Genomic DNA, 68734 nt, shown 5'->3' on the forward strand with positions numbered 1-68734 from the left:
CTGCTTAGTTTGTTTTTTAGATTCAGTTGTTGACATGTATTTATTGCCATTTTATTGTTCATAATTTTGATCTTTTTCTTAAATAAGAAAATATTTCATATATTTCTTATTTAATATTTCATATATTATGAATATTTCATATATTTCTCCCCTCTATTTCATATAATAATTTCATATATTTCATATATCATGAATATTTCATATAGTATTTCTCCCCCTCTAATATTTCATATAATAATGGTTTGATGATGATGAACTCCTTTAGTTTCTTCCCTTGTCTGGGAAGCTCTTTACCTGTCCTTCAATTCTAAATGCTATCTTTGCTGGGTAGAGCAATCTTGGCTGTAGGTCCCTGCTTTTCATGGCTTCGAATATTTCTTGTCAACCCCTTCTAGCCTGCAAAGTTTCTTTTGGGAAATCCACTGACAATCTAATGGGGATGCCCCTGTATATAACTAACTGCTTTTCTCTTGCTGTTTTTAAGATTCTCCCTTTATCTTTAACCTTTGGCACTTTAATTATGATGTGTCTTGGAGTGGTCATTTTTGCATCTACCTTGTTTGGAACTCTCTGTGCTTTCTGGACTTGCATATCTATTTCCTTCACCAAATTAGGGAAGTTTTCTTTTATTATTTTTTAAAATAATTTCCAATTTCCTTTTCTTTTTCTTCTCCTCCAGGCACCCTTAAGATGCAAATATTGGCATGCTTGAAGTTGTCCCAGAGGCTGCTTATACTATCCTCCTCCTTTGGGGTTCTTTTCTTCTTCTTGTTCTGATTGGTGTTTTTTGCCTCATGTTCCAAATCATTGATTTGATTCTTGGCTTCATCCACTCCACTGTTGTTTCCCTGTAAATTGTTCTGTATTTCAATTAGTGTATCCTTTGTTCCCGGCTGGATCTTTTTTATGCTGTTGAGGTCCTAAGTTCCTTGAGCAGCTTTATAACCAGTGTTTTGAACTCTGAAGCTGATAGGTTATTGCTTGTCTCCATTTCATATTGTTCTTCTTCTGGAGTTTTAATCTGTTCTATCATTTGGGCCATGTTTCATTTCCTCATTTTGGCTGCCTCTCTATATGTTTCTATGTATTAGGTAGACCTGCTATGATTCCTGTCTTGGTGGCATGGCCTAATGTAGTAGGTATCCTGTAGGGTCCAGTGGTACAGTCTCCCCTATCACCCAAATGGGTACTTGAGGTACACCCTTTGTGTGTGCTGAATACACCCTCCTCTTGTAGTTGAGCCTTGATTGCTATTGTCAGGTGAATGGGAGGGATTTACCCAGCCCAGTCAGTTGCAAGGACTGGCTATAACCCCTGACCAGAAACCTCCATCCCTCGTGGATGATCAGTCGTGCCAGGGCAGGGTGGTGGTGATCCGATGTGATCTGTAGCTGTCCACTGGCTGTGCAGGCCCTGGGGTTTCCAGGGTGGTACAGAGCAAGGTCATTCCCTGACCTGTGATCTGCCCCAGCAGCACTCCACATGAGCTATAACGCAATCTGAGATGGCTGCTACTTGTGCTGGGCTTGGCAATTCCCAGGTAATGCCAAGCTATGAATCTAGGCTGACTGCTGCTAGTGATAGGCCTGGGACCACTTAGCAAGAACTATGGGGCTTGGGGCTTGGGGGCTTACAGAGGCCAGCTGTTGCTTATCTGATAGGATTTAGGAAGTTGTGATGCATACGCCAAGACCAGCCATCGATATCTTGTATGGGCCTGTAAGTTGGGTGGGATGGAGTCTCAGGGGATCCCCAGGGTGGGGCAGTGTTACCAAGGTTGATGGAGTCTCAGATATGACACCTGCCTGCTGACTCTGTGGCTCTGAGTGGGGAGGGTTCAGAAAAGGTACAATGGCCTCTGCCCCCCTTTCTGTCTGGGGAATGCTATCCCCCAGCTCCTGCCTTGATGCACCATACTTCATTTCCTCTCTATATGCCACTGGTGCCTTTCAGGCTACTACCCTGGTGCTGGAGCTCACAGTGAGAGGGTCTGAGTAATCACTTGGAGTGAGTGAATCCACTTCGTGTGTGGATTCTTTAAGGAGAACTGCTTGGGACTCCAGAAGTTTCTTCTGTCCACTCAATCCCCACTGGTTTTTGCCACCAAAAATCATGGGGATTTAATCTTCCTGGCACTGGAACCCTAGGCTGGGGTCCTGGTGTAGGGCTGGGACTCCACACTCCCAAGGTATCCCTCCTGAATTTTAATCCACCACATGAGGATATAGGACCAGCACACTCCGTATCTCTCCACTCTCTGAGTCTGGATGGATGTGGTTTCTTTAATTTCATAGTTGTCATACCTTTATTCAATTTAATTTCCAATAGTTTTGAATGATGGTTGTTTTATATGTTAGCTGTAATTCTGATGTGGTTGTTCAATGAGGTCAGCTGTTTATCTATGCTGCCATCTTACCAAAAGTCTCTAAAAGTACAAGGTCTTTACACACCCACCTGTCCATTTACAAGTGAAGCTTCTTCATCCACTGCTCCCTGCATTTTGGAGAATGCTAACTGATGTTAAGGAAGGTGGTGTTTTTGTTATTGTCATCAACCTCGTTTTTGTAAAACACAAAAACATTTTTGCAAATAAGGGTTTAAAATATTGCCTGATAATCTTATATTCATAACCTGACATCTTAACTCTAAAATGTTGAAAATTTTCTTTGGAGAGGGGAACAACATGGTCAGACTATAGCACTTTCTGATGAACTGACAATACAGTGGAGTGGATTTATGGCTCCTGTAGATTTTGTTTTCCATTTCAGCCATCAGTGAGAGACTTCTGAAGACTAGTGGATTCTGACAATCTGTTCTTTCCTTGAGACATAAATGTGGTTTGCATCATTGGCTAACATCAGGGGTTTTTTTGTGGTTTTGTTTTTTATTCACTATCAAGCAGGCAGTCACTCTCAACAAGATTCTGAGAGGTCACATCAATTTTTAAATTTAAAATTTATTCCCTACAGTGGAAATATTATATGCTGTAGCAGTACTCACAGATTTGGGTATTCACAAGACTCTGATATGTGTCTTTTGTCTTTATATCTGTGTCTATAGATAAATCAAGAAACTGTTAAGAATAACGAATATGCCCATTTGACTTTCTCTTAAATATCAGAGATGTCAGACAAGTCTTTACTATGGAGCAATTGTGGGAGTGGGCAAAAATACAGGTATTCCTCATTTTCTGATTTCTCACCATCTGAAGACTGCATACCATTTTACTCCAAATTCACTTTCAATCAAAACCTCCTATAATGAATTTGCTAGCTATAATATGTAGATTAGCTTACCTATCTGGAGGAGAGTATGCAAAGTGAATTGCAAACCTAGTTCAGATCTTTTTCAAGTAAGATAGGTCTTTGCTGTCCTTGTTTGTATCGATTGTACATTACAGATGTCATCTTCACATTATTAAGTGCTATGACATATTTGTATCATCCCTCCCATCCAAATTCATATGTTGAAATCCTAACCTCCAAAAGTGATTGTATTGGGAGGCGGGGCCTCTGCTAAGTGATTAGGTCATGAGGGTGGAGCCCTCATGAATAGGATTGATGCTCTCCTGAAAGAGAACTCACAGAACTCCCTAACCCCTTCCATCATGCAAAGGCGTAGCAGGAAGACACTGGCTATGAATCAGAAAAAGGGCCTTCACCAGGAGACAATAGCGCTGGTGCCTTGATCTTGGACTTCCCAGCCCCCAAAGCTGCAAGAAATAAATTTCTGTTGTTTATAAGCTACCCAGTCTGTGGTATTTTGTTATAGCAGCCTAAATGACGCAAGACATTAAGTCAAAATATCTTCTAAAAAATTGATCCTGCCAAGTTTTCAACAACTGATGTTTTGGGGAAGTGATCATCTCAAAGAAAACAATTACAGATGTTGCGATGGTTGGAGTTATATATACATATGGCTATAGCTACACAGGGAAAATGTTGAAAAACAAAGAGAAACTTGTTCAACTTCGTGCTCACTGTTGCTCAAAAAAAGAGAAAAAGGAAGAACAATTCTGAATACTCAGTGCCAAATGTTTAAAAGATATTTTAGATCATTCATAGGAAATTACTGGTGTAAATGATTGTGATTATGACATGAGTATAACGTTCAAAAGTCAAAAATGTATTTCCATGTACAATTTTATTATTGGGAACCATATAACTGCATGATAGAGAAATACTATCCATTTTGAGGAGCTGTTTTATTGGCTGCTTTGGTTTTTGTCCTGTTGCTTCAGGTGAGGCTTCTTAGTTACTGATTGTGTCTTAACTGCCAAGTTGAGAAGACTGTCCTACCTATTCCTTGAATTTAGACTGGACTTGCCTCTGCCATGTAGTAAGTCACTTAACTCTTTTACTAGCTCATGCTCTCTCAAATTTTACCCATCACCAAACCTCAACCAAGACCACAGTCTGCCTTCCCTCCCCCAACCAAACCTTACTTGGGCAATTGAAAAGTACTGTTGATACTGTACAGTATCCTTGAGAGTTGCATACAAACATACAATTGATGAGCCCAATAATTGTTAAGTAACTGGATGATTAGTATTTTAAATGCTTATATCACACAGATACATTTAAGGATTGTTATAGAAGTTGAAGATGGTTGTTAGTGATATTTAGGGAAACTGGTTGAATTTTTTTTGTTTGGATATGGAATGCATAATTATTTTTCCCATTTAAAATACTAAAATATTAGACTACCTCTAAAAATACTAGGAACAGAAGCAAATTATATTGCCTAAATTGCTATTCAACATGTTTTTGGGAGTATCTCAGATACAGATAATGAGGAATGCAGGCTGTAGGTAAAGCTGTGACGATGTTGTCATTTCTGGTCCCCACCCCTTTGTGTCAGGTGTGTAATGTACTGCACTGTGGTTTTATTTATTATTTTTAAAAATCCCCACCCGAGGATATGTTTATTGACTTTAGAGAGAGAGGAAGGAAGAGAGAAACATCCATGCGGGAGGGAAACATTGCTTGGTTGCCTCAGGTAGGTGTCTAGACCAGGAACTGACCCTGAAGCCTAGTTATGTGCCCTGATCCGAATTGAACCGTCAGCCTTTGGTGCAACAGAAGGATGCTCCAACCAAATGATCCACCCAGCCTGGGGACACTGTGGTTTTAACCTAATTCATTCATTCATTCTTTGTATTGTCATTTTACGTATGAAGAAACAGGTTTAGAAGAGCAATGTTACCTTCCCAAAGTCAAGAGTTAGAAAGAAGAACCCGCCTTTTCTACTTTGAAATTAGTCTTCTTTTCCCTCACATAAGAAATAATGCTTCTCTTTTAGCCCAGCTCTCAGGAAAGTGCAATCTCCCCCAAATTTCACCTCCTTGGAGCTCCTTCCCCTGCGGAGGCCTTGGGCACCCCAGGCCTTTAGAAGTTCTGCGTCTAGCTGCTCAAGAACACCCCCTCCACCCCATCTCTCTACCCCACCTCCTCCTCATTGCCCCCCTCACTTCCGGGCCTGGCTTCTACCCACCTGCCTCTATTTCCTTCTCATAAAACTCTACCTACCCTCTTTGATCATCTTAAAGTGCCTGCGCCTCCTCGTGGTCATTTATTTAAAAAAAAGATATAATACCTAAATCAACACCTCTTAGCTACTATTAACATTACCCACCGTTATTTTTTTAATACTCCAACATAAAGTTTCTCCTCAGTAAAACAGGCATAATACCTACCTTATAGGATTGTTTGCAGGATCCAAAAACACAATCTAATGTGCTTAGCACAGTGCCTGATGATAATGAACACTCAATATGTGGTCCCAGAATTCGTGCTCCTTGCTAAGCTGCTTCCCCCCAAATTTGTTTTTATGAGAAAACTCTCTGCAAACAGCTAAGCACTCAACAACCGACGGTTACTAGGGCAAAATGAGCTCTTCTTCACTTCCTCGGAGATCTCCCAGCGATCAGCTCCCATATAAATAAAACCCTGTGCAGCTAACTCTCACTGGTGGTAGGTCGCTCCTCCGCCTGGGCGGAGGCACCCGTCAGCCACACCCCTTTTTCAGGCCCCACCCCACGCAGCTTCCTACGTTAGTCCTGCCCCTCGTCCCAAGTTGCTGCAGAGGCCCACCCCGATGTCTCTGGAGCTTCCACGTATACACTCCAACGTCTCTCTCCACAGAGAGTACTTCCGGGTCGCTGAAGCAGGTGCCTCAGGCCCCGCCCCTCCCCAAGCACTGGACCGCGACTTCCGGCCACCTCAGGCCTTTCCCCTTTTCTGTGCAGGTTTTAATATCTGTTTCCCAGGTTGTTCTCGTCCTAGGTCCTGATTTCTGAGCACCCTTCACTCGCCCCCAGCGGCTCGCTCCTCATCCACAATCTCCTGGAGGCCCGGAGCGACACGGCCTGAGGCCTGCGGTGCGCGGCGTCCGCGTAGACCTGACCCCGTGTGTGTCTGCAACTCCGTTGAGGCCGCCTCCGCCACCGCCTCGGGATGCCGCGGCTGGGGTCCGCGCCGCGCTGGGCGGCCGCCGCGGGCCGTTGGGGCTGCAGGCTGCTCGCACTCCTGGTACTGCTGCTAGTACCAGAACCCGGCAGCGCCTCTGAGATCACCTTCGAGCTGCCCGACAATGCCAAGCAGTGTTTCTACGAGGACATCGCGCAAGGCACCAAGTGCACTCTCGAGTTTCAGGTACTACAGGCTTTGGCGGTTGGGTCCATGGCCCCAGCTCGTGGTTCCAGGTTCGGAGACTAATCGGCTGGCGCTCCCCTCCTGACCGTGTTCCTTAATTCTTTAGTCGTTTGAAGAATCAGCTCTAGGTACCTGATACAGAGCATTTGGCTTTCCTCTTCTATACCTTGCGCAAGAGCCATTTAAGACCAGATATTAAGATGTATGAATTCCAGAAGTGCTTTTCTTAGCCGTGACTTTTCTTTGCATTCTCTAATGCCCTTTATTTGAAGCCCATTGAGCTCTAATCCACACCTACACTTCAAGTAGATTTGAGGTGCTGCCAATATCTAACTCCATTGCTTTCCAGTTTTTTCATTGATATTAGACTACTGGTTAATGTCCCTGTTTTGGAAGAGCATCATTCGAGGTCAGATGACCATCTGCCAAAGGTGTTGTAGAAAGACTTGCTGCGATGAAAGAGAGGCCCCTTCTCGCCTTTAGTAGTATATTTAAAAAATAAACTTTATTTGGCAGATTGCAGTTTAAGTTGGTGAGAACAATCTTTACTCTGTATTATTTTTGGTAGACTTATTTCACGTATTTGAGCAGCTGTTCAGTGGTGGGTGCTGGTTATACAGAAGTGATCAAAACACTGGAGGATGTTTTGTACATTCTTGATTCCCCGCCAGTCGTACCCTGCATTTCCTAATTAGTACCTGCTCATTCATCAAAACTGCTTTAAGAACAGAAAATAGGGGATATATGATCTGATCTTGGGGATCTGTGAAGGCTTCCTTTCGCAAGTGATTTTAAAATAAATTGTAAAGAATGAGTTGTACATACTTTGGTAAGGGAGAAGGAGGACTAGGTTTTGCAAGGATCCTGTGGTAAGGGTGACGGCGAATTTGAAGACCATGGAGAGGTCCTATGTATTTGGGAATAAGAAGTCAGAAAGGAGAGGAAGGGGTGACAAGGGCGGGGGGGGGGTGCAAAGCATTAGTGCCTTGCTGACTGTGATAAGAATTTTAGTTTTTCCTATGAGTGTGGGAAACCGTCACAGGGTTGTAAGGAGTGTAGTGACATGGTCCAAATATTTTTTGGTAGTTACATGGCTATTAACTTGTGCATGTAGAGAAGGTATTTTAGAATGGGTATTCAAAATGCTTAGGAGGCTATTGTAGTGGTTCAGGCTTAGACTAGATCTAGGATGTTAGTAGTGGGGAAGGAGAAAAGTGAAAGGATTGGAGATAATTTAGTAGATAAAAATCAAATGGGACTTGGTGATTTGACTATAGGGAGTGAGGGAAAGAGGGGTAAGGATGACCCTGATGTAGGCTTGTTTAACTTCCTGGATTAGGACCACAGGACAGAAAAGAAGATAGTAGGAATAGTAATATATAATGTCAGCAAAAATCTTATTTGTTTGAATTTAACAAACATTTTGCATTCTTACATGTATAGACACTGCTTGGTACTGGGAATACTATCACTACTACTATTATGGGCTAAAACAACACCTTTTATGTGGCTGACAGTAAGCCAAGCATTTTAGGTGTATTACTTAATTCTAAGGACAACTCAATATGAAATAGTTATAGTTCTTAGTACTTTTTTACTGATGAAGAAACTGAGGCTTCCATAGGTTAAAACGCAAGGTCATAAAAGAGCAAGTAGCAGAATTAGTATGCAGTTCCAGTTTTGGGGTTTTTTTTTTAAGATTTCATTTATTTATTTTTAGGAGAGGGGAAGGAAGAGAGAAAGAGGGAGAGAAATATTGTTTGAGAGAGAAACATCAATCAGTTGCCTCTCATACATGCCCCCACTGGAGACAGAACCCACAACCTTTCACTTTGTCCTTTGTGGAGCAATGCCCAACCAACTGAGCCATACCAGTCAAGGCTACAGGTTAAAATCTTTACTTTGTTATACCTCCTGGAGATAAATAGGACTTTGACCTCAGGGAGCTTCCACAAACACATAGTCATATAATGTTAAATGCAACAATGAAAATACACATTAAATATTGTGGGAGTGTAAAAAAAAAAAAAAACCTTCCACCTTCTAAGTTCTTCTAGCTGGGCTAATAATCAAATTAACTGAGACAGATAAACAGGAGAAAAGGTACAAAGTTTATTATGAATGTATATGCAGGGGTGTCATAGATAGGAGACTCAAAACCCATTGGGCATTTGAGGCTTATATGCCATGCTGGACGAAGCAGAAGATATGGGCAGGAGTCGGGGATTTCAGAGGGAAATTAGGCAATTCATAGGTAGCAAGAAAGAGCAGAACGTGGCAAATTCTTGCTAAGTGACCCAGAAACAATAAGGCAAAGGTGAGGAAACAGGATTTGTTACATTTTTTCCCCTCAGTCTGATACCATAAAGTGAATACCAAAGTGAATTCTAAGGTTCCTTTCCTGAAGCAGGTTTTTCTATCTGAATCTTTTTAGGTGGGAAACGGGGAGGTAATAAAGTCTTGAGTCTTTTGTTTCCAAATAACTAGCTTAAAATCAGTATTCCAAAAGGCGTATTTTTGGGGTGGTAAAAATTTGCCCTACTCCTCGCTGCCTCCCCCCAGTCCCCCAATATACTGCTGGCTGAAGGAGGATCATTGGGAAGTTTAGCTGAAGGGCAGGTTTTTGGTCTGAGTCTAGAAGGATAAATAGGAGTTGCAAGACCGCAGAAAGGAAAGGGACAGCCTAGGCAGATGTGTTATGTTTATAAGAGTTAACTCCAGCAGGCCTGAAATTAACCTGACCTGGAACTGAAATACACTGAACAATAGTATTGCTTTGTAACTATGGATCTAAGGCCTTCAGTGGTGTTTTGTAACAGTTTGTCAGCATTGTTTATTGGTAATAGTCTGCTTGCACCTGGTCTCTATGATCCTCCTTCAACCAGCAGTATATTGGGGGACTAGGGGGAGGCAGCAAGGAGTAGGGCAAATTTTTACCACCCCAAAAATACGCCTTTTGGAATACTGATTTTAAGCTAGTTATTTGGAAACAAAAGACTCAAGACTTTATTACCTCCCCTTTTCCCACCTAAAAAGATTTCCCCCCTCAAAGGCCTGGTATTAAGTCTGGTTACCTATTAGGAATATGCCTGTGTGACCAGCAAAATATAAAAAGCCCAGCCAACACTCTTTTGGGCTCTCTGGTTCCAAGGTGTTCCGTGCACACTTGGTGGCTCCTGATCTGAGAGAGAGTATATGCCAAGCCACAGCCCTCACAGAGGGAGGCCAAAGCAGCCAATACCTAACCTCCCCCTGACCTATTTCTGTGAGACAGCTTTGGCTGTGAGGTTTTCTTTTTCTGTAATAAACTGGATTTTTAAGCATTGCCATTTTGGGTCCTGTGATTCTTCTTGAGCAAACAACCCTGTGTGTTAGTGAAGATGTAAAGCAAAGACTTCTTCAGAGAACTTCTGGCAGTCTGATATTTTTGGAATGCAGAATGAGAAAGGGTATAAAAAAGGTGCCACGGCTACTGGAGGAGGTACAGGGGAATGGTTTGCCATTGTTAACAGGTTTGGGTATTTCTGTAGGGGAAAGGAAAAGGGGATTTCCAAAAGGAAATGAGATTATCAAAAGGTTTTAATCAAATAGGGGATGGAGAAAGATAGGGAGGTTGCCCTCACCTCCAGGAGACACGTGGGGACAAGGATGCAAATAGTGACTAGAGACCAGAGATGCTGCTAAACATGCTAGAATGCACAGGGCAACACAGTCCCTCCCCTACAACGAAGATATCCAGACGGAAATTAATCTAAACCAAGTTGAGAAACACTGATTAAAGGGATGAGAGATTGAGCTGTGGGAAGAATTTTTAGGAAGGTGTGGCAATAGTCCTGTCTGGATTGTGGATTAGGAATGGAAAAGGTGGGATGAATTTGAGAAAGGCAATAACATTAAGAGATTTCTGTGATTTAACTGGACAGATAGGGACATTAATTTGGGATGGTTCCAAGTTTCTATCTTACGTGACCAGACACTTTGTAAAGGGGTACTTTTATCTGAAATGAGATTACTTGTTTTAAAGTTTGTTGGAAGAAAAGTGACCTGAAGATCTGTTCTGGTCCTATTCAAGTTTGTATGTATGTATTTGATTACTCAAAGTACAACTGTCAATATGAGTAATTGGGTATATAAAAATGATGTCATTATTTTCACCTAGAAGAAAAGTTGACTTTTGCGGGGAGGGGTAAATGCCCAGTTGATAAGATACTTTTTATGTCAGAACATTATATCTGAATATTAATTTTACATATTTTTACAGTTTCCTAAGTATATAATTTCATTTAAATATCAAAATGATCTTGTAATGTAGTTTAGTTATTCATAGCTTAAGTGAAAAAAAGTCACACAAGTAATCAATTCTTCTTTGAAGTCCAAAGTTTGATCTCTGAGTTCTACACATGTAGAATGTCCATAGTATGCTAACCGAAAGTGTTCAGACTTGAAAATACAGGCATGTGCCACCCAGTCTCATGTTGGTTGGGAACCCTCAAACGCATTATCTCTTCCACCTCACTGCTTTCTTGAGTGGATACATGCACCCAGTGTTTCTTCTCCTGTCTCCTCTCTTTTTCTTCCCACTCAGTTCTTTCCCACATAAGGAAGCCTTTCTTCTCTTTAATCCTGTTTCCCTTTTCTCTCTTACTATGATTGCCCAATAACTTCAGGAAAAGTCTCCTCCTCCTCTCTTCATTTGGAAAACCCAAGCTGGCCAAATTGTAACTGATTAAGGGTAAGCCTTTGAAAATACCTCCAAAATCCTCTTCAGAAACATTTTATCTATTCTCCAGCTTTTGTTTCAGTGTGCTTGCCCTTAAATCAAGCTTTTCAGATAAAAGATCTTTTTGTGTCGTGTTGTTTTGTTTTTGCTCTATGTTTCTCTTGGAAACAAGTTCATAAATGATGATAATACTCTTAAAACAGCCCACAGTCTATTCAATTTATAATGTAACTCAAAACAAAATATGTATCAAATTCTATATAACTGAACTATAAAAGAATTTAAACAATCTATATGTAATTTGGCACTAAAATTAGTTTGAGTTCTATGATGAATGTATGCTTAGGGCGTTGTGCTAAGGACTGACTTGCTTTATTACTTCACTATCCAACTGTGTGCCTCGATGGTACTAACGGGAAACTAGATGAGAAAATTTGGGGAAGGAAATAATGGGACACTAGGTGAGAAAAAATGGCACTAAGCTTAGGGGTTAAAAGTGTGAATTTAGAGCTCAAGTTTTATCTTCACTCAGTTTGTCAGATGGAGGAGTGAAAAAAAGCCTCTGGTAGGATTGTTTGGGAGAATTAAGTGATGTAAGAGACCTACATTAACTAGAATAGTTACCTGGCTAAGTAGCTAGTTCCCTCTCTTCTATTATGTGGAAATATGTTCAGTTTTTATAAACCTTTTAGTTGAGCTGAAATCTGCCTTCAAATTCCATCCACTGGTAGAAATCAAAAAATATGAAATTGTGATAGGAAAGATCCTTAGCCTATATAACCTTATTGCCATTTTAGCAGGAAATGGGGTTATTTCTAAAATTTGTTAATTCTTCTTTCTCTGTCTTTTTATAGGTGATTACTGGTGGTCACTATGACGTAGATTGTCGATTAGAAGATCCCGATGGTAATGTATTATACAAAGAGATGAAGAAACAGTATGACAGTTTTACCTTCACAGCTTCCAAAAATGGGACATACAAATTTTGCTTCAGCAATGAGTTTTCTACTTTCACACATAAAACCGTATATTTTGATTTTCAAGTTGGAGAAGACCCACCTTTGTTTCCTAGTGAGAACCGAGTCAGTGCCCTTACCCAGGTAAATAAAAAGTCGGCAGTATAATGTTGGTGTGTGTAAAGGGAGAAAATGCATAGTTTATGTGTATTAACTTATTGGTAAACACAGAATTTTGACTTTCACCACAATCATTAAGACTTATCTTAATTCTTACAGTAGGTTAGGCATTTCACAGAGAAATTCAGACTTTTCAGTGAAGACCAATGGTAAAGGTTTATATGAACTTTTAAGTATTTAAAAAAAGGCATTAAAATAGGAAGATCACTTAGGTAGAAACATCAGTGGCAAAGGAAATTTGGAAGTCTAAACAGTACTCCGGCATTCTGAAGTATTTTCTGCAGTTCATGGAGGAATTTTGCTTACATAACCTAGCAGATTGGTATAACCAGAAGCAAAATGATACCTTAATATATAAAGATTGCACAGATGGTTTTATGCGAATATTTATGTTATTCAAGCTGCTATTAAAATAACTTTTGTTGTAATTTAAGATAAAATATTAAAAGATGATTAAGTCATTTGACAAAAATAGTTAAGGAAGCAAAATTGGGTTTTATTTTGAAGAATAGGTTAATGAGAAAGATAGTAAAAGAAATTTAAATTCAGTGAACAGATACTGATCAGGTGATGAACGGGCTATTTTAGTTCTAGTTCAGATACAGTATGAGTTTAGATTATAGCTAAAAGATACTCAATTAGGTGTTCAAAGGTATTATTTAACACCTGCTTGTTAAAACCTTTAACTAGTACAGTATTTCAATTAGTCTCTTGGCCAAAGTATGTGATGACAGAGGCAGTTTTTAAGAGTGTGTAAGAGTCCTAATTCATAAACTTACTGTAGGCTTTAATAAGATGTATTCAAGCGCTCTTATTTCTAGGAATGTTCTTTTTATTTTAGCATCCTGTGTGAATGGCACTTTGCTTTATAAAAAGATTTTCTTTTAGGTCATAGTTTTTAACTTAACATTCATGAATTTTAATTTGTATAAGAAAGTAAGTTGCTCTTCAAAACCTAAGTAGATAAATGTAAGGAATGACTGGTCATAAAGCAATTAGTATCACTTAACCTCCTTTATTTGTATCACATTTTAGAAAATCTTTTCTTAGTTTTATTTTTCTACCTTTAAAGAGCTAGTAAGTCCTTTCTACAATAGGGATACTTAAAAAGCAGCTGTTCATACTTGGGAATTAAAAAACATTACAAGCTAATAAATGCAGAATAATTGATAGAGTTTTATTAAATCACCATTTTTAACCACTAATAAAACAGTGGGTTTAGAGTAGGCTGTAATCACCAGTCACTGCTAAAACCCATTAGGTGAAGGGCCAATGGCAAACCTTATAATGGTAGGTAAGACTGATAATCACCTATATCTAATGATACTTCACAAATGGAGGGAGAACTAGACATTATATGTCTTCTGATAATAGGCAATAATGAAATACACAACATTGCTTATGAAGTGTTCCCACTAAGAACATTACATCTGAATCCCGTCAAGACTCTAGCTCCAACTACCAGTTTATGAGAAATACCGAGGATAGAGGAACACTATAAGAATACAATTAGGAAAATTCAGGAAGTGGGAAATGCTTACAGGATTGAGGCCCCAGTTTCTTCAGTAAATGGATAGGAAGGAAAAAAAAGAAAGAAGAGAACCTAAAAGACATATCAACCAAATCATTGTGTTGATCTTGTTTGGATTCTAATTTGTGAACAACTTTTGAGGCATTTGGAGAAATTTGAGTAGTAACTGTATATTCAGTATAAAGGAATTATTTTTAATTTATGTGTTATAATGCTGTTGGGGTTCCATTTTTTAAAGTATTATCTTTCAAAAAATATAGTATAAAAATATAGCTGAAATAATAAAATATCTGGGATTTGCTGTAAAATAATTGCAATGGGGAGGAAAATTAGTGGGGAGTATAGCTGGACCAAGATTGGCCATATGTTAATAATTATGGAGGTTCTTTTTTCTATTATCTATACTTCTGAATATGTATGAACATTTCCACATTAAAGATACAAAGAAAAAAAGGGAAACGACACCGTCTGAAACCGTCTGAAAAATTGTATTGAATCTATGTAATTAATCCTTTGATTTATGTATTTTTTCTAACCAGCTGTTCTTAATCCATACCCCATGGTCAGGATTTATGGAATCCTTAAATATTCTGTATTTGTGTCAAGTCCTTGTTTTTATGCATATTTTCCAGGGGAAGAATCCTTAGGCCACGTATTTTGAGAATCCATAGAAAACAAAGAAGTGCTAGAAGCATCTCTAGCCTCTTATCACAATTTAGAAATTATTCATTTTAGCACAGTTTTGCTAATCTTTCATTCCTAGAGGCCTGACTAAGGGCAGCAAAATTAGTATTCTAATAGGTAAATTCAATCTTTGGATCTCATAATTTCTTACTTTTTAAAGGCACCTTTAATGGAATTTTTTATAGTTATTTCTTTTATGCATAAGTTGGTAGAACTTTATTGACTATTTGAATTCTTTTTTTTAAAGGTTTTTTTTCTATGTATTGGATTTTTTAAAAAATTAGAATAATCATGTACATGCTGTCACAAGTCAAATTATACAGGGTTGTGTAAGAAAAAGTAAATAATTGCCTTTCCCTTCATCTTACACCACTGAGATAATGTTAAAAGTCTGAATTTTCTTTCTATACATTTATCTTTGCTCATACAAAGGTATGCAGACATATGTTTCCTCTTTATTTTATTTTAAAGTGCATTTTATTGATTATGCTATTACAGTTGTCCCATTTTTTTCTTCCCTTTATTCCCCTCCACCCTGTACCCACCCTCCCACCAGCATCCCCCCCACCTTGGTTCATGTCCATGGGCCATACATATAAGTTCTTTGGCTTCTCTGTCTCCTATATTATTCTTAACCTTCTGTCTGTTTTGAACCTACCATTTATACTTCTTATTCCCTGTACCTTCCCCCCATTCCCCGCCCCACCCCGTCCCGCTCCCTTATGATAACCCTCCATGTGATCTCCATTTCTGTGATTCTGTTCCTGTTCTAGTTGTTTGTTAGTTTTTGTTTTTGTTTTTAGGTTCAGTTGTTGATAGTTGTGAGTTTGTTGTCATTTTGCTGTTCATAGTTTTGATCATCTTCTTTTTCTTAGATAAGTCCCTTTAACATTTCATATCATAAGGGCTTGGTGATGATGAACTCCTTTAACTTGACCTTATCTGGAAAACACTTTCTCTGGCTTTCCATTCTAAATGATAGCTTTGCTGGATAGAGTAATCTTGGAGTAGGGCCTTCCCTTTCATGAGTTTGAATACTTCTTGCCAGCCCCTTGCCTTCAAGGTTTCTTTTGAGAAATCAGCTGATAGTCTTATGGGAACTCCTTTATAGGTAACTGTCTCCTTTTCTCTTGCTGGTTTTAAGAGTCTCTTCTTATCTTTAATCTTGGGTAACTTAATTATGATGTGCCTTGGTGTGTGCTTTGCTGGGTCCAACTTCTTTGGGACTCTCTAAGCTTCCTGTATCTCCTAGAAATCTTACTTCCTTTACCAGATTGAAGATGTTCTCCTTCAGTATTTTTTCAAATAAGTTTTCAATTTCTTGCTCTTCCACTTCTCCTTCTGGCATCTGTATGATTCAGATATTGGAACATTTAAAGGAGTCCTGGAGGTTCTTAAGCTGCCTTTTTTTTTTTTTTTTTTTTTTTTTTTTAAATTCTTGTGTCTTCATTCTATTCTGGTTGAATATTTATCTCTTCCTTCTCCAAATCATTGATTTGAGTCCTGGTTTCCTTCCCTTCACTGCTGGTTCCCTGTACATTTTTCTTTATTTCACTTTGCACAGCCTTCACTTGTTCCTCTGTTTCGTAACCATACTCAACCATTTCTGTGAGCATCCTGATTATCGGTGTTTTGAACTCTGTATCTGATAGGTTGGCCATCTCTTCATCGCTTAGTTTTATTTTTTCTGGAGTTTTAATCTGTTCTTTCATTTGGGCCACATTTCTTTTCTTGGCGTTCCTGTTACGTTGTAAGGGGCGGAGCCTTAGGTGTTCTCCAGGACGGGGCAACCCAGGTTGCTGTGCTATGATGGTCTATGGGAGCAAGGGCTCAGAGAGGGAACAATGATGCTTGCTCAGCTCTCGCCCTGTTTCCAGTCACTTCCCCTGCTGTGCACAAGCAAATTGGGCCCGGGTGGGTGGGTTTGTGTATATTCTAGGACCCTGTGGGTCTCTCCAGTGAACACTCCTGTGAGGTTTGGAGTCCCCCGCTGCCGCAACCCCCACAGGTTTTTACAGCCAGAGGTTTTGAGGCTTTCTTTTCCCACACTGGAACCCTGAGTTTCACAGTCTGTCTCACTCCTGAGTTGTTCCTCATGGTTTATCTACACGCAAATGTGGGACCTTCTGGTCTGCCAGCCACTGCCTCACCCACCCGATCCTCTAGCCACTGCGTTGCTGCAAGTCTTCTCCACCCTGGCTGCCTATCTCAGCCTCTCTTCCCAGTCTGGATGAATGTGTCTTCTTTAATTCCTTGGTTGTTGGACTTCCATACAGTTCAAGTTTTTGGTAGTTCTGGCTGTGTTTTGTTTTTAAATTTGTTGTTGTCCTTCTTTTGGTTATGCAAGGAGGCAAAGTGTATCTACCTATGCCTGCATCTTGGCTGGAAGTTTCTCTGCATTATTTTCTAATGTCTATATTTCTTAATTAAGAAATTGTTTTTTAAACTCTTACTATGTGGTTTGTGAGGTAAAAATAAGTAATAAAGCATGTATTTCATCAGCAGGATTAAGTTTTGAGCAATACTTAAATTGTTAAGCTCTGGTTTATTAAAAAATGTTAAGCTCTGGTTTATTAAAAAAAATTAGTCATTTAACCCTTCTCAAGTCAGATGGTATAATTAATGTATTAAAAGCTGTCATCAGATGAAGGCTCACAAATTGATTACACAGTGAAACTGAAACTTGTATCCCATTGAGAACATATAAGTTTAATTGACTAATATGAGGGAAAAGACTTATTTAGCAAATTGGTAAATGTAAAAAAAAAAGATTCCTACTCTGACCTATTATTTTCAGATTTGACTATTTTTAAAAGAGCTAAAATAACCTTGACTAACAGTCTATTTTTATGCCATACTTTACTTGAAACTTTGTTTGGAATTGGATGTTCTTATTGGTCAAATTTACTGATCTGCCCCATCTCTTCTTCCTAATCCTTCCTTTTTGGGGAGTCTGGGTTTGAAATTTTACAGCTACAAACCTAACTGATGAGTATTTCCGCTATTGTGAGCTTGGTGTTCCATCCTTACAGATGCCACATCTGTGACATTTTAGAGTGGGGCAAGCAGCTGCTTTATGGGATCTCTAACCTTACTGGTTATACTAGTGGGAATGAGTAAACGGAGGGAAGGGTTGCATTGCCAGGGCCAGTGGCATAAATGTGTGAATGAATGAGTTCCAATTTAGTAGAACACTACTGAAATGGGGAATTAAGATCAAATTAAAAGAAAAGATGACTATGCTAGATGAATTGTACAGAAAGTATTAAACGTACTAACTGGAAATATTTCTCTTTAGATGGAATCTGCCTGTGTTTCAATTCATGAAGCTCTGAAGTCCGTCATTGACTATCAGACTCATTTCCGCTTGAGAGAAGCTCAAGGCCGAAGCCGAGCAGAAGATCTGAATACAAGAGTGGCCTATTGGTCAGTAGGAGAAGCCCTCATTCTTCTGGTGGTTAGCATAGGGCAGGTATTTCTCCTGAAAAGCTTTTTCTCAGATAAAAGAACCACCACAACTCGTGTTGGATCATAACTACGTTTTGAGAATTGATGCACAATTGCCACTGTAATATTGCTGTCCTCTAATTAATTTTAGATACTGAAGAACTTAATATTGGCAACATTTTAAAAACCTTACTCATACACTTTTTTGGGGGGGATGTACAATGACTATCCCCAAACTGTGGAAAGGACACCTTTTTTTATTTGTAAAGGTATAAAAACTTTGGAACTTATTTTGGGCTATTCATGTTCAATATTCAACACCAATGATCTACTCTTTTCTTGGTTGTTTATATCTACTCTTCGCACACTAAACTTTGGTATTTTGATTCCTTTTTGCCATTTAAAAATACTTTTCTTATAGGTAGTGGATATTTTTAAAACCTTCGATTTAATATCTACATATGTTGGGGAGGAAGAAAATTGCCTTTTAATTGTTTATAGTAAATAAGGTTTTGATTTTCAGAAAACCAAATGTGATTAACTGTAGCCCAAGCCTATTCTGCACTGTTTAGTTTTTATGGGGGGAAAAGTCTACCATAGCAATGTGTGTTAATACTGATAAAATTTTAAATTGATACATCATGGTATAACTTATTTTTTGCTAGCTTGGAAAAAGTCAGGTTTTTGTTTGGGGGGTTTATTCTATGATTTATAACCAGATATGTTATTTTTTTCATAAAGACATTCTTACCACACAGAAAATTGTATGTTTCAGTAACATCATGGAGTTTTTACAGGCCTTAAAAATCAGACTGTCATACCAGATAGAATAAATACAGCATAATTTAAGATACTACAATGTCTTATAGTGTAGGGGCAAATGGAATTAAGAAAAATTTTAGTGAGTTACCTGCACACATTACATTTTCAGTGCTTTTACAAAGAAAAAAGGTGATCTGTTTCATTTAAACGTTAAATTGGCTGGTTCTTGCCCTTATGTGGCTTTATGTTTTTGAGTCATTCCCAGCTTAAATCGACACTTGTAATATTAGTATCGTAAAAGTGCCATACGTTTAACCCCAATAGGTGTGATGCACTGAGAAGTTAGTTTCTTTGGATTTTTTTTTCTTTTCTATTCTTTTATTTCTCTTTCGTCCTGCACATGTAATTTGTATAATCTCTGGTTAGAATCCCTAAAATGATTTAAAAATTTAGAACTCTGTGTGTGTTTTTTATTTGGTAATCTTCATTGATTGTACTGCATTTAATGAATATTAAATAGTTCATATTCTGTACACTATATGGTTTAGAATGTGTTTGTATTTTACAACTTGTATAGATTGAGCTGACTGAAATAAGATTTTGTTTTAAGTATTCTAAGATAGAACCCAAGATATCACAAAATTGTATAGGTGTTTAAAGCTTTTCTGCTGTTAAAAAAAAAAAATGCAGCTGCTTTTTGTCATGCCTCCTCCCCTCACCCAAAGGTGTAAGTGCTGAACAAGACTCACATTGTAGAGACTTTGATATATGGTACCATAGAATACTGATTAGATAGCAATTCTAGTCACCACTACTGACTAAAAGTTAACTCAATTTTAAGCTGTCTTAAAATGCATATGTACACTACTGCATGTAAGAGCAAAAGGAATTAAAGTTGTCATGCTGGCTAATTTCAAATGCTGCAGTATAGCAAGGGATAAACATATTTCCAACTTCAGCTCTTTAATTCTAAAATTTTTGAAGACCAAATAGTTAATCCTTAATATCAAGTTAAAATTTTGCAGCTTTATCCAAATGGATTCTTATATTGGAGTTGCCCTGCAGCTTTATGTGCCCCTCTGTATTTAGATTTGAAAATTTGCAGCACTAACGTTAATGTGGTTCATAAGCACGGTATATGCTAACTGTCCTTACGGGTTACCTGTCCGCTGTGTTATGTTCAGGTCCTTAGACCATAATTAAGCAGAGTCAGGTACCATCAGTGTGCTGAGTTTGGCACAGATAATGCAGTTACTCATCTGTGCCTATCAGAACTTCATAGTATTAGACTTTCTAAAAATAACTTGATGAAACTATTGAAATATATTAAAATGTTTGAAATCACCACTGTTACCTGTTGTATACAATAGTACAGGCTTAGTCTAGTCTGTATGTAACTGGTTAACGTTTGATGGCTGTCTATACTCAACTGGGTATGTATATATAAATGAAAAAATACATATCTATACAGACATAAATGTTAAGTAAACTTTTTTCTTCCTCCTAATATATAAGTTGTAGCTCATCTTTTTTCTTTAATTCTCTCATAACTTGATGCGACAGTTTGAATTTCCCAGATACTTATATTTGGACATATGGCTCAGAATACATATTTAAACATCATTAGCTGTATATATTTTTTAAATAAATAATGGAAAGGGACTTGATATACAAGTTTATACTAAAATTTCAACTGTGAAGATATTACTTTGCTAATAATCTAAACCTTTTTTCTAAAACGAAACAAATGGTGTGTGGTTCGAAACTTTCTGGCTTGATGCTAATCAACTTTGAAAATACAATGGACTGAAAAGTAATTTTATTCTTTGAAAGATTTCATTTAAATCTCTGTACTATCCATATTTACTTCAGTTTGTAAGTGTGTAACGTTGATAAATAGGACAAAGTAGACCCTATGATTATTGTTTTCAAAAATTAAACAAATTAATATATAAATCAGGGGTTTTTCATTTATTTTTGAAAAACAAATTAAACATGATGGTTCTGTAGGATTGTATCAGTCATTTCTTGTAGAATAAAAAAATCAACAAACTGACTTGTTTCTGTCAGGAATTAAATTTTTTTAAAGCTCCTTATGAACTTGCAGCTTGGAGTATATTTTTGTAGCAAGAGAGTGATTATTTATGTGGTATTTCATTGAAACATCTTAGGGACTGGCCAAAAAGAAAAATTAAAGAGAAATACAGGTGTTCCCCACCTTTCAAAAGTTCATCATATGCCACTTCGCTTTTACAAAAGATCTACATTGTACATACCGGTTTTCATTACCTGGGAGAAACCCAGAGGATTTTCCTTTTACAAGAAATAGTGAAAATAGCATTCAGCATTTGTTTTGCAGAGAGCCATTATGGAGGCAGCCTGCGCCCTGAGCAGCGTGAGTTGGCTCTGCTTTTATTCTGTGTTAGTATTATTGTAGGTTTTATGTGTTACTTGGTAGGTTATTTTATGGGCCTGGGAACACTTAAAATTTTTTCCATGTAAATGGTAATTGCTTCTTTGCTTTACCTCATTTCTGCTTAGGAAAGTTTTCATAGGAACACTCTACTTTTCAGATAGCTGGGGAAACTTGTACCACCACTAAACTGCCTCATTTTTAACACTTTTTTGCATTTCTTACTGAAAGTTTGGGTGAAAAGCAGTTTAGACTTCAGTTCTCTGAAAAGCTGTTAGTTTTTAAGTAAATTAACATTAGGTTGTATATTGCCAAGTTGCCTCAGTTTTTTTCTTCCCCTTTATTAATGTAGTCATAGGGGATGTTCTCGTTTCTGGGCACAATTCTCCAAAAACAAATAACAGCTATTTTAGGTTAACATTGAATGCCTACCCTCTGCCAGGTGCAGTGCTAAATATTTTACTTGTATTGATACATAACATCTTTGCAATAATCCTGTGAACTGAGAAATTCCCGTTTTGCAGGTGAGAAAATATGGAGGCAGAGAGACGTTAGGAAACCTAGCTATATAACAGTAATTAGCAGAATCTGAATACAAACCATTGCTTCTGGTTCCAGAGCCCTCTTTGTCAAACACCAGGCAGCATCGCCCTACAAACACCAGTTAAAGGATAGATATCTGAAGGCTTAACTGTCTTGATTTCAGTGTAGCTCAATAGTGGTTCAGAGCTTTAGTCTCAAATTCGAATCATGGTTGTATAATAGTCTGCTAGAAGTTTCAAAAATAAATGTGGTAGCCTGACTTCCAGGAACATGACTTAGTTGGGGGAGGCCAGAGAGCTATATAAGCAAGTAATGTTACATAAGTAACAAAGCAGAATGGCCTTGAAGGGGCCACCTTAGCTGCTAAGGCATTTATAGGGTGCTACAGGAGGAAGAAAATTCAGGGTCCAGTAGAAGTGGAGCTTGCTTGAGTGTGCTTGGTCGGGTACATGAATGTCTCACACAAGATGGACAGTAATTTGAACATTTCACCTAAAATGTCATCCTGTGCTTGGGTATCATATTGTTATGTTACAGAATTACATGCTTATGATTTTGTAATAAAAGATTTTATAATAAAAAAGGGGCATTATTTGTGCTGGACCCTGTGTATAGGTTGGAAGACATATCCCTCAAAGTTTAACTTTGTCTACCATGGGGGAGGTCCATGGTTGTCTAGCGAGGCTAGCAATTGAATGGAGTAAACTCTTAATTTAGTGATACGGACTGTTAGCCAGTTCTCATTGCTACAGGTTGGAAAAACATGTTCTTTAACTTTGTTAATAATAAAGGCAGAATTCTCTTAATTTGTCCATCTCAGTTTCCAAATTCTGGAAGAAAATAAAGGATGTTATCCCTAAACCACCAAATGTTCTATTTTTCAGTGTATTTTTTTCCATTTTATAAGATATCTATAGAAATGACCGCATTCCTTGCTGAAATTGAGAGGTAACATTGGTCTGGCATAATCTGTTTTTAGTGCTGGTATTTGCTAGTGATTACTACTACCTTAAAAAAAATTTGAGAAACAATGGTTCAAGAGTAAATCCACTCATAATCCCACCATCCATCCAGTTATTTTTATAGATATATGTGTATGTTTTTTAAAAGTTGGCATTGTCCGTAATAAATTTTCAAACTTGAAAATTGTGAAATCTGCCGGAATACAGAAGAGGTCATTAAATGTGTACAGTTTAAAGAGAAGTAAAATGATAAAGCACATGCTAATATAACCAATGCTCAGTTTGAGAAAATACAACACTGGCCCCGTCTGGTGTGGTTCAGTGGGTTGAGTGCCAGCCTGTGAACTGAAAGGTCACTGGCTCAATTTCCTGTCAGGACACATTCCTGAGTTGTGGACCAGGTCTCCATTTGGGGGTGAACGACAGGCAACCAATCGATGTTTCTGACTCTCTTTTTCTCCCTCCCTTCTCCTCTCTGGAAATAAATAAAAGCCTTAAAGAAAAAATACAACATTGTTAGCACCACAAAGAGTTCCTATTTATCTTTTCCTGATCACATCCCTGAAATTCTCCACAGGGATAACCAATGTTCGGCTTGTAATGAAAATAATTTTCTTACTTTTTTAAAAATATTTTTACCAGTTGCATATAATAAATCTTTTCAAACTACTTTTAAAAATAATTTCCATACATCACAGCTACTTTTATAAATACAAAATCACATGCTAGAAGGTTTTGACAATATCAAACTCTCACTTGCGCTTATCTCTGTATCAGCCTGTGCCAGTTCGGTATGGTCTGCACACCACACTTTGAATAGTAGTGATGTGTACATTCCTGAAAAATATTTTAGGTCAGGTGAAAACTAAACTTTAATAAATAAACTTTAATGGAGCATTACATTCTATTTAATAAATGGGATATTAACGTACTATTTTGTGACTTTTTTGCTAAGTCATGCACGTAGATGCATATGGCTGTAGTTTGTTTTGTCACTGTGTCCATTCTGAGTATACCAGAGTTGTTATGTGTCTTCTATTGTAATGGTGTTTGGATTGTTTCACATTTTTTTGCCATCATGAACAAATCCACTATGAACATTTTTGTATATGTGTCCTATTGCACATGTGTATGATCTCTTAAGAATATATGTAGGAGTCGAATTATTTGCTCATTGAATGTATCTATCTTCATCTTTACTAGGTAATGTCTGACTTTGCTAAAGTAATTATATCAATGAGTGCTTTCATCAGCAGTGTTGGAAGGTTCCACATTTGGTATTGTCAGACTTGAAAACTTGAAAATCTCTTGGGTATTTCAGTTATTTATATAGATGTATATACATTTGTTAGAGAATATACCTCATCATTGTTTGATCTGCATTTCCATGAGATTGTTTATTTCTCATGGGTTTATTTACCATTTTGACTTTCTTGTAAAGCCCCTGTTCAAATTATTTGCCCATTTTAAAAAATAGATTACTTGACATTTTTCTATTAACAGGATTCCTTCCTGTATTCAGGAGACTAATCCTTTAGTTATAACTATTTCAAATATCTTACAGTTTGTTTTTATTTTTCTGTTCATAGTGAAATGTATCACTCTTTTTCTGTATTGGCGTTTTTATAAGAAATATTTCTCTATCCTGAGGTCATGAATATCTTCTGCTATTGCTCATGAATATCATGAAAACATATGCTATGTTTTAAAATATGTATAATTTTGTCTTCTGCTTTGAGTTTTGCACAAGATAAGGTAGGTAACCAGGTTTCTTTCTTAATTTCTTGAAAACTCATCTTTTTCTATAGATTTGTGATGCCAATTCAGTCATCTGTTCAGTGCCCCTATTTCCATGAGTCTCTATTTCTGGGCTCTCTGATCTATCCCATTTATCAGTTAGTCCTTACACCAGTAACGTACTGTATTAATTACGAAAACTTTTTAAAGTCTTTTTAAAAAAACATTTCAGAGGCAGAGAAACATTGATTTGTTCCACTTACTTATACTTTCATTTTTTTGTTCTTGCATGTATCCTGATAAGGGATGGAACCCACAGCCTTGTAGCATCAGAACAGTGCTCCAGCCAACTGAGTTACCAAGCCAGGGCTTAAATTTTTGTTATTTGGGAAAACAGGTCTTTATACCTTGTTTTTCAAGATCTTGGCTATATGTTTTTTGCATTTTTGTTCAAAGTTTACAATTAACACAAATATCAGTAAAACAAAATAAATCAGGTTTTTGACTGGAATTGTATTTAATTTGTGAACAGTTTCCTCTATATAATAATACATCTTCCAGTGAATGAACGTATTCTTCCATTGTTAAGGTCTTAGATCTTTTGATGAAGTCGTGTAATTTTCTTGATAGAAGTATATATTTATGTATTTTGTTAAATTAATCTCATTTTTTCTTTTATATTTTTAATGCTATTGTAAAAAGTTACCTTTAAGTTTTTTATTTTTTAAAGATCTTACTTATTTTTAAACAGGGGAAGGGAGGGAAAAACAGAGGGAGAGAAACATCAATGTGTGGTTGCCTCTCATGTGCCCTCTATTGGGGACCTGGCACACAACCCAGGCATGTGCCCTGACTGGGAATAGAACCGGCAACTCTTCAGTTTGCAGGCTGGCACTCAATCCACTGAGTCACACCAGCCAGAACTTGGATATACAATTTTTAATTGAATTTTTCTATTCAACCAATTCTAATAATTCATCTGTAGATTCTTCTGGACTTTATGTATACAACTGTCACCTACAAGTCAGGACAGATTTATTTGTCTTGCTGTTCCTCATACCTTTTTGTTTCTTTTTTTTCTTTTTCTTGTCTGATTATATTTGCAGGGATCTTCATCCAGTAGGATGTTGAATAGAAGTCATAATAGACATTTTCGTTTTGTTGATGGTCTCTGGGAGTGCTTTCAAGGTATCCTGTAAGCAATTTATGGTGTTTTTTATTAAATTTAGAAATTTCCCTGCTATCTTTAGCTTGCTAAGACTTCTTTTATAATCATTAAATTGAATTTTATCAAGTTGTTCTGTACTTAGAAAAATCATTGTTTTTTCACCTTTATTCTCAATGTGGTCAGTTACATGGATTTGTTTCCTATCATTAAACCCACTTTTTTTGAGGTAAAACCAATCTGGCCATGATGTGATTTGTTTGTTTTTAATAGCAGGATTTGATTTGTTTTAAGATTTTTGCTCAATATCAGTATTACAAGCCTTATAAAATGAGTTGGGGAGTGGCTTGCTTTCCCTATTATCTGAGAGAGCTATAGAATTTGTATTGTATCTTGAACTAGAAGAAATTAGAAATCTTAGGTCAAGTGTCTTGAGGTCTGGCATCTTTGTGGGATACTGATTCAATTTTATTATTAATAGTATCGTGTAATATTGGTAAATTGAATATTCCTGAGAATGTGTTTATTTCACCTACACTTTCAAAATTATGAGCACAATGTTATTCCTGTTATCTTTTTAACATGTCAGATCTGTGATTATATCCCCCTTTTATTCCTGATACTGTTATTTGTATCTTCTTTTTTACTTGACCAGTCTTACCAGAGGTTTATCACTTTTACTGTTTTTTTTCAAAGAGCAAATTTTTTTGTCATTTTCTTATTATATATTTGTTGTCTGTCTCATTGATTTCAGCTTTTTTGTAATTTCTATTTTTCTAGGTTGAGTTTAATGTCATATTTCTATATTCTTGGATATTTAGCTCAAATTTTCAACTTCTAATATATATTTAAAGTTAATATATATATTTAAAATCTGTACATTTATTTTTAAATCCTACTTGAGCTCCATGTCAGTTTTCTATGCTATGGAACAAATTACCACAAATCTATCAGTTTCAAACAGCATATTTTTATTATCTCCCAATATCTATGGGTCAAGAGTCTGGGAACACTTGGACTGTGTTCCCACCTGGAGCTTGGTGTCCTCTTCTTAACTCATCAGGTTGCTGATGGAATTCAATTCCTTGCAGTCCTACAACTGAGGCCCTCAGCCACTCGAGGCTTCTCCTCCACTTAGGCAGTTCACACCACTACTATTTGCTTCTTCCAGGCCAGCAGGAGAGACAATCTGCCGGGTAGAGTCTCTTTTTTCAGGGAAGTCTGTGGAGGAGAAGCAAGCTACAAGTTCTGCCCAAAGGTAGAGATACAGGGATGGGGAGGGATTGCAGGGGCCATCTTAGAATTCTGCTTCCTTACCACGCGCTCCATTCTACAAGACTTGATACCTATTTTACTTTATCAATTTCAAAGAATTTTCTGATTTTTTTTATTCTAATTTGACCCACAGAAGTTATTTGGAATTATAATTCTTAATTTCCAAATATAAGTATTTAAGTTCTTTTTTATTACTGATTTCTAACATAATTGCCTCATTGTGATCAGAGAACATATTCTCTTATTTAAATTATTTGAAATTTATGGGCAATTGCTTTGTGACTCTATTTACCTTCCTCTCAATTTATATGTTGTCATGTATTTTGTATACCTTTAAATACAATGTTATTACTATTTTATATATTCAATATTCATTTACATTGACCCATATATTTGCTACCTTCTTTGCTTTCTGTTCCTTGCTGCTCTTTAAGCTTCCATCTGGAATAATTTTTCTTCTGCTTGAAAAATACATTTAGAATTTCCCTTAGTGCAGGTCAGATGGTGGCAAATTAATTTCGTTCTTTTTTTTGAAAATGTCTTTATTTTGCCTTCACTTTTGAGGAAATTTGTTCTGGGTGTAGAATTCTCTTTGGATGATTATCTTGAAGTATCTTCCCATTTGCTGCTGGCTTCCATTTTATTATGAAGAAATCCTCTGCCTGTTGCCTTATTGAAACTAATCTTTTTTCCTTTGGCTGCATTCAAGACTTTTTCTTTGTGTTTGATTTTCTGCAGTTTCCTTGCTGTAAGTGATTTCATTGTATTTTACCACTTGGGTTTTATTGGGCATCTTGGATCTGTGGTTTGATATGTCATTTCTAGGAAGTTTCCAGCTATCATCTCTTTAAATATTGCCTCTGCCCGATGTGCTCTCTCCTTGCCTTCTGAGACTTCTAAACATATGTTAGACCTTCTTGGAGTATTTCCTATATCTATCTATCTACTATATGTTCTCTTTATTTTCTGTGCATCATTTTAGATAGTTTCTGATACAGCTTATAAATCATGATTTTACTTTTTAACTTTTTAATCTGCCATAAGACATTGATTGAGTCCATAATTTGTTTTTATATTTTTAAATTCTCCTCTTATGTTCTTTTTGTTTTCTGTGCTATGTTATTTTTTATGACATCCAATTTCTTGCTGCATTTTTTAAAATCCTCATCCGAGGATATATTTATTGATTTCAGGGGAGTAGGCGAGAGAGAAAACATTGATGTGAGACAGAAACATCAATTGATTGTCTCCCATGTGCCCCAACTGAGAACCAAACCCACTTAGGTACGTGCCGTGACTGGGGATCGAACCCACAACCTTTTGGTGTACAGGGTGGCGCTCCAACCAACTGAGCCATTCAGCCAGGCCTTGCTGCATTTTTAAAGTAAGGATTTTATGTTATCTTTTGTGTCTGGTAATTCCAGTATGTACAGCCTGCTGTGATTCTTTTTGTGCTATTTGAAGTTCATATTGCTTCTAGTTAATGTTGTCTTGGTTATCCTTATCATTATCTTTGATTGTTTACTTAAAAAGCCTGAAAAAAAAAAACCAAGAATAATTTAAGATTTGGGATGGTTTTATCTTCCTTAAGAGGTTTTGGGTTTTTGTTGTTGTTTATTTGTATGTTATATAAAGTAACCCATTTATTAAAAGCTAGCAATATTTCAAATGACTAAGCTTCTACTGGTCTTTAGTTCCTTCAGTCTTTTGATGGCAGACTTTACTGTGGCTGCAGAAGTGATGATGGAGGTCCATGTACCACCAGCTATTATTTTCATGCAAGAACCATAGTGCCACATCACCACGGCTCATCTCTCCCTTGCTTTTGCTACAGAAAGAGCAAGTGTACTTGATGTGCTGGCTGATTTCAATTTTCTTCACCGTCTTCTTGAGGGAGGCACCATAATGTATCTCATATTTACCAACAATTCTGACTTCCTTAGTGTGTTTAGCTTTGTCACTGCCAACTAGGTTTGAGCCCAGAGAAGATTTTTGAAGTCTTCCTGCCAGATCCTCTTATGTCCTTGATACTTACTCTTTTTCATCTTTAGCAGAAACATTGATCCAAGTGACTTTTCTGCTTTTTCATTACCCACCTTCAGAAATTCGGGGTTACATCTTGGTAATGAATAAAATGTGCAACTTCCATATTTTTTTCTGCGTCACAGTTGGGTGACTCAGAGTTCATTTTCCCCCAGGAGATATCTTATCAGTGACTCATTGATTTAGTGCCAAGTATATCCTATCCTTTTTTCTAGAACTAGAGCAAGAGTGTCCAAACTTTTGGTGACTCTGGGACACACTGGAAAAAGAAGAGTTGTCTTGGGCCACATATTAAATATACAAACACTAATGAAAACTAATGAGCAAAAAAAAAAAAGGCCAGTGCATACTTTTCATGATATCTGCCAGCAAAGAAACCCAAAAAGTCCTCATATAATAACCCTAATTATGCAGTGGCCCTTTCAATAGGTAATCTTTTAAAATTGTTGAGGTCCAAAGTTTGTGATCACTAATAAAGAAAATGTACATATTTAAGTAATAAAAAATCATTGATTTTTTTTTAATTAAAAGAGGGCAACATAAAACTAGTGGGATGTTTTGTTTGACATTGCATTTGAGAAAATAGTGCATCAGTATCTGGTTTGATAGAAGTTGCAATTCTCAGTGAGTTCTCACGGTGCTCATCAGATATTTTAGTTCTAATTTTACTCAATGTGTTTTATTCTTGAAAATAATTACTTGCAAATATAGGTGCTAACAAATAGCAATGACATGAATAAGGTGTGATTGTGAAGCAAGGGATATTTGAGAAGATAAGATCTATAAAAGTCCAGTAAAGAGACATGATCAGATTTTTCTTTAAGATGAATGTCAAATTGCAGCTCTATGCATTCCATTGGAAAATTGGCAGGTAGCATATTTATGTCGACTGAAAATGGAATTGCAAATATAGGAAAATATTGATTATTTTCCTGGAAATCTTAAAATCTGTTTTCAAATTCTTGTATCCAATTGAAAAGCAAGGCTGCATATTTTTCACTGTTCACAGGACTGTTTTGCCAACATGTCGGAATGCATAAAATTGTTTGCCTTAATTTGGGCTTGCCCAAATTTCAAATTCACTTGGAATGCTGTTATGGTTTGAAACATGGTATCGATAAGTTGGTTTTCACCTTGATGATGCATGTTTAACTGATTTAAATGGGCAGTTAAATCCACTAAAAATCTTTAAACCAGTTTTCATCGTCAAGTTCCAGCACAAATTTGTTTTTTGATACTATAAACGACTTGATAGCATGTCACAAATCATAAAATTTTGTCAACATTTGGCCTTGACTTAGCCATCTAACATCTGAAAAGGAAATGATGTCTCCATAGTCAGCATCAGTACTTTTAAGGAAATTCTGGAATTGGCGATGATTCAATCCCTTGGCGCTCATGAAATTCAGTCTTGATAATGATTTACATGACATCAGTTTTTAAAGCTTTTGTGCATAAATTTTCTTGATGTGCTATGCAATGATACTTCATCAAACATGAGTTTTGGGTGGCAATTGCATCGTCTTCTCTTAAACTTACAAGAACCTCTCTTTTACCTACTGTCGCTGGCACCATTAGTGACTGTACAAGATATGTTGACAATGGACAAAGAAAATTGCTTTAACATATTTTTTTACTGCTTTGTAAAAATCTCTTGATTTAGTTGTGTCTTTTCATGGCACTAAAGTCATTTCTTCAGCAACATATTCGTCATCAATACCTCTAATAAAAATGGCAAGTTGAGCTGTATCTGTAGCGTCAGTGCTATCATCCATCACCAAAGCATAAAATTTAACATTAACAGCTTTACTCTTTCACTTCAAGTAAAACTTCTTCCAATAGATTTTCCAATTTCTTCAATTCACCTGGCTATAATCTGATGAGACAAACTGATTTTAGAAAAATCCCCCTTTTTAGAAATATCCCCCTTTTTTTCAGAGCAAATTATATCTGCCACACTTTCTATACATTGCTTAATGAACTCACCATCAGTAAATTGTTTTGATATTTTTGCTATTAAATATGCTACCACATAACTAGCTTTTACAATGGAATCTGCCCAGGTTGTAACTTTTTGAAAAAAATTTTGTTGCGAAGACAGATGTTTCTTCTTTTCTGCTATTTTGTCCTGATGACACAATCTTTCATACACGTTGAATTTGGCGGCATGTTTTTGCATGTAATGCCTTTTCAAATTATAGTCTTTGAAAAACTTGAACAAATTCCCTACAAATTAAGCAGAGTGCCTTTCTATTTGTCTCGACAAAAAAGTAGTCATCTGTCCACTTTTCATTGAACAATCTCTCTTCATCTGTAATATTTCTTTTGGGGGGGGTTCTTTTTTCTTTTGAGATGTTATAGAAGTCATGCTGGGATTAAAAAAATAATAGATGAGGGAATTTATTTACTTTTATTATGAAAATTAATTGACAGTAAAATAGAATGCAAGGTTTGGGCCCTTCCACAGCCCTCTTGGCTGCCGAAGCAGGGTGAGGCGGACAGCCAATTGTAAAGCGGGGCGAGCGATGTGTGAGGCACAGCCAAGATATGGAAGCACCTTTAAAAATCAAGTAAGAATGATTACTTCTCAATAATAATAAATGCCTAACATTGCAATGGTAGGTTGAAATATTATTGATAATTCCTGCCTTGCTAAGTCACCATGAGCACATGTAACGTCTGATGGTGTCAATTCTGTCTGTGCTTGGAAGATAACACGTTGGAAGCCGCGCACTGTTGTAAAACTAAAGCCGTGCATGCATACAAATGGCAAGAGCATACGTATGTATATTTTATGTGACACTGAGACATGTAATGACAGAAAAATCTCAATGTTTTTAAGTAAATTTACGATTTTGTGTTGGGCCACATTTATAGCCATCCTGGGCCTCATGCGGCCTGTAAGCTATGGGTTGGACACACTTGAAATAGAGATTAAAGAACTTAATACTTTGTTCTACAAGTTAGACAACAAGCTGGCTTTCATATAAGAGGTGTTTAACCTGGGATGAACTCCTTATAATTGTTTACAAGATGTTACCTATATCTTCAGTCTTCTAGAGAAAGAGCATGTCATTTTCATCATTCTTGAAGGAGTCCATGAATCAAAAAGTTTTAAAGCATCATTGTTCTGTATGGTATTAGAATAAGTTTAGCTTTTTTCTATTAATATAAAGGTTTCAGTACTAAGCCTATTTTGTTATTCTACATGGTGGGAATTGGAGGGTTGGATATTGATTAACTCTAAAACTTTACTATTCAATAGATGTTTGACTAAATGTCTACTGTGTGCTAGGCAATGGGGACACTGAATTTAATATGATAGTTTCGTATTTGCAAGGCATCTAGACACAGAACCCAAACAGAAAATTACAATATCTAACCTGAAAGTAGTCATTCTCAAACATTTATGCTGTGAGAATCACCTAGTCTACATGTAAAAAACCTGATCTATCTCAGGTTTCTTCCCCCTGACCCTGAAACTTTAATTCAGTAGACTTAGGTTAAATCTTGGAAATCCTCCCAAAGATTCTGATTGCAGGTGTTGTTATACCATACCACATTTTGAGAAATAGCAAACACTTTTGTAATATTTTATACCTGTTGTACTATGTTCTACATTCATGCTATATAGTTTATTCTTCTAAACAATGCTTTTCTCCCATTTTACCAATGAAGAAATTGAAGCACCAAATGGTTAAGTTCACTAGCATAGTCTTACAATTTAGTGCTAGAATCAGAGTTCAAATACACACATACCTGTAGGGGCAGGTTTGTGTCTCCTGTGTGTATATGTAAAGCCTCCCAATCATGCAGAGATATGTGAACAACTAATCTTGACCCTCAATTGCTCTCCCATTTCCAGAATCTTCCTGTTAAATTGCTAGCCAATCCACCGGTCTGCTGCTCACCTCATGTGAGACTGTGGCTTCAGACTAACAGAGCTATGTGGTTTCCCCATTTACTTCCTCCCAAGTATGTGATTTTTATTGACAGGACCACTAGGTATGAACTTCTGCCATCCACTCCAAGTGAGGTTAGCTCTTTCTAGAAGTGGAAATCCTGGCTTTCATTGTCGGCCTCACGCTGGTAGCAAGCACTGTTGCACCAACGTGGCTGGAGAATGGGCTGGGCTGGGGAAATAAAAGTAAGTGCTAGCAAGAATGCCAGTCTCCTACCCAAAATTCAGCATGTTTTAAAATAAATGAGTCTCAATTTGTTGTTTGGTTCAATATCCAGAGCTCTCAAATGATTATTTTTGACAATTGTGTCCAGTTTCTGTTTGTTCTGGGGGGAGAGAATTTGATGATATCTTCACTCCAACTTCACTAGAAGTCCCACCTACTAATTTTGTCAGGTCTGGGATTTGGTTTTACCACACTTATTTAATAAATTAACCTGTTACTGTCTAATGGGTGCTGGCAGAAGACAGAATTCCTGGATCAGAGACAAAGGACTTTGTTATTCTTGACACAGCAAGCAGCACATTTGCATTGGTTCCTCTTGCTCACAAGTCCCATGAGGGTGACCTGAAGAGATCCATGTAGGTATTGCACACACACGGGGTTTGTGTCACATCTGAGGAAGACAACTTGAGGAATCCACCACTTTTATAGCAAGCAGTAAGCAAGCCTGTTCTTGGTCCTGGTGGGTGACATTACCTTATATCTGAAGGTTGCTCACTATAAGCACTATGCTGTGAAATGGCTCAGGTAAAGAGCAGCCAGGGTCTTGCATTCTTGGTGTATTCACCAAGAGACAATGGACAACTGTCTCCCAGCTCATTTCATCTAAATATATTAGAATGGAGTTGTTATCTTTTACCTTTTAAATGTCTTATCTGTAGTGATGTTTCCTTTTTTTTTTTTTTTAGTATTGTGTCTTGTATGTCTCTTTTTTCCCCTTAAGTAGTTTCATCAGTAGTTTCTTTTCATTAGTCTTTTCAACGAATCATCTTTGCTCTTGTTGATCCTGTTGGAGTCCCCCCCCCCCGATTTTCTGGTCTTATTTTTGTTATTTCTTTTTATTTGGATTTCACTTTCTGTGTTTTTCTAATGTCTTGGTGTGGATGTTTAGATAGTTGATTCTCTGACTTTGTTTTCTGATATGTGTATCTAAGACTAGAAATTCTGCTCTTACTAGCTTTTAGCTAAGTCCCACAAATACTGCCATGTAGTATTTGGTAACATTCAGATAAAATTTTATGATTTCCATTGTGGTTTATTTTTGACCCATGGATTCTTTTTAAGTGTATTTTTATTTCCAAACATGTAGAGAGGCTTATCTAGTTATCTTTCTGCTTTTGGTTTCAGACTAATGTCTAGGTGATCAGAGAACACATTCTGTATTATTCAAATCTTTTGATTTGTTTTGATTTTGCTTTGTTGAGACTTATTCTATGGCAAAAAAAATATGGACTGATTTTGCTAGTGTCTGATTTTGTTAATGTTCCATGTGTACTTGAAAAGTATATTTTGAAATTGTATTGGATGCCATAATCTATGTATGTCAATCAGGTCTAGTTCATTAATCATGTTCAAATCATTTCTATTCTTACTGATTTATGTGTCTGCAGAGCATATGTTAGATGTCCAGGGAAATGGTAGAGTAACTTAAGAGTTCAAAGGATCGAGACCTTGAAAACACCAGCATTTAATGTCAAGGATTTAAGGGTGTGAAGCAACAGGGAAAATATTTTACATGTCAGAGAAGCCATCTCTTCTCTGATTTAATTAGCACTCCTTTCCACTTTACTCTGCTTTATTCAATTCATTCATTATCAATGAATGGACCTGAAATTTTCTTACTTGTTTACATGTCAGTTGTCTGTCTCCTAGATGAGACTGCAAAATCTCCATGTGTCTTACACTATGTCCCTAGTGTCTTGCATATAGAAAGCACCAAATATTTGTGGCATAAGTTATTAGTGCATTTTCTTGAAATTTATACTTAATAATTTGGGTAGTAAACTTAAGTAATGAAACTCATAACCAATGTAAAATATATTCTTAGAACACATTTATGAAGAACAATGCAAAATTTGGAGCAATTGAAAACATAAAATGAAAAAACTCAAGTGAATTTGCTCTTGACATTAGTGACTTTAGCTTCTTTGGTTCATGGGATGTGGGTGGTGAATGGGGAAATAAATGTTTATCACATTTGCCATTAGTAGTATTGCAGTGAAAAAAAATTGAAAAGCACTGATTTGAAGGGTTGTGAGAGAAACAGGCAAAGGAGACTGAAAGGAGAAATTTACAAGTTTGATAAGAATAAGTCACATGGGGTGGTTGACAATAAGGAAACAGAGTATTTGGAGGAGACAACAGTAAACTGTCAATTGCCAAAGAGAGACTCTCAGGGATATCATCTGAGTTTAGTAACAAGGCCACTATTTACCTGTATAGTTGAAATAGAATTGTTGGAAAGAGGAGTGAGAAGAAACCAGCCATCAGTGGGTAATGAATTGTGAATTGTGTTGCAATGGTGCTTATTAGGGAGTTGCTCTGAGTAATTACTATTTACCTTCAATGGCCCATCCTATTGGATGGGGGTGGAGAAGCAGGAAATAACTCTTAGCTCTACCTGTGGCAGGGAGTAGAGATTGCCTGAGAAAAAAAGAGAAGGGCTGGGGGGCTATTTTTGAACTGGGTTCTTAGGGTATGACTAGGATTGGGAGCCTGAAGTAGATAGGGTAGGATCAAGTATTTGGCCTTATAAGTGTGAATGAAACCTGACAAACCTAGGGGAGGCCTGTATGGCGCCGTTACAAACTCAGACACCTAACATAACCACACACGATGGTCTAAAATTAAAACTTTCTAACTAAAAGCAGGTCATGGCAGAAAGTCACGTCCTGGGCTCGTATCTTTCTTGACAAAGGTCAATCCTTACCTTAACTGAGCCTTACTACTTTTTTTCGTCTATGATAACATACCTATGGAATGTCAGGGTTACTTCCTTTTTCCAGAACCCCGAGGGCACAATCTCCCACAAGAGCCGGGGCCCACAGAGCCCCTCATTGTTATTGTTATTGACTGTTCTATACCCACCTATGTAAAAGAAATATGTGTCTATTCATTTTATTTTTTATTCAGTCTAGAGATTTCCCTGCTTTGCTTTCTCCTGTCTCCCTAATCTATCACCAGTGAATTTCATGTAACACTCTTAGGCCTCATCCCTTGATTGCATTGTATAAAATAAGGTGCAAAACTGCCATTCTCTGGAGCGTTTTCTCAATTCGTTGAGATTTTGCTTCCGGGCAATTGCTGTCGGTTTGGCTCAAACTCATACACTTTTTTAAGTTTGGACGTTTCCTACGTGACATAAGGCTTTTTATGCTGCTTTTACTTGATTGCTTTTTGTTTGTTTGTTTCCTCCGTAATAATCAGTGAATTCCCAATCGGTTTCGCTTGTGGAATAGGAACCTGAGCAAGGTGGCTTTTGGGGGAAGTGGGTGACTAGCTATACATCCCAGGCCAGGGATGGTTGACTGCAGCAACATTCAGTGAGAGAGCCCAAAAGGAAAGGAAATGCCAAGGGAACACCTTGGAGGATTGGGTGGGTAGTCGCTCTACTTCGAGGAAAAGTCTAGGGTCTGTCTCTTTGGGTAAGACAGGCCATTTCCCAGGGGGTCCGGTCGGGGAAGCCTAGACTTTAGTGGGGGCTCAGTGTTGGGCGTGCCCGGAAGACGGAAGCAGCGGTTGCACCCCCCACCTCCACCCCAGTACCCAGTTTGTAAGCAGGAAATACAGTGGAGTTCCACCCTCCCCGCCCCACGTCCCGCCCCACCGGACTTCCCGGACTCCAAGTCCCAGTTTACGGGTTAGGAAAAAAGCCAAAGCGCCAGAAGAATCCATCTTTGCCTGGACAGGAGTCCTCTAGCGTGATTTCCTCTTTTCTACCCTTTTGAATGGCCCCTTTTTTTATTCTGCGCAGAGAGATGCACCCAGGTTATAACCCTGCAGGCCTCAGCGTTGGGGGCGCGGGGGGCCGGGCCTGGGGGGCGGGGCCGGGGGGCGGGGCACGGCCGTCAACCTAGGGTTATACGTGAGCACACATCCTAGGGGTGGGGACTCCGCGGAGTCCCGACTTCCGTGCTCTGTTGGGCGGAGCGCTGGCAGTGGGCGTGGCCACGGGACTTGGGGCTGGTCGAAGACTAGACACTTTTTTTTCTGACGCCCAGGGGAAGGAACCCGCTCAGTGGGAGACGAAGACGAAAAAGCCTGCCTTCCTTACTGGCTAGTAAGGGCGCCGAGGTAAGGAGCAGGTGCCGCCGGGCTCGGGGTGGACTTTGGGGCCGGGAGGCCTCGCTGCTGCCTCAGCTAGCCGGCCCCCGGAGCGGGTTCCTTACTCTGAAGGGAAAATCCACACAACTTTCTACTGTTCTTGTATGTTTCATCTAGACTAGAAAACCCGTTTTTGAAAACAAACCTCCGAGCCATTATGCAAATAGCCCAGCGTCGTAAATGGCGTAAAGGTTCGGCGTGAACCTCCAGCCAGGCACAAAATGCTCAAGGTTTTGGTTTTCTTTTTTGGCTTCTTGTAGAAAAGGTAATTTGGATAAAAATAATTTGGGCTGGCAACTATTTTTCGAGCTAGTGAGCTAGTTTTCGGTATTAGGACCCCTCCAGTTTTTCATGGCAGTAAACTTTAAAAAGGGGGGTCTTTAAAATATATTTTAACACTTTAAATAGTGTGTTGGGTATGAATGGAGTTAAGCAACTCTATATCTCATTTAAGTCCGACAGTATATGAGCCGGAGTAAAATAATGCCTTACTTCCTTCTGAAGCAAAGTAACTGTTACTCATCTCCAGCTGTTTGGAAGTTGAAGTATAAACCACGTTTATACTGATGAATCATTTGCTCTTCATGGTATTTTTAATTTATTCATTGAACAAATACTGATCTGCTGATAAATCTTACCTTTAAATAATCCGTCCCGCGCCCCCTCCCCAAACATCCCTTTCTACGTCCTGCCCATTTCTTTGCTCCCTGTTATTTAAACAACAATAAAACTTCTTTAAACGACTTGCCACGAAGTCTCTATTTCCGTGTTTCCTGTTTCATCCTCTACCCATTCCTCTGGGCTTTTTGTCTTTATCACCCCGTTGTCACTTGTGATATCCAGTATCTATCGGTGCAGTTTTCACTTTAGCTCCCTCCTCCATATTCTTTTCATTTGGCTTCCAGGTCACTTTTCACAGGTCACTCCTGTGTCTGCAGGCTTCTCCTGTTCCCAACCACTAAATGTTAGAGCACCACAGGGCTCAGTTCTTGCCCATATTCTCTTTCTAGCCATACTTTATCTCAACGCAGTTTCTGTCTGAAGCCATATTCCCTGGCTGTGAATAACATCTATAAGCTTGTAACTTCCAAATTGTTATCTCTAGCTTTACTTCTGCTTAACTCCAGATGCGTCCATCCAGCTGTTTACTCATGAACTCCATTTGGAAGTCTAATAGGCATTTAAATTTAGTACAGTCAAGTCTTGGTTCTGGAATGTCTCAGTTCTTGGACAGTTTGGTTCTCGATGAGGTTGTTCACAGAAAAAAATGGTCAAACATGATTACTGATATCACACCCACCCTGTCATCCCCTCCACTTTCCCCTCAGCTACGTTCCTTATCTCAGCAAATGTTAATGCCATTCAACTAGGCTGAGACTCTAGGAATCATCCTTGATGCTTCTTTTTATCTCAGACCCTACATCAAAACACTTAACAATTTTTTTGTCTCTACCTTGAGAAGATATCTCAGATCTAACCACATCTCACTCCCTCTCTCACGCAAACCACAATCTCTCTTACCTAGATAATTGTGAATTCTCTGATTTGTTCTTCTTCCTTCTGCCCTTGTTCCTCTGCAGTCTTTCTACAAAGAGCAGTGACTTTTCTCAAATATAATCAGAACTTTTACTTACCTTCATAACTTTTTGGTGGCCACTTATCACAATCATAAAAACCAAACTCTCACAATGGCTTCAAAGCCCTAAGTGATCTAATCCCTGACTACGCTGATCTCATCTCCTACCTTCTCCCTTGCTTACTTCACTCTAGGGATGCTGATCCTGCTGCTGTTGCCTTTTCCTGCAGTGGGCCTCTGCTAGGACATCACAGGCTATGCACCTTCATTTCCCTCACTTGCCTGGTCAAATGTTTTATCTGCCATAGCCCTGTTTTAACCTTTTTTGTTACTTACCCTCAGGTGTGTCGCTGTCAGATGCTAGTATTCTATGAAGCCCATGGCACCTTTAGAATGTTGTTGGTTGCTAGGACTCTCTAATGTTGAAGTGCACAACAGTTGCTTTCTCGTGAGCCTCATTTTGATAAGATGTACAGTTTGCCCTTAAATGCTGTGCTTTTATACAATGTTCTTCCTGTTTGGGAGATTTGCCCTCCAGTGCCAGTTCTCATTTTTAAATATAGAAAATGAAAGAAAAATGCTATCCAGTCTACCAAAAAGAATATACAATAGGTTTTTTTTTTTTGTTTTTTTGTTTTTTTTTTGCAATTCTTTTGCTCCAGTAGGAAGCAGTGGCCTCTGATTTGGAGACTTCCTGAATGATACCAGTAACAGGTAGTTTAAATGTAAAGAAGAAAAATAAAGTAGAAAATACTGTACAAGTTTTTTAAGTGTAGTGACTAAGCAGTTATCAGAATATCAAGATTTTACAGCAAAATTTAGTTCTCTTTTTAAAATATATGGGAATGGAAATGAAAAAAACGATATTAGTATCTTCAAGAAAAGCCATTGGGGGATAAAAGACTTTAATTTATAATGCTTATTTCTCATTTTAATCCCAAGGCACTTCTTCTATGATGTTATCAGTAGTATATATATTACTCTACCCTGTTCTAGAAGAAAAAAAATTTTTTTTAATTTCAGAATTGAGATGCTTGAATACATGTGTGCAATATAATATTAAAGAAAATTTTAAAATAAGTGGATTTAGAATGGTATCAAAGAGAAGAGTAGGAGGGTTGAAAGGGAAGCCAGGAGTGCATTAGAATGAAAACACCTGTATGCTTCTGTATGCGTGAGCTAGATAGCACTCAGCAGCCTGGAGCTTCCTTGCAACTGAGTCAAGAGACAGGCTTCACAGATGAAAAAGCTGGTACCCAGGAACGGTTTGTGTATTTTTGCTTTTTTATCTGGTAGAGACAGTTGGGGGTGTGTGTGTGTATATGCTTATTCTCAAGTAATTAAATGTTTGCTTGCTGAAGGATCTGTTCTAGATACTATGGAGATGATACTGCTCTATGGTGCTTGTAATTAAGTAGATTATTGGAGGACCCCTGTTTGGTTTAGAGTTAGCAAGCCCAGACTCTTGGAAAATTTGCATACAGATAGGAAATAGGAGGTCAAAGAGTGTTAAATGAGCTCCACCCATCTGGAATGTACAGATTTGGCACATAAGGAATCTACTACCCGGGCATCAAATTAGCTGCCCTCTATTTAAAAGCATAAAACCTAGAAAACAGTTTTCTTATTTACTAAAAAAATAATTTTTTCAGATTCCATTATCATTGTAGGTAAAACATATTATATAGATTATATGTACATTCACACACCTACCAAACACAGATGACCCATGTTACCATTTTGGTGTACCGCTTTCCAATCTATTTTCTCTAGCTTGTTTTACAAAGCTGAGATCATACTAAATATGCTACATTATACTCTACTGTTTTTACGTATTATGGAAGCATTTTCTCATACCATTAAAATTATTCATAATATTCATAAACATTTTTAACAATTTAATAGGATTCAGCATATAAATAATATTACATAGTTTATGTTGCTGCCTTTCTCCAGTTTTTGGACATTCTGATTGTTTACTTTCAGTAGAATTTTGGCTAGCTCATGATACTGTGTACAGCTTCTCTAATAATAAGAAAATATAGTCACATAATTCATACTTCAAAATTGCAGTAAAATGTCTTCATCGATCCTGTGACAGGAGAAAGTGGAGCAAATTGGAGCATCTGGGGAAAAAAGACCCGTGTGCAGGGAGCTAGAGGAACAAAGGGGAGAGAGGCAGGAGATGAAGTTGGAGCTAGGGAGTCAGATAGAGGACAACATTGACCATATTAAGAAATTTTAATTCTAAGAGCAGTAGAGAGCCATTGGTGGGTTGTAAATCTGAGTAACTTGATCAGAAGTATATATTTAAAAACATCGTTTTGACTGCTGAGTGGAGAATGGATTAGACTGACCAGAGTGGATAGGGAAGACCAATTAGAAGCAGTACAGTGGACTAGGGTAGAGATGTTGATCTAGAGTGAAAATGTGGAGAGGGAAAGTGGAGCAATTTGGAAGTTGAATAGACAGGACTTGGTGACAGCTGGCAGTGAAAGTGTAGAAAAGGGAGGGGAAAGTCAACCATGCCTCAGTTTCTGGCTGTCATAACTGGGCAACTGATGATGCTATTTACCTTGATGAAGTACTTTGGGAAAATGAGGTGGAAGCTACTTCCCAAGCTACTGAGTGGTGTGCAGTACATGTTATAAGAGTTGTGAACAGAAGTATTATGGGTGCCCAGGGAGGAGTACTTAACCTGGAGATAAAGAAAATGCTTTCTGACAAATAATGATCCTTGAGCTATGTCTTGAAATGAAGGTACCATATTTATATTCACATAATTCTTAAAAACACAACATAATTGTTAATTAATAACATCCAGCAAGATATACTTTTATTGGCTAGTCCTATTCTGATTGAGTCAATGAATTTATGCAACACAGATGATAAAGAGCTATCTGTTTGGTTATCTCTCTAAACTTAAAAAACTGTCTAGCTTACTATCTACCGGTGGGGGGACAATGAGAAACTAAATGGATAATCATGCACATCATTAATTAATTGTAGTTGTGATTAGTGCCATGAAGGAAAGATAAAGGGTGCTATACTCTTATAGAGCCCATAACTCTAACCTTTCTAATGCAAGCTCTGGTACCTCATGTGAAAAATACAGGAACTGGTTTATTTGGACTATAAATAAGTATCAACAGGTAATATCTGATAATCTTTTATTTATACTGGGCCTTTGCCAGCTCTATGGATTCTGTGCATCCTCCAAAAGAAGAAAATGACAGCTGAGTCTTCTTTAAGTTTTTTTTTGAGAAAGAGAGAGAAGGAAACATATATTGGTTGCCTCCCGTATGTGCCTGCACTGGGAATTGAACCCCCAACCTAGTTATGTGTCCTGACCAGGGATCAGACCTGCAGCTTTTTGGTGTATAGGGCAATGCTCCAACCAACTGAACTATCTGGCCAGGGATAACAGCTGATTCATAATAATGTTATTTCAGTATAAGATCAGGATGGATTCAAATTCTACCTATTCCTGAAAGTATTAATTACCCTAGTTGGTATTTAAAAAATATTTTCAGTGTTACAAAGGGAAAGAAAAGTCCATGTGTTCCTTGTCTGACTGACACAGGTCTGTTCGGTTGTGTCCTGGCATCCTGGCACTGCCATGCTCTCGTCCTGGGGTAGGCAGACTTTTTCTGGAAAGAGTCAGAAAGTAAATATCGTAAACTTTATGGGCCATATGGTTTCTATTGTAACCACTCAAGTCTATTTCTGTAGTAGGAAATTAGCTACAGAGAGTACATAAGTAAGTGGGTGTGGCTGTCTTCCAATACCATCTTATTTACAAAAACAGGTGGGCCCTGGCTGGGTAGCTCAGTTGGTTAGAACATTGTCCCCATAAGCCAAGGTTGCAGGTTTCATCCCCCATCAGGGCACATACAAGAATCAATCAGTTAATGCATAAATAAGTAGAACAACAAGACTTTCTCCTCTCTCCCTCCCACCCCCAAAAATCAATAAATAAAAAAAAAATTTAAAAATAGGTGGCAGGCCATTTTTTTGCTGCTGACCTCTGCTGTAGCTCCTTGTCCTGAGTTTGGATGTTGTACAATCACAGTTAGTTGCAGAGAACAGAGTCTACTCTAGCTAGTTTAAGCAGAAAGATATACATTAGAGGGTATTCCAAGGTTTACAGTCTCAGGAAAATTGAAGAGCTAAACTCTAGGTTGAGTGTCTGGGGGTCTAAGGACACCTCCTAGCACCACCTAGCAGCATAAGTGTAGTGTTTCTGGGGTTTTTGCCATGACCAGGAAAGCTGCGAAATCGGGAAGCTGCCCGCTCCTGAATCACACCTACTCTGCTGGAGTCTTAACCAGCAAAATAGGTGCCTCATGCTCTGCCTGTCTTCATATTTATCTCAGACATGGAAGTACATCTGATTGGTGGAATTTAAATTACATCTTGAATCCTAGCTTCAAGTGAGTCTGGGAAATACAGCTCTTAGTAGTTGTGGCACAGGGAGTTCAGGTACACTAAAAGGAAGTTGGAATAAATTTTGGATGAGAAAATCTGCAGTATCTACTGCAGAATACTCCTTTGTCCACTTCACATCATACCCCCTCTTCTTTCCACACCTAAACTGCCAGACAGCAATGGGAATAGCAATATGCTCTCTTTCAAGATAATGCAACTATCCCTCATACAAACAAAAGTGCACTCACATTCTTCCAAGAAGGTAAACATCAAAGTCCTGTAGATGACCACACTATCCACAGTGTTCATCACAGACATTATCCCACAACCCAGCATGCTTGCTAGTTAAGTGGCTTCTCTCTGCTTTCCTAGGGAAAAAGTGAAGTTGAAGAGAGAGAGAACTGCCCAATGACTGAGAGGATAACAGCTCAGCTCTTAAGACACTCCCTCCCATATTTTTCATCCTCTTTCTCTCTGTTAGCCAATTTCCTCAGCTTCTCGGCGTCCAAATATCACTTCTCAATGAAACCCTCTCCTGACCCTACACTCATTTGTAGCTGTTGGCCTGCTTCTCCCTTCCTTCTCAACTAAGCTTTCCCCTCTCTTCATGCCCCTCACTTCCTGTAGACTTTTCAGTATACTGCAGTCTGATGTGGTGACACCCACCATTCCTCCAGGTACTAAAGGTAGTGGACACTGACCACGGCTCCAAGCACTCTTCTCCATTGGCGCCAGATACCCATCTGTGTCTGATTCTCCTCCTGCTCCAGGACCACTCCTCCCTCTCCTTTGTGGGCCTCTTCTCCTCTGGATGCCCCGCAACTGTTGATTCTGTCCCTGCTCTCCTTTCTTTCTACCTATTCTTAGTTACGTACAGATATGAGTTAGTGCCAAACTTTTATCCTCCATAAGGATACTCTCCCAAGCACTGGGCCCACCTGTGTAACTGCCTACTGCACAGTTCCTCTTTTAGGTTATAGGGACTCTAAGCTCCTTGTATTCCCAACTGGATTAATTGGTCATACCCACCTTCACCTCCACCCCGTTCATCTTGGCAAATAGCAACACCACCAAGTTACACAAGGCTCAGGCTTGGGAGGCATACCTGATTCTTCTTTCTGTACCCACTTTTGTTCCCTACAAACATCTTTGTTCCCTACAAAGATGTTCCCATCTTTGTCTCCATTATCACTTCCTTAGGTCTGGACTCTGCTTTCTCACCCAGGTTATTGCCTCTCAACTGATTGTTCTCCCAGAGTAGGACCTTCTAGTCCTCTAGCCTAGTCTCCTTACTGCAACTATTTTAGCCTCTCTGAACGAGTCAGATCATGTCATTTCCTGACTTAACACCTACCAGGGACCCTCTGCCAACAGGATCAAATTCAAAGTCCTGAACATAATAGATTAGACCCCTTATGCTCTCTAGTCCTGCTTATCTCTCCATTCTTATCTCTCACTACTTCCTTCTTCTTGCCTTTATAGTAATAAACTTAAACCATATAAACACCTACTGCAAAATTATCGTAACAGAATTTGCCCTCTAGTGCCTTACTGTTTTTGCAAATGCTGGTTCCACTGCATGGAAAATGTCTACCTCTCTCAGCCCTACTAATGTGTAGTATTGCCTGCTGCAGCTGTCTTTCCCAGCACTTGTTATCCTGAATGAAGCACCCATGCAGTGAATCCTAATTGTCTACTTAGTCTGGCTTCACAGCCCTAAAACCCAGTAGATCTTGGTGCAGAGTAAGTTTTTAACAACACTTATTTATTTGTAGCATCAAAATTTATTAATCGACATCCAGTCAAAATGGAGGCATAGGTAGACATGCTTCATCTTCTCATGCAAACACAGTAAGAATTGCAGCTAACCTCAAAAGAAATAACACCCAGAACTGCCAGAAAATCGAACTGTATGGAAGTCCAACAACCAAGGATTTAAAGGAGCCACATTTATCCAGACAACATGCAACTATCAACAACAAAATCTAAAAAACAATCTAAAAAACAAAACAAACAACCAGAATAGAAACTGAATCATAGACATAGATATCATTTGGAGGGTTATCAGCTGGGAGGAAAAAGAGAGAGAATGGGGGGAAAAGAGCAGGGATTAAGAAGCATAACTGATAGGTACAAAATAGGGGGATGTTAAGAACAGTACAGGAATAGAGAAGCCAAACAACTTACATACATGACCCATGGACATGAACTGGGGGTTCGGGGGGGATATTGCTGGAGGGAAGGGGGTTAGTGAGTGGTGGGGTGCAAAGGAGAAAATTGGGACAACTCTAATAGCATAATCAAAAAATAAAAAGAATAAGTGAAACAAAAAGAAAAATTTGACAGACCATTGGTTTTACACATATTTGCCACAAGATGGTGTTGTTTAGATAGAAAAGAGCTTAAAGGCTGAAGGATTCAAGTGCAGTAGTGGATGCCTTAATTTTAAATGTGTTAAATTTCAGTGGCAGTGATTTAAACATAAAGCTTTTTCTGTGGTAAACACATGGGCAAATTTAAAAATTGTGTAAGTGCATGTATTTTATTACCAAATTATTACTGATTATTATTTTACTTACTGTTTGGGAGCCTCTCTTCCCATGTGGTCATGATATTTTAAAAATGCAAACAACTCTTAATTTTAGGACAACAAACTTTTAAAGAAGGCCAAATAGAGTTCTCCAGAGACATAGGGCTAATAGGTTAGAGAGAGAGAGAGAGAGAGAGAGAGAGAGGTAGAGATGGAAGGAGGAAGGGAGATTTACTTAAGGAATTGGCTCATGTGATGGTGGAGGCTGGCAAGTCAGAAATCCACTTTCTTTTTCTATCTAGACTCTTAATAATTTCATATAGTCTTTAGGTTTTAAATATAATTTATGCACATATAAGTGTCAAATACACATCTCCCTGTTGGACCTCTCTCACAAACCCCAAACTCTATATTCTATGCCCACTCAACATCATTAGCAAATCTTGTCATACATAATACTATGCATCATATCGAATTACATCAGGAGGCACATAATGTCCGGTTGTCATCAGTAAGACCGCAATCATTTGGATGAGTGTGGTGAATTTGTTATATCTCAATTTTTTTGTTATATTTATTGGATTTTCTATGTCAGATGCATTGGTTTTCATTATTATCGGTTGTATTTTAAAAGAAATGTCTATAGCTATATCTTTTTTCAAATTGCTATATTTTTGTCTTTTTTTCCTTCCCATATTCTGTGATTTTTTTATCCCCAAGCCTTTCTACCATATTTAACTGATATGGTTTTGATTTCATATTTATTTCATGGTGTTTGATCCTTAATTTGTCTATAGTCTCTCTTTTCATCTAATTGTGTTGTTTCATCTTCAATATATATTTTTTAAATGTGTTTATTGATTTTAGAGAGAGGGTGAGAGGAAGTAGAAGAGAGAGAGAGAGAAACATTGTTTCCTTGTTCCACCTATGTATGCATTCATTGGTGGTTTCTTGTATGTGTCCTGACGAGTGAAATAACCCACAACCTGCACATATGGGGACAATGCTCTAACCAACTGAGCTAACTGGCCAGGACTAATATTTTTGTTTTATTGATAACATATTCTCTTTATTGTCTCTTAGAGCAGTATTAATCAAAGTGCTTGTCTGTAATATAAGAAGCACACACCCAGTGTAAACCATGCTGCTTTCTTCATTGAAAGTACCTTACTGTGAAAAAAAGTCAGCTGGACTAAACAGCATACTTAACTGATATAGTTGATTAATATTCTGGCACAATCACCTTATCTTGTCATAGACCGGCACCAGAAAGTTCAGAGATTGGCAACTTGTCCATGAACTACACTTGAGTAGCACTGTCCCAGAAACTAAGCATTTGTTGTATCAGTTTTTCTTCAGCCTCTTTGTTAAGTATTTAATCACAGTAATAGCTGCTAAAATTTGGGGGGCACTGTTCTAAGTCCTTTTGACCTTTATAGGTACTATAATTATATACTGAAACCCCTAAATGTATGCACTATAATTATTACCATTTTACACATAAAATAAAAGTACAAATATATATGGTAACTTGTACAAAGTTTCCCAGTTTTTTTATAGCAGAACTGGGATTTGCATTCAGACAGTCCGATTCCAGAGAACATAGTTTTTGTATGCTATGATTCTTCTTTATATTCTTTTTTATTTCCTGTAATATTTTTGCATATTTGCCAAACTGTTCTTTCCATCTTACTCCTATTTAATGTGGGGGATTCTGTTGGAACCCTCTTTTGCCTAGATACAGAGTGGATACATCCTGGACCCATCATTCCTTCTTATCTCAGAGCTGTTCTGATCTTCTCTTCAGAACCTCAGTTTCAGGGCTTCATTCTGATGGGTTATATTTTTCGACATTTCTCTTGCCTAAGGAGATTGGGCTGTGGTCAATAATAATTGGTAACTGTGATGGTCTTGTATTTTTGCTGGGGCAAGGGACAGGGAAATGGGAGTGTCATTGTATCAAGTTAAAAACAAACCAAAAAAAAAAAGGTTTACAGAGAATAATTTGGCCAAATCATCATTCTCACAAATACATTTGTCCTTTAATATCAAAACCCCATTTGGTAGAATTATTCTACAGATGAACTCGCACACATATGAAATGACTGTTGCCCAAAGTTATTTTTACAGCATTCTTCATAATAGTATTAGATTGGAAACAACTCACATATCGAGGAACAGGGGACAGTTGTAGTACATCTATGTGCTGGAAAATTATGTTATTGTAAATAAGAGTGAAGAAGTTCTCTGTGTTGATATGGAAAGCTCTGAGGTCATAGTATTAATGAGAAAATATATATGCTGGTGTTTGGCTGTGCATGTGTGTAAATGAATATAATTTTTTTTTAAAAAAGCATATGTAAATATCATGTATAATACATTTATATCATATAATGCTTTTTTGAAAACAAGAAAGAAAGGATTTACTATAGTCATAAAGAAACAGTAGAAGGATATAGAAGAAACTTATAAAATTATCCAGCAGGAGGCCATGGGTGTCACTGGATGGATAAGGGTGGGGGTGAGACTTTTCAATATAAATGTTTTCAGTGTCATTAGGGGTTTCAACCACTACCTTTTCTTTAAAAAGTAAATTAGAAAGTGAATACACAGATGTTTTCATTACTGTGAACAGTCGTCTCATGTGCCTCTCCTCAGCGGCCACTGTCACTCTCCCGTTTAGCTGAGGAAAGGAGATGACACTTGAATGTTTTAACCCTGGTGCTGACCATTCCTGATGGGCAAGGAGAACTTGAAAGGGAGCTTTCCAGGATTCTTGTTGCGAGCCTTCTCCCCTCCGCCCATTTCCATCAGCATTCCCTGCCTTCTGTTCTAGTAGAGCCCTCTTTATTGATGGAGATCATTGGCTCAGAGAGAGCACAATCGAGTTCTCTCCTTTCTTCCAGGCTCGACAACCAACCCCAGGGATGAATCCTGACCATCTCCCCATCTGAGAGTCACTGGTGGTGGGAGAGGCAGGTCTCCAGCACATGACTTTCCACATCCTTCCCCCTTGGCTATCTTTTCCCTCTGTCCTTCTAAATTAGAAGGTCATAGTGAAGTTTTTTAGACATCGTCATTAACTTTTTTCTGTCAAGTCTACCTAGGGTAGTAGTGGGTGGGAGTGCTTGGAAGTTGAAAAGCACACCATAGATTTTTGGAGTGTTTTGCTCTTTTTCTGACTGGTATTTTGGAAAAATAAGACATAAAGTTGCAATTCTTTTTTAAAAATTTATTTCCAAAAAATATGGTGATTTGGCTTAACACACCATTTTACCTTAGAAACTTTTGACATTTCTATGAATATCTTGTATTACTTCAACTGCACTTATCTGCAGCAGCTAATGAACAAGATGTTAATGAACAATGATGTTAAGTTGCTGTACAAACCTATCTCAATGAATAAATGAAGATCATTTCAATAGGCACAGTAAAGAGATGTCTCTGAGTGGTTTAACAATTATGTCATTATGCAGAGGAAGCTTCTTTTTGCAACTTTGCATAGTAAAACCTTTTTTCATAGTGCAGTAACAAAGTCAGCAGTTAATCCTAAACAAGGAAGAGAGTTCAAATTCATTTGTTCTTATTATTTGGAATGTATGTACATATGTGTTCTATGTATGTAACAGTTTAGAGTTATTATGCCTAGAATGCCTCTTGGTAATTGGCATAATATACTGTGGAGTCAGAACCTTAAGTACAGATCCAAAAAATGGCAGACAGTAGCAGCAGTGCCTTCACTATTCAGAGGCAGTAGCAAACCTTTCACTCTTTATGTATATTAGAGAGAAGTTCTCTGTGTTTCCTTTTTATCTTTTCTTCCTGTAACAGATTTTCATCATTTTTGTTGAATGGTTTCTTCTAAACCTGAATTATTTTGATAAATGAAGCTATATTACTTATGTCATTATGAATGTAATTCGGATTTCTTATTGAATTATGGTCTTTGTCCATGAACAATAAATAAAATGCTCTGGAAAATAAACAGTATGGCCCCACACTTAAAAATATGGAGGCTATATTTATATATTCTAAATTTTCTGTCTTTTGGTAAAAGAATCCTCCTTCAAACTGCCTATTTTGGAGTTACATTAACAACATTGCCAATATTATCTGAACATTTATTTAAATTAGATTTCACATGGAATACTTTTGTTTCATGGCTGACCAAATTCTTCCACTCTTAGCGTAGAATTTTTAAAATAAAAGAATGAGTTTAGACAATAGTGATTCTTCGTTGATTTCACTGGAGACAATCACAAGTCCATTTCTAGATTTCACTTCCAAACCGAAATGTTAATTTTTCCCTAGGTGAGTAAATGTGTTTTACTCAGTATTGCCAGGATTAGCTGCAAGAAAGTATTTCTTATGTTTCACAACCCATATTACAATTTCTCCACCAGCCCCATTAGAGCAGTAATGCCTGACCTTAACAATAAAAAAGCTCTGAACCAGTGAGGTTTGACATTTTCGATCTTTTTATGCTGAGTCAGTAGAAACTGCCTGCTAGCCAACTTTAGGATATTTGTACTCTGTTTTGTATTTGTGTTTGATACAAAAATAAATTTTGTAATTAATATTTGAATATTCTGTTTCTTTAGATTTTCATAGTTCTACTCTCCACAATAATTTGATAATGGAGAAGATGGATTTTAACTCCAGATCGATAGAGTGCTATGGTACCTCTTCACTACAATACCAAAGTAATTCATTTTAATCTGGAGGTTTATAATGCTAATATGATACCATTTAATATTTTCAAATGTCTCCTGTTATATTTACCTGGACCCCTCTGTTTAACTTACCCTGGACTACTTGTAGTATCCCTTGTGAAACGCACAAAAGACAAATGATTTTGTTTCCCAATGATCTGTTTGGCATTTCTTAGGACCCATGTATTGCCATCTTTCTGAGCTTTTCAGGTTCAATGCAAGTTTCTATTTTTAATGTTTTGATTAAATTTACAGTGTTCTTCTCTTTGTTGTTTCTTCTTTTAGAATGAAAAGAAATGCCAAGAATTAAAGCTTTTCTCTTCTGACTTGGATATTTATAATGGGTATCGGGAAATCTAAAATAGATCCCTGCCCTCTTTCTCTCTCTTTGGTTAAGAGTCACAGTATGAATACAAGTCAAAGACATCATCAGTCAGAGTCCAAGAACCCTAAAATCTCCCTGCATGATGTTGCTGGGCATAGCAGTACAACAGAGATGCCAACAGTAGAGCAGCAGGGAGCTGAGGGAGTAGAGGAGATTCCTGACGAGGAAGCAGAAGAAGAAGTGTTCTTCAAATTTGTGATATTGCATGCAGAAGATGACATAAGCGAAGCTCTCAGAGTCCAGGATCTCCTCCAAAATGACTTTGGCATCAAACCTGGAATAATTTTTGCTGAGATGCCAAGTGGCAGACAGCATTTACAGAATTTAGATGATGCTGTAAATGGGTCTGCATGGACAATCTTATTGTTGACTGAAAACTTTTTAAGAGATACCTGGTGTAGGTTCCAGTTCTATTCGTCCCTCATGAACTCTGTTAACAGACAGCACAAATACAACTCTGTTATACCCATGCGGCCTCTGAACAATCCCCTGCCCCGGGAACGGACTCCATTCGCTCTCCGAACCATCAATGCCCTGGAGGAAGAAAGTCGTGGCTTTCCTACACAAATAGAAAGGATTTTTCGGGAGTCTGTGTATAAGTCACAACAAACTATATGGAAAGAGACAAGGAAAGTGGTACAAATGCAATTTATTGCCTGAGATGGAACACAGAACACATGGCTGGCTCTTATCCTGCAAAACAAATGATTGATCTTCACTTGAGAAAGCAGTTTTCAGGAAAAGTTTAAATGGTAAAGATCCTCCTCTTATAGGAACCTATGGAGCGCAAGGAAGATAAACTTCTGCCAGATAAAGAATTGTGGTACTTTTTGATATTTCAGTAAACTCGAGAATGTCAGAGTTTCAAGAACTTTGGTGTCACAGTTTTCCTAGTTCATGAATATGACAAAGGATATTCTCAATTCATGGTCCTTGCGTTGTACCTTGAACAAAAACTTACGATAGACATTTTAAAAATACAACACTTTTTGCCCTGGCCAGGTAACTCGGCTGGAGTATCATCCCATACATCAAAAGGTTGTGGGTTTAATCTCTGGTTCAGGGTATATATGTAGGTTGTGGGTTTGATTCCTAGTTGGGACATATACATGAGGCAACTGATAGATGTTACAGCAATGTTTCCCTCTCTCTTCCACTTCATCTCTCTCTTCCCCCCACCCCGCCAAAAAAATCAATAAACATATCCTCCAGGTGAGGGTTTGTATATATGACACTTTCACTGAATTTTGTGCTCAAAAGACACATGTAAGAATGGCCCAGAGAGATCTGATCGCCCTGCCTCTTGAGACACGTCTCATGAATGTTGTGATAAAGCATCCCCCATATTGTCACCCAGAGATCTGGTTAGCCAGAATGGAACATATGGAATGTTGAGTGCTGATGAATGTGAAATCAGAAATAGATGTGAGAATGCTGGAACTTTTAAAAAGAATGCAGTCAAATGTATTTTTCTTTCTGCTGGAATTTGCATATTTGGAGGCAAGTAACACCACCTATTAGTAGCTCAATTGATGGTGTGGTGGTTAGAGACTCCATGGAGCAGGGTTGATATATCCCCTGGAGCCTAAAGCTCCCCATTTGGTCATCTCCTGCAACCAGGGCTTTATTTGCAGAATTTCTGAAAGGTTTATAATTGTGTGTCCTAGGCCAGATAATCTTTAAAATCAATAACCTCTCTTAAGGTAACCTTTAAAAAATTTGTAGCATCCACAAGGTTATATCCAGGAAATATTTCTCAGATGTTTTAGAATAGTCTTTTTCTGCCCCCACCTCTGTCTCTCTGAATATTTAGATTTGGGATAGAAGTAGATGTGTTTTATCACCTCTTCTGGTGTCCCCACTCATAACAAGCCAGAGAAGCCTCAAAGAGACCTATTCCTTTCCCTCACAGCCCTTTTGCCCCAGCTGAGATTCAGGGAATCATCAAGTACAGACCAGGATGGCACGTGGTATGAATCGTGTCCTGTTATGATGCAAAAAGCACCTGACGAGATATCGAGACCTGTGTCTAGTTCAGTCTCTACCACTGCGGATGAATATGGCCATGGGCAAGCTGCTTACCCTCTTTATCTGTGAAATAAAAGGACAGGATTGATGGGTCTATAAAGGCCTTTGTTCTCTCTTAGAATGTGAGCAACTAGGAACCAGAAAAGAGAACAAGCCAAAAAAAAAAAAGGATTTTCTACTGTGATATGTAATATAGTTTCAGGAGGCATGTCTGTTTACAATGAAAGGGTATTCTTACATGTTTACAGCTTTTCTTATGCTGCCCATTATACTTTTATAGTCACAGAAAAAATTATAATACATCCTTACTCAGATTTTTTTTAAATATATATTTTTATAGAGACCCTTGAGCAAAAATATTCTGCCTTGTTTTTCTTTCTCCTTATCCCACTTCTCTGAATCTCCTGCTAGTCCTGGGGTCTGCTCACATCCGTCTGCAGTTCAGCCCTTCATAGCCAGGAACCAAAATGCTCCATAAAGAACATATCCCCAATATTGTGCAAGTATATCTAACCTCCTTCTCTACTAATCCTTCTTAAAGAGGAGATTGTTTTCATTGCATGGTGACATTTCCTTAACGTCAAGTCCCTTTCTATCATAGTTACTAACTTTTCTTTTTTCAGTTTTAATAAGTATTTTTTTTTTTGCCATACTGCTTCCTGTATCTCAAATTTCATACATCAACAAAACATTAATCACCCACTCTTTGTGCCTGCCAAACTCAGATCAAGTGATGCTGGATATTTCTTAAATAAATGTTTTTATTCTTTACTCTTGACTAAACTAGATTATGATTAACTCTATTGAAGATTATAGAGAAGTATTTTGAAAAGAGACATTGATCTGTACTCCTCTGTAGAGCACCGAGCACAATGTCTCACTCAATTTGGCATTTTTATGATGAAAAATGTTAAGTACCAAATAACTGTATGTTGAACTTAACAGCTGTAATAAGGGATTATCAAAATAGCTAAATTGAGGATGAAAAGAGGTAAAGGTATGGGTTTAGGGGCTTAGGCACGCGTTTGTGTGCATATAGATACGTACATACATAGATTTAGATTTTATACACATAGCCCTTGGGGAAATTCTGGAGAATTATGCTACATGCTGGAGAGCTTCCACGTTGAGTAATCTTTGGGCCCATTGCCCACCATGCAGCTTTGCAGAAGAATCTGAATTGTGCCTTATGCTATTAGGATTCTTTCAGCTGTAAGAAACAGCCAATACACATGACCTACACCACAAGGTAAACATCATCTATGGGGGACTCTGGGCCGCAAAGTTCCCTAATTTGCTGCGGATGGAAGAGTCATTTCAGAAACCATTTGCCCTTCAAGGAAAGGGGAAGGCGGTTCTCTCTAAAGGAGAATGTCCTGAGCCCCTGTGCTCAATGGCTTTTATTGAGAGAGTTACAAGTAGGGGATAGGTAGCAGGAGTGTAGAGGTACTCTAATTACATCAGTAATTTAAGTTTACAGAGAGTAGGTGATGTTTAAAGAAGGCAATGGCAGGAACACACTGAATTGCTTGGGTCCAAGATGAGCAAACAGGGTGCCAGCTGGGATTTGGGTCAGGGTCCAGGAATTTTGTAAATTTCTTTCCCAGCCTTGAGCTGGTTATCTGGTACAAGATTAACAGAGCTTGAGGGAAAGACAAAGCATGCTTCAAGGAGTGTTGCAGGAAGCCTAATTTCCCCTGGAGGCCCTCAGAGTTATTATCGGATCCTGCCTATCAACCACATTATCAGTTTTCCAGCCAGGACTTTTCGAGCCTCTCCCAAGCCCCAGCTTCCGCGGGACTACAATCCCCAATACCACTCAAAGTGGGCCCCCTACAATCATCCACCTTAACATGAGGTCCCCTAACATATGGTGCCCCCAAAAGTTTTTACAGTATAATATTATTGCACCTTAAAAATAAAGTTCTGATACATGCTACAACATAGATACAACCCTGACAACATTATGCTAAGTGAAAAAAAGCCAGGCACAAAAGGAGAAATATTCTGTGTACCTAAAATAGGCAATTCATAGAGACAGAAGGAATAAAGGTGACCAGGCCCTGGGGGAGGGAAGAACAGAGAGTTATGTTTAATGAGTGCATAGTTTCTTTTAGAGATGATGAAGTTCTGGAAATGGATAGTGGTGATGGGTGCACAATGTTGTGGATGTCCTTAATGTTACTGAATCGAATGGTTAAAGTGGCCAATTCTGCATGTATTTTACCACAATAATTTTAAAGCCCCAGGTTCTTTCCACATTTTCAGTCGTCCTCAGAGTTGCAGGCAGGCTCCCTTTGGTTGTACTGCAGTCATTCCATTGTCAGGTGCCCTATACAGACACGCCAGTGTCTAGCCTATTAAGATCACGGGAGGAATGCAACCCAAGTAAGGAAGAATATTTCATCATTGCTTCATTACAAAGTGCTTATACATGAGATAATAATTTGATCAATTATATTATTATTTTAAAATTCCACCTGATCCTAGTGGATTCCTCCCACTGCCTCCCCTTCCATTGTCCCCTCCAGCGCCACTGCTCTTGAGTCAGCTGTCTGGGTTTGAATCCCACCCAGTCCTCTATAAAGTGTGATCTTAATCAAGATACCTACTCTTTCTGGGTCTCAGAGCCCTTATCAAAAAAAAAAAAAAAAATAGTACCTCCCTGGTAGGGTTATTTGGAGGATTAAATAATATGTCTGAAGCACTCAAACAGTGCCTGACACATAGCTACTATACCAGTTCTATGCTACTAGAACTATTATTGCGGCCTACCTACGTTTAATCCGCACCATAGGGTGGGGGAGAGGGCAAATGTGAGTTAGTAGCTACCTACACCCCACCTCTTGGAACCCTTGCAACTTGTAGGAAATCAGTTTTAAACAGAAAGGCACTGGGCCTTGTTTCCACATGCAATACAGTTCCCATTCCAGGCACTGAAAACTGAGAGAAGACCCCGGAACAGCAAGAGCTGTTAACAGCAGGTGTGAGTGTGGAGGGAACAGCAGCGAGGAGGATGAGAGCATGGCGCCAGGACCGCAGCAAGTCATGGAAGTGGGGCCGTGGACTAGAAGAACAGGAAAGTGGAGCCCAGGAGTGCCAGCTCTGAAGCCAGTCCAGGAGAATGGCTCAGGTGTGGACGCCTCAGCTGTCTTTGTTGCTCCTCACACTCAGAAGCAGCAGATAAATGTAACAAGTACTTGAGTTGGGGGCAACTCAGCCTTTTTCCGGGGCTGAGCAAGTCCTAGATAATTTTACCTTGTTTGTGAACAGAGCTTGGATGAAGTGTAATTAGACTGACCCCTTCTGGGTCGGGCAGAGGGGTTAGTGAAAGAAGCATTTATCCACTCGACTCCTTCCTACCTGTCCTGGGGAACTGGATTTCTACCCTGAATTCAAGGTTGCTTGGTGGACTTAATCCCTTCCAGTGCAAGTCATGGCTGTTTTCCATTTCATTCCCTTGTCCTGAGACATTGAGATGTGTATGGAGTAAACACTGCCAGTTACAGAAACGGCTTCCTTGGGTCCTCACATTGACTGCAGTTCATTCTTAAACCCCAAGCCTCGTTGCTGACTGTGAATATTGTTCCGATATTCATACTTAAAAGCTCAATCACTTCACCTGCAGGTAGTAAATACTAAATTCACACGTAGACATCTTGCAGAACCATCTCCCTGCTCAGCAGAGGACACTGCAGGATGGAGGTCAAGGTGATTTTCACAGACTTACAGGGAAATCTCAGCACCCAAATTGCTGAGGATTTAGGGTGGCTCAGTGTAAACATCCAATTTAGAATCGTCTCTCCATATGCCACGCTCCACTGTTGAGTCAGGCTGTTAGCTACTTCGGGTAAAACCTCTTGATCCATGACGGGGGTGGGACTGGCCAAAGGTCGAGAAGCTGTTGCCACACTGCATTGCTGGCAAGGTGATGCACCACATATTTGCCTTGTGCACTCAACCCTGTGCCTTTCCTCCTCATCATAGCCTTACATTGCCAGATGTTAAGGTCACCTGCTGGGCAGGTCAGAGAATGTGACTGTGCCCTCTGTCCTTGCAGGAAAGTCTGAAGGGCAAGGAGGAAATTTCAAAAAGCTGTCATGCATCTGATGAAATGAAACCATAGTATCTGAAAATTGATATCCCTAAGCCAATGACTAAAAGGAAAGAACAAATGCAAGAGGACCAATGTTGCCCATGAACCTAATGTTTCTTAGGAGATTCCAAGCAGAAAAAAATGTATTCAATTTGGAACATTTAGTAGCTGGAAAAGAATAATATTCTTATATAAATTTTTAAGTCATATTTGGCAATCCACATTGTCAATCAACACATCTTTTGGAGTAAATATTATAGTATTTGAAAGTGCCATTAATTCAGAGCATGAAAAGTACTTGATTAAAAGCTCAAGTTAACCCGTGTGCATGTGGTGTGGAGGACAAGAGAGACAGTTGCTCTCTCTCCTCCTTTGCCAATGCACTGGCATTCACGACTGTTTACTCCAACCTCTGTGCTGATTCACACCTTCCTCCCTTTCTGGCTTCAGCAAGAATTGTTCTGGGGAAAAATAACTCCTTTATTTGGTATAGCACTCCTCCTATTCTCTTCAAACAGAGTTAGTTCTGAGTCATTTTACTCTGAGGTGAATAAATAGGAATGCTTTTTATAGCAAATAACAGGAACCTGCATTTAAGCAGTTTCATAATCTAATTAGGAATGTTCCCTTCAGCTACCTACTCAAACAACAGGTTTAAAAACAAGGAAATCTGTGCAAACTAGCTCCTCCCAGGGGATTTCCATGGATACTTTGGACAGAACACATAACCAGCTTTACAGATAGATTTCTTAAGTATGTTTATAAATAAAAACACTATACATGAATCTAAAATTATATCGTGGTAACAGTTGCACTGTTCAGCAAATATATAAAAACTATTGAATTGTACCCTTTAAATGGGTAAGTTTATGAAATGTAAAATACATCTCAATAAAGAATAAACAAACAAAAACCCCACAAACTGCAACAACAAAATGCTACAGCGACCTAGAACATAACTTGGCAATAGCTAGTAATGTGGAAAATGAGCATATTTTACAAACATAGCAATTCCTCCTCTGGATTTGTACCCTAGAGAAATTCTCCCACAGGCACCCAAAGCAGAATTTGTGAGGAGGATGTCTATTGCAACATTCTTTGCAAGCCTGGGGAAACTGGAAAAGATCTAAATGTCCACCAGTAGGAGAATGCAGAAATACCTTGTTAGGATCTTACAAGAACATGATAGAGCATTGACAATAACTAACAAAGGTATGTATATCAACATGGGTAAATCTCAAAAACATAAAGCTGGGGAAGGCAGAGCAAGTTGCAGCATAATATGGGCAATCTGATATCTGATAAACTTTATATGAAGTTTAAAAATATACAGGACAGCACTATATATTTAATGGATACCTACATAGGTCATATATATTATTTTCCATGCTTTTCTGTATGTTTGAAGTAATTCATGGTCATTTCCTAAGTTAGCACACATAGTCATATTAAGTGCTATAGAATTTTATTACAAATGTGATGATTTGAGGGATGAAAGAATGAGGAAGACTTAGTAGATATGTAAATTAGAGAAATCCATGCAGGTAATAATTGATTTCATTTTTTATCACTAATGAATGGGCACTTTACATCATCTCTGTTTTTTCACATGATTAGTCTTAATAATCCCTTTATAAACATACTTAAGAAATCTATCTGTAAAGCTCTGTACTATCTGTAAAGTTCTGTCCAAAGTATCCATGGAAATCCCCTGGGAGGAGCTAGTTTGCACAGATTTCCTTGTTTTTAAACCTGTTGTTTGAGTAGGTACCTGAAGGGAACATTCCTAATTAGATTATGAAACTGTTTAAATGCAGGTTCCTCTTATTTGCTATAAAAAGCATTCCTATTCATTGGGATAATGAAGCTGGAGACATAAGTAATAAGCCCAAGATCAACAGGCTAGTAGATGATGGAGTCATTGGAATATCAAGTGATCTGGCTCTGAAACCGGTGGTTCTTAGGCTCCATAATGCTGCTTCTCAATGGATCTGTCTGTTTTTCCTACGGTGGAGAATCTGAGGAGAGGTTGGTAGCACGAGGAGAAAACCACAGCATTTTCTAAGTAAAATCAAGAAATGGCATGGTGAGGTGAAGATGCCCTATTTTTAGCCTTTACCTAGTATGAATAACTCTTGACCTAGAGTCCATGACCAACTTCATTGTGCTGCTGTCTAGTAACTTTTCCAGTCTTCAGTCTTTAGGACTGCAGTTTTGTCCTAAATTTTGTTTAGGACTCCTGTTTTGTTTTATTTGCTTTCTTTGCTCACACTATAAGATGTGTATATTAAATGAAACACTGCTTTGAGTTAGAGGGAAGAAGAAGAATGAGGGAGACAGGATAAGAGAGAATAGTGTTTATTTCAGGAAAGTTAGTGTTGCAAAGTTCCTTGGATACATATAACTGTGGTGTTTTTATGTTTTAGGAAAAAAAGGTTCAACAATGTATGTAACACTGACTAAAGGAAATAAATGTAGACATCCACATACACTCTGATCAATGAGTTTCAGGAGGAGCTGGTTCAAACAAAAATTATTACTTTTCATGATTAGATCATACTATAGGTACAATTACTATGACAGAATGCCATATGTTTTGATGAGAGTGCAGCCAGTTGTTTGGGTTCAAACCTAGTTCTACTTTTTACCGCTTGGGTAACTTTGGGCCAATTAAACTTTCCATGTTTCAGTTGCCTCATTTGTAAAATGGAAATCATAGTAATGGCTACCTCTTAGAGTTGTTGTGAAAAGTAAATGAGTTACTACAAGTAAACTGCTTAAGAGGGGGAGTAAGGCATTCCAGGAAATCCCTTTCATCATGTCCTTGCCCATTAATCACGGCCGACTGCTAAGCGATGAGCTAAGTAGTCAGATCCAGATCTTGATTCTTGCCCTGTTTTTTTCCCTTCCAGACCATATGGGTTCACTTTCCTCATACATGTTCTCCTAAAGCCAAGGAACAATCCATCTGCCACTTAACCAAAAGCAGATTTATTGCATTTAACTTTAAAAGGAATGTCTATTAAAATGACCTCCACCTTGCAGTGAGCCTCATCTGCACAGCCTCCTTCTAGCCAAGGTTGGGTGGCTGATGTAGTCAGACATCCAATCATTGGAGCAGATCCAAGGGGGAGAACTCAACGACTGTCCTCTAAAGAAGAGGTGACAGAAGGATCCGTAGCCACCATTCTCAGTGACTCCAATACTTTCTTTGTTTCATTGAGTTTAATATCAGCTAAAGAACGGGAAGGCTCCAGCCATTCTTTTGTTGGTCCGTCTTAAGTGTGTGCTGTAGCAGCTTCTCCCCAGTGTTAGCAAGCAAGGAGAGGAAGGTGAAGGCAGCTGTAGCGCTGATTTGACCACCAGGGAAATTCTGGCATCTGTTAGTACTCTGCTGCCTAGTAGGCATGGGGAGTAGGTAAATTATACTACCAGCCAACTGGGGACTTAGGGGAACAATAGGTCCTGGATATTATGCTCTGCAGAGGTATTTTTCTTATTCTTTCTTGGAATGCCTCCTTAGGATCCAAGCTTTTATCAGTGGCTACCAAGGCCTACTCCATTAAAAAAAATAATTTATTTCTATTTAAATTTAAAACATAATATATTTGAAAGCATCAAAATTCAAAGGATACAAAGAAGCAACCCAGTTTCTATTCCCAAGGCCAATTACCAGCTCCTTGGTTTCTCTTCCAAAAATACTCTATGCATATTTTTGGGGGGTTGATTCCATCTTTACTGTGCATCAGCATCACAAGCAACTCACCTGCCATCCTTCTCTGTGTGAGCAATCTCTAGATTCTAAGTTTAGCCCATGAGATTGGTATCAAGAAAGAAAAAAAAAAAAGCCCTAGGACCACATCATTACCTGAATACCTGTCTTTTTTATATATGTGTACATATACATATATCTATCCATACTTACATTCAATCTATCTCAGAGGTAATCCCGTAGCAATACACGAAGAGCTTCCTCATTTCCTTTTTCTTGACTGTCTAATATTTCATTGTTTCAATGTATCATGATTTATTTTAATCAGTTCCAAATGGGGGGCTTTTCAGTTGTTTCTAATCTTCCATTTCAATGCTTCTATAGCAGATAACCTTATATGTGTGATATTTTGCACATGTACGAATGATTATGTCAGTGAGAAAAGAAGCCTAGTAGTAGACTTGCTGGGTTAATGAGCATGTGCATGTGAAATTTTTATAGATACTGCCAAAGTGCTCTCCACAAAGTTTGTATCAATTTATACTCCCACCAACATTATATAAGCGTGACTGTCCCCCCAGATCCTTCCAAGAATGGCACCAAACTTTTTGATCTTTGCCAATCTACTAGATAAAAAAAAAAAAAGCTGTATCTCATTGCAGTTTTAATTGGTATCTTTTAAAAAGTGAGGTTGAACATCTTTTTATATATTTAAGAGCCTTTGGTGTTCTCTTTTCTGTGAACTATGTATATATGTCTTTTGCCCAAGTTTCTATTGGACTATTTGTCCTTTCATATTGATTTGTAGGAGTTTTTTATGTGTGGGATAAATTAGCCCCTGCCTGAGATTTAAGTTGCAAATATTTTCTCTGTATAGGCTTTGATTTAGCCTACGGTAGTTTTTTTCCATACAAACCTTTTTTAAAAATTTGTAAATAACATAATTTATCCATTTTTTCTTTTATGTGAGTTTTTTTTCCTATTTTTTTCAAGATTAGGAAGGACTTTCACATGTAAAGATTATTAAAAATTATCCTCTAGCCCTGGCTGGTATGGCTCAGTGGACTGAGCGCTGGCCTGTGAACCAAAGGGTTGCTGGTTCAATTCCCAGTCAGGGCATATGCCTGGGTTGCAGGCCAGGTCTCCAGAAGGGGCCATGTGAGAGGCAACCAATCATGTCTCTCTTGCACATTGATGTTTCTCTCCTCTTTCCCTCTCTCTAAAAGTAAATAAAAAAAATTTTTAAAAATTATCCTCTAGTTTCTTCTAGTACCTTGTGGTTTTATTTTTCACATTAAGATTGTAGACCTCTATGGAATTAATTTTGGTGTAACTTGGGAGATGTTGATGTAATTGTTTTTTTTCAGCTGCTCTAATAGCTTTTTTTGATCATCTGTCTTTCTTCAAAAATTTTAAGTGCCACCTCTATCATCTATTAAACATTTATAAATGTATTTTAGGTCTATTCCTAGACTCTGTTGTGTTTCCTGTTAATCCATCAATCTATTCCCATATCTTCATCCTACTGTTTAAATTATTGTCACCTTACAATATGCTTTAATATCTGAAAACGTTCACTCTTATTACTCTTCATTTTCATAATATTCTTCTATACTTGCTTATTTAATATTTCTTATGAATGTGAAATATTAATTTTAATATACCATTATTAAAGTATGCTCATATTGCTGTAAAAATCCTTTTGTCACTTTTATTAGGACTGCCTTACATTTCTGGCTTAGTTTAGGAGATTTGTATGTATCTTCCCATCTAAGAGCATTTTATGCCAAAAAGTAACATGCATATGCCATCCTAGAAGCTTTTAACAAAAATGCCAAACTTTTGTATGCACTATGTATGCTAAGGGCTTAAAGTGGGCTTTGCACTAATACATCAACATTTTTACTTTAGGACTTGGGCACAATATTTAGACTCTCTGTACTGTGATTATGTGCTTAATAGTAAGCATTTTAATTTGTTTTTTCTATATCCTTATACATTAGTCTACTTGATCTATCTATGTCATAAAAAATGTGGGTAGGTTTTCCATAATAATTGGAGGCTTGCTTTCTTCTTCTTTTCTCTATCTTCCCACCCCTTTGGCAACCATCGGCTTATTCTGGATATCTATAGTTCTGTTTCCATTTTATTTTTTAGATTCCACATATAGGTGAAATCATATGGTGTTTGTCTTTTCTGTCTGATTTACTTCACTTAGCATAATACCTCCCAGGTCCATACATGTTTTTGCAAATAGCAAGATTTAATTCTTTTTTATTGCTAAGTAATATTCCATTGTATAAATACCACATCTTTATCCATTCACCTATCAATGGACACCTCGGTTGCTTCCTTATCTTAGCTATTGTAAATAGCTGAAATGGACATAGGGGTACATATATCTTTTTTAACTAGTGTTTTTATCCCTTTAGATAAATACCCAGAACTGGATTGCTGGATTGTATGGCAGCTCTATTTTTAATTTTTTTGAGGAACCTCCACACTCTTGTCCATAGTGACTGCATTAATTTACAATCCCACCAACAGTTTACAAGGGATTCCTTTTCTCCACATTCTCACCAACACTTGTTGTTTGTTGATTTTTCTGATGATAGTAATTCTGACAGGTGTGAGGTGGTATCTCATTGTGGTTTTGATTTGTATTTCCCTGATGATTAGTGACATTGAGCCTCTTTTCCTATGTCTGTTTGTCATCTATATGTCCTCTTTGGAGAAATGTCTGCTCAGGTCCTTTGCCCATTTTTTAATCAGATTGTTTGGAGGGTGTTTTTTTTTGTGTTAAGTTGTGTAAGTTTCATATATATTTTGGATATTAACCCCTTATCAGATGTATCATTTGCAAATATGGTATCTCCTCCCATTCAGTAGGTTGTCTTTTCATTTTGTTGATGGTTTCCTTTGCTATGCTAAAACTTTTTAGTTTGATATGGTTTCATTTGTTTATTTTTTTTGTTGTCCAGCATTTGTAATTTAAAAATATTAAGAACCTTAAAAATTCACATTTTAATATTCAATAATTATGTTTCAAAGCAAAAAATAATTAAAAATATGTAGAAAACACTTTCAAGAATGCTTATTACAAAGATCATTTCATAAGTTATATAAATGTCTAACCACTATGCTGTATACCTGAGACTAATATAATATTGAATGTCAACTGTAATTGAAGTTTTTAAAACTTTAATTAATTGGAAATGACACATATGTGTATCAGCAGAGGTTTGATTAAATTATGCTAATCATCATCTTCAAATACCAGTCAGTGATTCAAATATTTTCTTTTAATATTTAGTAACCTAAAAATTTCTGTTATAATTGTAAATGAAAAAGCAAGAAACCAAAAGTATATTTAGTATGGGTCTAATTTGTTTCTAAAAGTTTGATGTGTATATACTGTGAAAAAATACAAGAAGGCAATAAATCAAAATGTTAACACTAGCTGCCTACAGGGTTGGATTTTGGGTAATTTTATTTTGTGTGTGTGTTTTGTTGTATTCCCCAACTTTTCTGCAAGAAGCATTATTATTTTATAATCTACATAATCTAATTATTAATGAAGTCTTAACAATTAGCTTGCATAACATGGTTGTGGTTGAAGAACAAGCATAAGAACTATATTGGTAGTTGAAAATATTTTCCAAAATTCGAGCAGCTGATAAATGCTGAATGTTCCTCCATTTTATTTATGATACAGTTGACTTTCCTGAAAGAACCCTTATTGAAATCATGGTTCCATAATGAATGTCTTATATATAAAAATATAGCTTTAAAATCGGCAGCTTGTGGAAAAATTTTTTAAAGCAACACTGTAGGAAAATTAAATGTACATAATTAGATAAAAAATAATCATTAGACAATTTTATTATTTACCAGTAGTTTGCTGCACACTTCTTATGAAGCAAAACACAAAGAAATCAACCTTATTACAATTTTACTGTCAAATGAAAATTTGCCCTGGCTGCTTTGGTTCAGTGGCTTGAATGCCAGTCTGCAAACCAAAGGGTCGCTGGTTCGATTCCCAGTCTAGGGTACGTGCCTAGGTTGCGGGCCTGGTCTCCAGTAGGGGGCATGCGAGAGGCAAACCACACACCGATGTTTCCCTCTCTTTCTCCTTCCCTTCCCCTCTCTAAAAATAAATAAATAAATAATCTTAAAAAAAGAAAAGTTAACCATTTACAAATTAACAATAGGCTAATAATACGATTGTGAAGTAGATGATGAGTAGATGAGGATACCAACATGTCTGCCCTGTTTTTACTACCACTGAGATACCTGTTTCATGCTGAGCATCTTTTTCCCATGGTGTGTTTATATGCTATCAGGGTGAGTGTTATATACTGCTACTAATCCTGTGCCGAGGACCTGTATTTACTACTCTCAGACACAAGGAAATGTGGGAAGCTCAACTCAACTCTAAGAAAGGGACATTTCTCCTAAGTTTGGTTTTATTTGAAATATTTCTGGATTGAATTTTCTTTTTATTCCAAAAAGTATTTTATTGCTGGTTTTTAAAAGTTGTTAGGCATTTTCTAAGGACTTCAATTTGTATATACATAGGTTTTTCTGGAGACTTGGATAATAAACTACTTGGAGCTAAAATTTTGTTGCCTCATTACTATAAAATTTAATCAATGAAAATATGTCAAGGTTTAGAATGAAAGATTTTTATAATAGCAGCCCTTCATTTTGTGGATTGAGATGAATAAATTTTTTTTGAAAATTTGCGGTTTTATTCAGTGCTGAGGCTATTATTTAGATCTTCCTATATGTGATATTTATACTCCAGGATTTTTCTGGGAAGTAATGATTTTTTATTTTTTCTTATTTTTTCATCTAACTTCTTTTGGACATTTTTTTATTGTATTTTTTTTCCATTACCATTTTTCCCCCTTACCCCCTTCTACCTCTCCCCCGGCAGCCTCCCCCTGCAACCTTCACACTGTTGTCCATGTCCATGAGTCCTTTTTCTTTTTTTCTTTATCTCTACCCCCAACAACCACTTATTTCACTTAACATAATGTTGTCCAGGTCCATCCATGCTGTCACAATACTAGAGGCCAGTAATAAACTTCTTGGTCAAAAATATCTAAGTATGATTTTATTTTTTAGATTTGGTCATTAGAAACATTGGATTTTTATTTTACCAATCAATTTTACCAATCATTTCTAAATTGACCAAATCTAAGCATACAAGTAATACATAAACCAAATAGCTGATGTTCTTTGATCTCTTAAAGGATTAAACATAGTGTAAAGTAACAACTAGGTGAGTAGGCACAGAGCATCAAACCATTAGATGAGCTTTTGGATCAATCAATTGCTTTCCAGATCCAGTCTATAAGTTTTGTTAAAGGATCCTCATGAAAGAGGCTTTCATTTTTTAAAATGAAAATACCATACAACTGACCATCAATCACACACATATAGCTCTGTTCTTCGACGTGTAATGATACAACCAGAGGTCATCAGTCTGCAGCTCAAAAGAGGGTTCACACCTGAACTTGATCATTCTGACACCCTCATTTCAGACTTCCAGACTTCAGGACTGTGAGAAATACCCTTCTGGTTTTTATGAGAAGAGAGGGGGGGAGAGAGAGAGAGAGAGAGAGAGAGAGAGAGAGAGAGAGAGAGAGAGAGAGAATATAGTTAAACAAGTTGGGTTTATTACTTGCTGGCAGACAGGGCGATCATACATCAATGGAATTTATGGAACTTCTCAGTAAAAGGGAATTAGAAAGAATGGATTATTGGATTGGAGCTTTGACTTGATAATTTTAGGAGGGTCTATGGAGGTGAGGGTTGGCTCTAGATAAGACGCTGTAAGAAAGCAGGGGTAATTCTATAATTGAGTATTAATAAATGTTATCCATAGGGAGGGGAAATTAGAACAAGGATAAAGTAAATGACTAATAAGTAGCAATCATCTTGGCTAAGGTAGGAGATATTTGGTATTTTCTAGGCATCATGTTACCTTTATTTTTGTCTGTGCTTAGGCTAAATTATGGAGGAGGCTTATTTTGTCTCATTTTATTATGGTCTTAGAATAACCTTGTCTGAGGTTGCTGTTTTGTGAGATGACTTACTTCTAATAGGAGATTAATATTGTATAGTTGTGAGTGTAAGGCAAGCTTCTGAATGTCGGGGACTGTCATTTTTGTTTCTTTCTCAATGCAAAGTGCAACAATATAAGATGCACACATGATTTTCTATATGTAATGCTCTTTTGAAATTCAGAATCAAAATTATAAGGTAATGGTGCTTTAATATAAAGGGAGGAAAATGCTGTTGTTCCTTTTAATGGCTGATGTTGGAAAATTCTATAATTCTCTTTGGCTGATTTAAAGAAGTTGGATTGGGAATATCCCAACAGCAACATGAAAACATTTCCTCAGAAAGGTGTGTCTCAGACTGGCCATGTCCTTCATCCTGGTACAAAAGATAAAAAAAAAAAGGAAGTTTCTACTTTATGTTTTATTCATCCATACTTATATATTTTTGGCAATCAAATCCCAGTAATCATTCTTAGTTAAAAAAAATCTAGTGTTTAGTTTTTAAAAATCCTTTGCCTGGACTTGCTTTCTCTATTCTTGTTTATATATTTAACATAAGATTACAGAATATTATGGTAATAACTTGCTAATTAATGTACAGAGAATGGTATAAGTCATATGTTAGTTTTGGTTGATGAATTTCCATTCTAGAAATATTGTAATGCCATGTGGCCAGTTGCACACTATAATAAACCATGAAGACGTAGAGGTAAGAATAATGATAAAAGCTGCAAATAGATTCCAGATTACAAGCTGGAAAATATATTACCTAAGGAAAAGCCAAGGAAACAATGAAAACATTTTAGCAAGTGTCATTTCTTAAATGTTTTTTAAATGATCATACTTGGATAATAAAATGACCCAAAATAGGCGCAAAACTCTCTGTCCATCTCTCACACACAACACTCCTAATGCACATGATTTTAACTTAGGATTTTATTTCTTATTTCATTCATTCATTCACTCATTCATTCCACTCACCCACTCCTCCTCTCCTCCCCTTTGACAATCATCATCTTGTTCTCTATTTCTGTGGCTCTGTTTCTGTTTCTGTTTTGTTTTATTTATTTGTTTGCTTTGTTTTTTTAGATCCCACATATAAGTGTGATCATATGTTTTTGTCTTTCTCTGACTAATTTTACTTAGCAAAATATGCACTAGGGGTATTATATTAATATCCTTCATTTTTGTTGCCAAAATCATTTTCTTCATTCAGAAAAACTATATGAGTATTAACAATGGTTCGACTTTTTCCAGGCAGACCTCATATATGAGGGGGAGTAAGAAAAATCCCCCCAGAATTTATTTACTAAAAAGATGTGTATTTATTCTTACATGCTTAAACTTCAGTCACCTTCAAAGTACTCTCCATTTAATGCAGTACACATATCGAGACTTTTTTTTTCCACTTCTCAAAACAGTTTTTGAACTCATCGATTTTAATGCCTTTTAGTGCTTCTGCCGTTTTTTGTTTCATCTTGCTCTTCCACATCAGCAAAATATTTCCCTTTGAGGACTTTTTTCATCCAGGGAAATAAAAGAAGTTGCTCAGGGCCAGATTGAGTGAATAGAGAGGACGGGGAAGGGGGTCATGCTGTTTTTGCTCAAAAACTGCTGAACACTCAGCATGGTGCAGTCAGGTGCGCTAATAAATCACCCATCATGAAATGGGCAAACATGTTCAAAGAGTCTTCAAAAAAATTCATTCAAGCTGAACGTGACATCTCACAACAATGCCAACTGCTACACTGATATTGATGAGTCCCTAGAACACTCACCTAGTGGGGGAAGCCTGTACTGCAAGAGGCCCCCCTCTGGAAGATAATTCCAGTTTTTG

The 68734-nt window shown here is 37.6% G+C and overlaps 2 protein-coding genes across 3 annotated transcripts; both read left to right on the plus strand.

The window, feature by feature from the left end:
- Positions 1 to 6105: 6105 nt before the first annotated feature.
- TMED7 (transmembrane p24 trafficking protein 7) lies at positions 6106 to 22758 on the plus strand. The gene is made up of 3 exons (XM_054589943.1): positions 6106 to 6653; positions 12228 to 12473; positions 18023 to 22758. Exons 1-3 carry the CDS (start codon positions 6456 to 6458, stop codon positions 18257 to 18259), a joined length of 681 nt encoding a protein of 226 aa, XP_054445918.1. The 5' UTR covers positions 6106 to 6455; the 3' UTR covers positions 18260 to 22758.
- A 14490-nt stretch (positions 22759 to 37248) lies between these two features.
- Positions 37249 to 52474, plus strand: TICAM2 (TIR domain containing adaptor molecule 2). 2 transcript variants are annotated; one of them, XM_054589942.1, is made up of 3 exons: positions 37249 to 37329; positions 50495 to 50596; positions 50891 to 52474. In XM_054589942.1, exon 3 carries the CDS (start codon positions 50946 to 50948, stop codon positions 51648 to 51650), a length of 705 nt encoding a protein of 234 aa, XP_054445917.1. In that variant the 5' UTR covers positions 37249 to 37329; positions 50495 to 50596; positions 50891 to 50945; the 3' UTR covers positions 51651 to 52474. The 2 variants fall into 2 exon arrangements, with proteins under 2 accessions (XP_054445917.1, XP_054445916.1); XM_054589941.1 differs by lacking the exon at positions 50495 to 50596 and having other exon boundaries at positions 37256 to 37329.
- Positions 52475 to 68734: the final 16260 nt, after the last annotated feature.

The sequence above is a fragment of the Pteronotus mesoamericanus genome, unplaced genomic scaffold (genome assembly GCF_021234165.1).
Source record: "Pteronotus mesoamericanus isolate MK-2021 breed Mesoamerican mustached bat unplaced genomic scaffold, CSHL_Meso_final scaffold_167, whole genome shotgun sequence".
Lineage (NCBI taxonomy): Eukaryota > Metazoa > Chordata > Mammalia > Chiroptera > Mormoopidae > Pteronotus > Pteronotus mesoamericanus.

Coding starts and splice junctions, on each gene's coding strand:
- TMED7 (XM_054589943.1), top strand. CDS start 6,456: ATGCCGCGGCTGGGGTCCGCGCCGCGCTGGGCGGCCGCCGCGGGCCGT. Junction 6,654..12,227: donor AGTGCACTCTCGAGTTTCAG/GTACTACAGGCT, acceptor GTCTTTTTATAG/GTGATTACTGGTGGTCACTA. Junction 12,474..18,022: donor GAGTCAGTGCCCTTACCCAG/GTAAATAAAAAG, acceptor ATTTCTCTTTAG/ATGGAATCTGCCTGTGTTTC.
- TICAM2 (XM_054589942.1), top strand. CDS start 50,946: ATGGGTATCGGGAAATCTAAAATAGATCCCTGCCCTCTTTCTCTCTCT.